Source organism: Chanodichthys erythropterus, chromosome 24, assembly GCF_024489055.1.
Source record: "Chanodichthys erythropterus isolate Z2021 chromosome 24, ASM2448905v1, whole genome shotgun sequence".
Classification (NCBI taxonomy): Eukaryota; Metazoa; Chordata; class Actinopteri; order Cypriniformes; family Xenocyprididae; genus Chanodichthys; species Chanodichthys erythropterus.
The window spans coordinates 30,669,696-30,733,906 of NC_090244.1; the positions used below are offsets into that span (position 1 = coordinate 30,669,696).

Below are 64,211 nucleotides of genomic sequence, written 5' to 3' on the forward strand. Positions count from 1 at the left end.
GTGCGCTAGCAAACCCCGGTAAAGGGAGCACAAACCAGCCTAAGAGCCAGTTTCAGTGGGAAAGTTCATTGAAGTCTACAACAAATGACCAGCTTAGGGAGCTAATCACGATTACACAGTCAACCCAGAGGGAAGAACGAAGCTCAACCTAACAGACAGACCGTACTGTGGGCACATAGTCATGGAGGCCGGAAAAAGGACCTACAACATAACCAGAGTTCTTTATAATGAACTAAGCATACCACAGAATACTCAACACATGAGGCGATATTCTGGGGTGGCCCGTAAGGCCAAGCACCTGAAACATAGTATGCTGGAAGCATGACCACCAAGTAATAGGTAGCTGTGAGTGTCCACGAAACAGCCCGTCCAGCACAATCCAACGAGCAGTGTACTCTGTAAAAACACCTTTCCACTCCTTAATCAAGAGGAGTACAGCATACGCCATCACGCGCTAAAGAAAGCCCCATGGGCCTATAACCTCAGACACGTGGCATCAGCTCGTGGCTGTGCGACCACTAAAGTTCTAGGAGCAAAATAGAACTGAGTAACAAACAAGGTAGTTACTTAGCTCAACTAGAGCTAAAGGAAACCAAGCTCAAGGAAGCAAATGCATAAAACCAGACAAACAGTTGGTTTTAACACAAAAACTCACCTTGAGAGGCAAGCCACTCAGAAAATGTACTCAGTAAAAGCACCTTTTACTCTAAGCGAGAGGAGTACACAGCCAAACTCCAGCGTGACACATAGGAGGCCTGCGAAGGCCTACAACCTGTACACACGTGGCATCAGCTAGTGGCAATCATGACCCATCCATGGTGATGAGTCACATAGAAACCCACACAAAGCTGTGCCAACATGCAGACTGAAAGGAGGCCCTGGTGGGGCCTTCGACCTCCATGAACACATGGCATCAGCCAGTGGTAGCTTCATGACTAAGACCAGCCGCCAGGCCAAGTACTCGAGAAAACCCTTAGGTAAGAGAAGTACACACTGCGCCACAGAACTCTGCGAGAGGCCTGACCTAGGGCCTACTCATACAGAGGTGGGCGTGGCCGATGGCGGCGTGAGTCATAAGACAAGACTCAACCATGGAATGAGTCTAGATATAACCAACCCAGCTGGGCCAACATGGAGGCTACAAAGGAGGCCTGGCAAGGCCTACTACTTTAGCACCATGTGGCGCCAGCCAGTGGTCATATACAGGACCCGGGCTCAAAAAAGGGCCAGCACTAAACCCTAATGTTTACTGAGGGTAAATAGCTTACACAATCTGAGCTTAGGTGTACACATTCCAACAGGCAATGTACCCAGTACACATAATATGCTATCATGGTTTAAGGAAGGCCTGCAAGGCCTGCTACCTCAAACAACATGAGCATAAGCCTGAGGCAGTGCTAGGCTAAGAGTGCTAAGATACATGAGCAAACTCGTGATCATATACCAACAGTGCCCGAGAAACAAGCTGTATAAGAAAGAGGCTAACCAAAGAGAGCCAACAATCTAACAGCACAAGTAAAACAGCTGTTGTGGTCATGATCGACTGGGAGCGAACAGAGATCATACTATTCTAACCAGAATAAGTCTCTCTACACTCAACCTGAGTGTGCAATCCAACAGGTGATGCACTCAGTGAAACACAAACCGGGGAGTACAATAAAACACCATGTTCATAGATAGAGGCTAATCACAGCCTGCTATCACCAAAACAGGCGTTAACCTGTGGCAGCACATGAGTAAGCTCACATATGTATGTAGGGCTAAAGCTTAGAACCCCAAAGCAAATACAAATGCTTTGTAATACATGCCATCCAAACAGGATAAATGTTTCACAAAACAGATCTGAGATCTGTAATGAACCCCAGAGAACGAAAGCTAAAATATTTAGCATTGTAATCTCAAACTTAAATATGATTCAAGGGGCTCATGTGAAGACATTATAAGCATGACAAAAGTTCTAAAAAGTGGGGCCTAGCAGCACTGCATAATTCATCTTCTCGAAGATAAGGGCCTACCACCTGGGAAAAACAGCACCAGGAAGGCTAATAACAGCCTATAACCTTAGCTGTTAACCTCAGCCATAGCACCTTCATTTTCACATCGAAGGGGAAATGGGCAAATGGCCCGCAACTCCCTCAGGAGGAGGCCAGAACTAAGAACTATACAACCTCACAGGGATATTAATAATAAGGGTGATGTAACAAACAAACACCTAAACCTAACTCTAGCCTAGCCACTAGCTAAGGCCTACTGGGCCAAGCAAAGCTTGGGCTTCATTTTGAAACCTACCAAAATGAGGAGAAAATGAAGCACTGCAAGCAAAAAGTGTCAGGCGGCCGATAAGCCGCCCTGCACACAAATAACTGAAGTGATGAGTGCTAACTCAATCCAAACTAAAGTATTAGCTGAGAAGCTACTCTAAAATAGGAGGCTACAAAATAGCGGCCATAAAGCGGCCTGCATGTTTTGAAAATTAGCCAACCTAATGATTCAGTTATTTTGCCAAAAATAACCCCTTCTAACTTTACTGACTACATGCTCAGGAAAACTATACAGGAAAAACAAGGTCTGCACTTTTTATAAACATAAAAATATAGACCCAGCTTACCTTCATGCGGCTCATAGAACGAAGATTTTCCCTCCTTAATTTAATGCACGAAGAAGGATGAAATTAAAAGTTCTTTCACTATCAAGCCAGATGGTGGCGTTAAGAGAAAATATTATCAAAAGGCCAGCCGACAGCCTAACTGTAAAAGAAGCACCTGAGCAAGTAGAAAGATCTCAAACTCAGGAGGTGGAGAAAGATGGGGCGAGGGCAAATGCAATGTTGCCCCCGCAGTGAGAGGGAATCGATCACAGACGCTATTGGTGTACATGATCAATCACCTCCTGCTTCTTCCTCCTCAAGTCCAGCTGTCTCTGCACCTGCTCTGAAAAGAGGAGGTGCCTGAGTGGCCATATTGGACCTCTAGGCCTGTCTCAGAGCCTCAGCTCAAGATGGGCCAGCCTCCTGATATTAACTACATGCTCAGAAAACTATACAGGAAAACAAGGTCTTATTTTAAAAACATATAATAGACCCATCTCATATTCCTGCGGCTAAAAGACTGAAGATCCTAAAACTCCTTCTTTTACATGGAAAAGGAAAGAATCTAGGGTTCTTTTAAGCCTAAAAGATCCTCTCATTATCAAACCAAAAAAGCGGGCCGACAAAAAATAATTACTATGGGCCCTGCCATCAGTCTGACCATAAGAAGTATCTGAGTATCCTATATATGTATATATTCAAACACACACTCAGATGCAAATCTGAACGGCTAGGGAGTTTTCCATGCCCTCCCGATCTCAAACGCGGAGATCAGGAGAGAATGGAAAGTCTATGGGAGCTGCAACATTCATGGGCAGAAAGAAACTGTTCATCGAGCCGGCCCCTTTCTTGACATGCTCTCACGGCAGCTGCAGACCGCCAAAAAGCGCGTCCCAAAAACACAGCAGCTCACATACCCAGCAGCCAGAGGAGCGCTCGCTATCGGACGCGGTGACGTCAAACACGGACGTGACCGTCATCCAACAACACATCCTCGTCAGCTCCGGGGAAGCCGAGAGAGAAAAATAATTCTCTCAGACATCCCAACGAGCTCACCTGCGAGCCCTATGATTGCCGTATTGCCTCAGCACACACGGGGCTACAAACACCAGGCACAGATGCAGACACCTCCTCCCTCGGGAAGAGTGTCAAACGAGAACGGAGGGTCCCAACAGGAGAGACGCTCACAGTGAACCATAGACAAACACACATAGACCGCGCCCTCAAGCGCGGTCTATGCGTTCGCTCCTCTCCACACAGAAAAACGCCAGAAATGTGTACATCAAGTGTCAAACCCCTGGGACACGGATGAACACATCCTCCTGAACGTTTGCAGACATAAAAGGAGTAATTCCCTACCGGAGTTTGTGAAACAATGGCACGAACAAGACAGTCCCGAAAAGACGAGAAGGTGTTGACTGCTTCCTCAGGCGCTCCCTTTATACTTCATGGTTCACGCCGTAATGATGTCATAGGCTGTCGCCGGCCAATAGGATTGGAGTGTTGTGATTCTTGGCATTTCGAACACCTGTCACGAGTGACGGTTCCCCATAGCGCAATCAGCGCATAGTTGAGTTCCCTTTCGAAAGGGAACTGTAAATTTCAGAGCAAAAAAAACAATATATAATTTTTTTTTTTTTCAATTGAAAAATTAAATTTACTTTGGCATAGTTAAATAACAAGAGTTCAGTACATGGAAATTATGTACAGTGAGTCTCAAACACCATTGTTTCCTCTTTCTTATATAAATCTCATTTGTTTAAAAGACCTCCGAAGAACAGGCGAATCTCAACATAACACCGACTGTTGCGTTACCATTGGGATCATTAATATGCACGCTCCCAATATTTGCATATGCCAGTTCATATTCAAGGTATTAGACAAGGGCAGGACATCTGGATGTGCACAGCTGAATCATCAGACTAGGTAAGCAAGCAAGGACAATAGCGAAAAATGGCAGATGGAGCGATAATAACTGACATGATCCATGATATCATGATATTTTTAGTGATATTTGTAAATTGTCTTTCTAAATGTTTCATTAGCATGTTGCTAATGTACTGTTAAATGTGGTTAAAGTTACCATCGTTTATTACTGTATTCACAGAGACAAGACTGTCATTATTTTCATTTTTTAAACACTTGCAGTCTGTATAATTCATAAACAACTTCATTCTTTATAAATCTCTGATAGTGCCACGGAGCACTATTAAACTCATTCAGAATCCAATGTAAACATCCAAATAAATACCATACTTGAGCGATTAGACATGTTGCATGACGAACACTTTGTAAAGATCCATTTCGAGGGTTATATTAGCTGTGTGAACTTTGTTTATGCTGTTTAAGGCAAGCGAGAGCTCCGGGGCGGTGAGCACGAGAATTTAAAGGGGTCGCAGCCTGAATCGGCGCATATTTAATTATGCCCCACAATATGCAGTACAAAAAAATAATTTAAAAAAAATCTATGGGGTATTTTGAGCTGAAACGTCACAGACACATTCAGGGGACACCTTAGACTTATATTACATCTTTAAAAAAGACATTCTATGGCACCTTTAAACCTGCATTGATTGTGTAACTCCACTGTTCCCTACACAAATGTCAATGCTTTGAGGCTAATTAAAGTTTGATTACTGTTAGAATGTCTACTAATGTGTTTATTTACCAAAGAGGCATGAGTGGAGCAAAACGAGGCAATTTTTTTTTCATAAAACTTCCATTTAAATATTTTATTTCTATAGGCTATACAAATAAAAAGACAAATAAGAATATCTATAGCATGTTAAATGGTGCTAGCCTAGTCTATGAACGGTTCACCCCCCACCCAAGTCACAGATAGAGATGGGACGATATGAAAATTTCATATCACAATTATCAATATTATCACGGTTTTGTTAAAATGAGATGAAAATGTTCAGAAAGAAATGATACACACAGAAACCATTTTAACAAGTTTTATATTTGAAAATCAACAAACAACTAATTTTATGAGCAGGTCTATGCACTTTTTAAAGCATAAACATTAAATTGGAGCTGTGCTTTGGAACATGGTAGCTGGTAAGACCACCCAAAACCAGCTTATAACTGGGTTGATTTTCTTTTTTTGGGTTTGAAGCTGGTTTCACAATTAGCTTACTTCTGACAAAATAACCACTTTAAGAATAAAGCAAACAGATACAGAGGATATTAAATTATTGTTTTAATAAAAAAGCTCAAATCATAAATACGACTCAATTATGGCCTTCAGCTCTTACTTCAAATATTTTGAAGCAATCTAGGAAAAAATAAAGGGAGATTTTACTACAAATATCTTATTTATAATTTGACACGAACATCATAGTTTATTTAAAATTTCATTATCATTTTCTTTAGCTTGTGTACATGCATTCATTCACAGAACATAAACCAAACATCCAATTCTTTGTACCTCTTACTATTAAATTTGACAGATACTTATCTTCAAAAACAAAATTTGTCTGAATATGGTAGAAATCTGTTGCATTTCATAGTTATTTTGTTGATACTGGACTAATGCATCCACATCTGTCACACATGTTAACTCCTTTTTCCTCTCATGAGCTCCCTTTGTTGCTCTGGCTGAAGACATCGCTCAAACCTCCTCACATTGTAATCATCTCATAATTTCAGGGGGAAAAAATAGAAATGCTCGGAAAAGTGACGTAAACATGCTATTTTATCAATAGGACCATTTTTCTAAATGTATTGGACTTAAAAGCCCTAATGAAATTGTTTTGTGCATTATTGTGATGGTAAATAAATGGAAGCAGGTGAATAGGTATGCAATGATCTTTTTATGTGAATATAAATATCAGTTAGAGTCAGCATGATTTGAACTCCTGACACAAATGAATAAATTACATTCTTTTATTGTAAACATTGTTCAAATATTAATGCTGGAATCATCTCTAAATCTTGAGTGACTGTCAACTGTTGAATGAACGAGTGTAACGTCCCGCTTCTTTACTTTGAACCGGAAGACACGCCCACTTCTGACGCAAGGCCTCATGGGGCGTGGGGAACTTGTGGATACAGTTTGTTTAAGACAGGCTCCTTTCTGTGTTGTTTTCATCGGACACTAGGGATGGCCCGATCAGGTTTTTTTGCCCTCGAGTCCGAGTCATTTGAGTATCTACCGATACCGAGTCCTGATCCGATACTTCTATAATACATAAAAAAAGAATAAAGAAGAGCGAAAAAATAGATCCAGGATGTTCCTTATTTTTTATTTAATTCACCTTATCTTAACATTCAACAACTCTGTTAACAAACAGAGCACTTCTATGAGGTAGCTTGAACAATCAAGTAATAAATAACATAAATTCTTCACCTCACTTCACTTTAGTGCAACAGTAAATATAAAAAGTCTAATAAAAATATATATATTTGGTTTGATTTGGGTATGCTGCAGTCTGTGTAATAACTAAAATAATGTTTATATATATCATATTTTCTGGCTAGTTTACTTTAGATTTTTATAATACACCATACTTTAACCCAAACTGAATAAATAAAAACAAGTTTAAATGGGTAAATCTCCAATACAAATTTTTGATTCTTAATTTTCTTTTGTGTCATACTCAAATTCTTGTAAAAACACATTAGACATGCTTATTCTGTGCATTTTGAATACTTTTTTGAGAGAAATTATATTTATTTTGTCCATCAAAAGTGTGCTTTCACTTTAATTGAGATTCAGCAGTGCAGCGTTTGTCTCAATCAGCTCCCTAGTACAGTAGTCAGGGCACTGATCAGGGTATCAGCCACATTCACTTTCATTATATACTGATTCACGACCTAGGGAGCTAGGGAGCTGATTGAGACACAGGGATAGACTGTACCGAGACGATCGCGGCACTGCTGCTTACGCGACGCTCCTGCCTGACGCTCGAGCTGCTCCTGCTGCCTGTGTGAATGCATCCGTTGGTTAACATGCACGCTGAAAAAATATGCGCTGCTCACGCGCCGCTTATGCTTGCAGTGTGAAACAGGCATGATGTGTTAAAAAATAATGAGAATATACATATACATATATATCCGAGTCCTGATCGGGAGGTAACGTCCGATTCCGATCGAGTCTGAAACCACGTGATCGGATCTGGACATCCATATTGGACACAGCGCTACTTTTGTGTCTTTTCTGGCGTCTTCCTGCTGAAATAACATTAGTGCAGCAGCGAGTGTGTGAGGAAAATGTGTTGGATTCATTCAGACCTGAGTGCTTTGTGTGTTTGTTTAATGTTTAGTGAAGTCAAAGTTTGAGATCAGTGAGAGGAATCGATCTCAGGTGTTGTTATAATCATTGTATGTTTTGATCTAATTTCATTACTGCAATGAATGTACTTGTCAGAAAATCTAACTATATTTAGATTAATATGTGTAGAATAATTCGTGTTTTTGTGTTATTGGTGTTTTATCCATGTCATATTTTGAGAAATAACAGTATTGTCTCTCAGTAGAGCAGTTTATAGTCTTTTCTCATATATCCTGACTCAAATAATCAGATCTGATGATGATCTGAATGTCTTGTTGAATGAGTGTTGATAGTCTGAGGATCATCAGTATTAAGAGAGCTGCTGAAAACACTGTTTTCACCTCATTTATTCAGATCTGCTGTAAATTGACACTTAAAGCTCGTTTCATTGGTTTAAACAGACTGAGGGTATTTGTTGGGTACAAATGTGTACATTTATTTCTGAGGTTATGCTTTCAACAGTTTTTCTCATTAATTATACTTGGAATAATTTTGTTACATTATATTATAACAAACTGATAAATTTATGATTTTGGTAGATCAGCTCCCACACCAAAATTCATCATCAGTGAAGCTCCTCCCACACTGGAATTCATCATCAGTGAAGCTCCTCCCACACTGGAATTCATCATCAGTGAAGCTCCTCCCACACGGGAGTCACATCATCAGCTAAGCTCCTCCTGTTGACAATTCTCTAATAAATGCTGGAATATTCCCATCAGTCCAGAAGTGAAGACGAGCATCAAGAAGAGATGGAATCTGTAAAGACTGAGTTCATTAAAGAGGAGAGTGAGAACATGAGTGATCCAGAACCCTGCAGAATGAAACACAGTGAAGATACTGAAGAACAAAGAGGTTGGTGTTTATTCTTCATTCATTCATGATGCTGAACAACATTCATGTTAGAAAGATTCAAGCACTTCTGCTCATTTAGATAAACAGTTAAAGGTGCTAAAGAGGATGTTTTGTTTTATAGATTTTTGCAATAATAATTGAAACTGTCTTTACTAACTGATAAAAGACTATTAGGTGCACTGAAAGGAATAATATTAATATACATCATCTCTGCACGAGGTAGGGCCTTAAAAACATCAGCCAATCGTTTATGCGATCATCGCGTAAACGATTGGCCCTCTGGCTTGTCAATCACTGCCGTGACGTTCCTTGTGAGAGACGTGCGCTGCTGCGCGCTCCAGTAACTTTCCACACTCCACAGGCGCCGCGTGCAATGTTTTTGTCAGGAGACAGGAATAACAACTGCAGATTATGAGTTACCTGCGGTGAGTCCGACATAATGAATCCACTAACACGACACAGCGAATGCCGGTGGTAAACACTCGTGTAACGATACTCGTGCACAAGTTTTGGGAGGCGTTCCCTTGAAATGAGCTCGGGCCCTTGATAAAGCATGTCACGTGTCATGCGCAGTCTTGTCCACTCGTACTCGCAGTCTCGCACGTGTGACGCATCGCACCCACTGTCCATGCTGTAGGCTACTATTCAGTAGCTTAAGTGCAACATGGAGCTTGAAGCAGCAAAGAAAAAAATTAAAACAGGATAATTAATTTTGAGGAAAATCGGAGGTATGGAAACATTTTCCACAAAACGTTTCTTCATTCGGAATTTCAGATCCATTTACGATCCATTCAATTATTTCTGAATAAACAAACAACACAGTTTACATGTTTCTTCCTTGTCGTATTATTGATTAAGATAATAATTAAATGCACGCACAATTATGAACTTGATAAATGTTACAGATATGTTTTACTATGCACAAACAAATGCCTTTCAACTTACATGTGCAAAATTTAGAATTAAATGAATGTGCTGCAATTTGTACAAAAAGAGAGTCTGTAGTAGCCTATGTGTTTTAGCCATTAAATAAGCACATTTAGTTTCAAGTTTAAGTTTTGTTTTGAAGAAAGATTTTCTTGTGAGTTTCGTTTAGTATAAATTTTAAATCGGGCTCGGGCTCATAATAACAGTGATCGTGTCGGGCCGGACCAGGCTCGGACACAACGTGCTCGGGCTCGGGTAGAGTCGGGCTTGATTTGTTGGGCCCGATCTAAGCTCTATTGTTCTTACGCATGCACTCACTTCAAAAACTCTGTAACAGTCTTTGGTTTCTCAGTCGACGAAAAGATACTCTTTAGCACCTTTAAACGGATACAAAAGTTTAATTTTTGTTTTTCAAAAATGTTCAGTAAAAGGAGGTTTGGAGCTTTTATACTGGTTGTCAACATCAGGTCGAACTAAATATCATTTTAGCTCTTATTTTACATTTATATTTAGTTCACCTTTTTTTGTAGCCAAGTTATCAAAATTTTGGACATTTCTCAATATAATTTACAACATTTTTTTAAAGAATAATCAGTAAACTGTATCAAGTAAATGAATTTTCCAGAATGGCTAACAGTGATGTAATCACAACTAAAGCAAAATCTGATTTATAGTTGCTGATAAAGTTATATTTCTCATAAATTGTATCAGTTATTCATAGTTACAGAGATTCTTCTTCTTATAATAACATTGATAACAGGGACTATGAATGTGATCAACACTGTACAGTTTGTGGAAACACTGAGACAATGGATTGAGATTATTTTCCTGTGCTCCCATCATGCTGTAGAAGATCATGCATTTTTTAAAATATCAAGTAACAAATAAAACATGTAAAAATAATTCAAACACATAAAACATATATATAAAACTTTATAAACCACCTGAATTAGGGATGCTCCTATCTGCCTTTTTTTTGCCTCAGATACTGATTCCGATACCTGGGATTCAGTATTGGCCGATACCATACGGATCGGATTTAAAAAGAAAAAAACATGCTGAATTACATAATAACCCGAATGCCTCTGTGGGATTACACATTTAAGAATCTGTTTAAGATCTGCTGATTCTACGTCCTGACATAACATCCCATGAAATACTAACATTATATTTAGCATTTTAAGATGATGATATATGTCTGAGTCAGATTGCTGAGACTCTCACCTTTTGTCTTTAATAGCTCTGTCCTATTTGTTGAATAGTTATGCTGATTGGATTAGGACTGGCGAACCTCTACAGTCTGGGACGTGTTCCTATACCTGAATACTTCATTTGCATGCTTTGTTTAAGGTCGTCTCTCAGGTGCTTGGTGTGTTGGTTTCTCTGCAATGCAATACAAAGCATTAATTGCTTGAGCTGTCTTTGCAGCACTTGTGTGTGAGAGACCATGATAGTGACGTATAAGCAGCACAAGTGTCGACTTTGGCAAGGCCACTTTCCCTTCAGAGTCTCTGATAATTCCCTGTTTGTCTGGCTGACAGCTGACAGTTTTGAGGCCCAGTATTGTAAGTCAGCCAGTAGTTTGACTCTGTAATATTTTGACCTCAATATCAGGCAAATTAGTCATGTGTGCCATCGTAGCAACTTACCCATATTCAATTGCCTTGCAGTTTTTTTTAGCAGCTGTATCAGCCAATTTATTACCTCTTATTTCCTCTGAATCTCCTGCTGTGTGTCCCCTCACCTTGACTATGGCCACTTTGTTCAGCAGCTGCACTGCATTAATTAAATCGCCTATCAAATCAGAATGTGCTATTGGTTTTCCATTTGCTGGCTTAATTTCTTTGTTTCCATGTTTTGGTAAAGTCATGGACTGCACTGTACGCATACTTAGAATCAGTATAAATTGTGACAATTTTATCTTTTGAAAGCTCACAAGCTCTTGTTAGTGCCACTAGTTCCACTGCCTAAGATTACGTAAAATTGCATTTACTTGGTGTGAGGTGTGTAATGTCAATGGATGTGAGAGGACTGTTTTTTCAGCATCTTGTACCATCAGGGCAGCAGCCACTGCTCAAAGGCAGACCTTGTGCAATGTTGTCTAATGTTTTGGAAAGATACACCACAGGGCGATAACTCATACTTCCTATAACTGGCCCTATAACTGGCCGATAACTCGTGTTCCTGGGCCAGTTTCCTCGCTGCAATACCGTAAAGGTGGAAGTCCTTTTTGTAGTCAGGAAGGCCCAACACGGGGGCCGACATGATGGAGTGTTTCAACTCATTGAAGACAGCATCCATTTCATCAGTCCACTTGATTGTTTGTTGTGGTGAGGCTTTGGTGTCAATGCCTTGACGCAAAGCCTTGTCATACAGACACAGCAGGCGAGTCAACGTAGCCCTGAGGAAGACGTGTCCATGTAAATTGTTGTTGTTTGTACGTAAACTAAAATAATGGCTGCGCCTCTTCAGATATCGGTATGCTGCAAAAAGCAGAGCATATATCAAGGACATTATAGAATTTGTGTGTAGGTGATATTACATTTGTTATAGTTACCACATCCAGTACCACTGGTGAAAACGGAATGATCAGGTCACTGATCTTCCTCAAATCTTGTGTCAGTCGCCAACTTTGTCCATCTGCAGTGTACGGTTTATCATTGATGAAACCTGCTTCGTCCTTCACTCTTAGCTTCACTCAGCATGTAATCAGCAGGATGAGGGTGTGGCTCAGTGGATACCATCAGCACAAAAGAGAAGAAAAGAGAAACATCATTTTTAGTAAACACAATTTCCACTCTCAATTTATGCATTATATCTCTTCCCAGCAAATCATCAGATTTAAAATAGATATCAAGATTATTTTCTAAATTGGGTTTCAGAGGGGTATGATCATTCATACTGAGTACTGTATCTTAACTTTAACTGCAACTTTTCAATGGGGTAAAGTGCTCTAACCCTTTTATACTGTATTTAATGGAAAATATATTACCTGACAATATATTAAACTGACAAAGAGTGATAACAAAAAGCTTACACAACAACTCTTGCTTACTGATATGAACAAGTGATTCATCTTTCATTCAAAGCCACATGAAGCAATTTTGGATTTAAAATCATAGTTACAACTATTTAATGGACACTTTTCACATTTCTGTAGTTCTCAGAACTGATATAATTTTGGCTGGGTAAACATAGATTCTGTTTAGTGGAAGTATATTGGTAATGTAGTGGTGAACTACAGAAAATATGACTGTTCTCATTTTTCTATGCAGCTACAGCTCCATAAAACAATAATACATCAAGTTAATATAGTATCTGGTAAGGACATATAATAATAATAATAATAATAATAATATTAATGCAATCAATCAGTCAATAAATAAAGTTAAGGTTTCTTAGGAATATCCCGGACGAGCCCCCAAACCCCAAAATCCCAAGAAAAAGATAGTCAAAAAATGAAGCCCAAGAAATAAGAAATTATTTAACATTCTCTATCCCTAAAATGTATTTAAACGGCAACTTACACTGCCTTAGCTGGACTTGATGACTGCAGCGACCAACAGTACATGTTCTCAATAAAGAATCCTGTTGAAGACACAACTGAGTCTTCTGGTCTTCACTTCTGAGATCTCCAACACCTCACTGTTTGGAGGAGACTGGGATCTTTCTTTTGTGAAAGGCATCAGGCTTCACTTAAACATTATTTTGTGAAACAATATAGAGACACAAATGTAGTGAATTATTTATTAAATAATCGTGCACCAGTGCGGTAATGTAAATAAACCAGTAGTTTGACTAGCATGATAGACATTTAAAACTAGTTAAAGCCATGATCACTCGACTTTGAGCATGTGAAATTTCTACAGACACTGCAACGGTCGTGATATGACGTCTCGCTCGAGCTTTCGTTTCTGGTGTCCCACTTTCACATGTGTATGAATGGAAGTCAATAAAATGTGACTGTTTGTTTAATTAATGAAGAAAAACAGCAAAATGGTTGCATTTTTTAGCAGTTGTCTACTTTCTGCTGTTATATCAGGGATCTTTTATGTCCTTTCACTTTACATTTCTTTCATTTCAGAGCTGATGGAAGTGAAGGAGGAGAGTGAAGAACTGAGTGAAGTGGAGGAGAAACATCATGTCAAACCTGGAGAAAAACCTTTGAGTCACTCAAAGACTAAAAAGACATTTTTAAAGAAAAGAAGAGCCAAGAAATCTTTCACCTGCACTCAGTGTGGAAAGAGTTTCCCAAACAAATGTAATTTTGAGCGTCACATGAGCGCTCATACTGGAGATAAGCCGTTCATATGTGATCAGTGTGGGAAGAGTTTCTCAAGGAAAGATAGTCTTGAGCGTCACATGACAGTTCATCCTGGAGAGAAGCCGTTCACATGTGATCAGTGCGGGAAGAGCTTCAGAAACAAACCTAATCTTGATGTTCACATGACAGTTCATACTGGAGAGAAGCCACACACATGTGATCAGTGCGGAAAGAGCTTCACACAAAAACCTAATCTTAGTCGACACATGAAGATCCATACTGGAGAGAAACCACACTCATGTGATCAGTGCGGGAAGAGTTTTGCACAATCACCACACCTTAAAATTCACATGAGGATCCACAATGGAGAGAAGAAGTTCACATGTGATCACTGTGGCAAGTCATTTCTTAGGGCATCAAACCTGAAGACACACTTGGTAGTTCATACGAAGGAGAAGCCACATTCATGTTCTGTGTGTGGAAAGAGTTTTTCACTGCTCTACATTTTACATGTGCATCAGAAAATTCATAATGATGTGAGAGACTACATGTGCTTTGAGTGTGGGAAGAGTTTTACTGCAGCAAGCAGTTTAAAACTTCACCAGAGAATTCACACTGGAGAGAAACCGCACAAGTGTTCATACTGTGACAAGAGATTCAATCAGTCATCATATCTGAAAGTACACGAGAGGATCCACAACAGAGAGAAGCCGCACACGTGTGATCAGTGCGGATTGAGTTTCTCTTTTAAAAGTCACCTGAAGATGCACATGAAGATCCATGCAGTGGACAAACCATATTACCGTGATCCGTGTGGGAAGATGTTCGTTCAGTTATCATCTTACGAAAAACAATTACAGTGAGTAGTGCCTCTTTATGTGTTGAGAAACTGTTGCTTCTGTGTAAGTTAGTTTCTTAACTGACAGGATAACTGCCTTAATAAATGTCTTAATCCCAGACAGCAACAGAATGTGGCCCACATCTGGTACATGTGGATTGTATACGGACCAAATGTGGGCCAGATCTGGGACGACACTATGTTGCTGTCAGGGATGTGTGTGTGCTTTATCACTGTAAACAAATAAACTACAAAATATGTGTATACTACATATAAATATTGTAGGATTTAAACAATTTTAAAGTTTTATTACATTGTTCCTGAAAGTTGTCCCAATCCTAGTAAAAGTTTTGAACAACACATACTGAAGGTTTGGTCCACATCAAACCCAAGGCTGGATTATGTGATTTAAACGCATGATTAGCCTGAGAAGAGTCTGAAATATTGACTATTCAACTCATATTGTGTCTGTTGGAGATAAAACATGTTTGTTTTTGTCAGAACTACCGGAAAGCATCTGGAAGAGGAGGACAGAGAGAACACCAGTGATCCAGAGCCTGCAGAATGAACCATCACAATACTGAAGAAAAAAGAGGTTTTTCTTCATTCATTATAAAGCTGAGGAACATGCTGACGATCACTAGAGTTACATTGTTTCAGTTCAAAAATAAATAAAAGGAGAGACTAAAGCACACAAAAATCCAAGTGATTTTTTTTTTTCCTAAAACCTTTTTGATTTTTGAAAATTGTGTAAAAAATGTTTCAGATGTACAAACCCAAATTCCAAAAAAGTTGGGACACTGTACAAATTCTGAATAAAAACAGAATGCAATGATGTGGAAGTTTCAAATTTCAATATTTTATTCAGAAAACAACATAGATGACATATCAAATGTTTAAACTGAGAAAATGTATCATTTTAATGGAAAGATAAGTTGATTTGAAATTTCATGGCATCAACACATCTCATTTCAGTACCCGTATCCTTCTTCTACGCAGCCATGATGTTGTAATTGATGCAGTATGTGGTCTGGCATTGTCATGTTGGAAAATGCAAGGTCTTCCCTTAAAGAGACGACGTCTGGATGGGAGCATATGTTGTTCTAGAACTTGGATATACCTTTCAGCATTGATGGTGCCTTTCCAGGTGTGTAAGCTGCCCATGCCACACGCACTCATGCAACCCCATACCATCAGATATGCAGGCTTCTGAACTGAGCGCTGATAACAACTTGGGTTGTCCTTGTCCTCTTTAGTCCGGATGACATGGCGTCCCAGTTATCCAAAAAGAACTTCAAATTTTGATTCATCTGACCACAGAACAGTTTTCCGCTTTGCCACAGTCCATTTTAACCCTCATGTTGTGTTCGGGTCAATTTGACCCGAACACCAATTTTCTTTTTCCCGAAAATACTAGTTAATGTTATCGCTTTGGACTGAAACTTAGTGACTTTGTTCCCAAAGGGTATAACTAAATCTCAATATTTTTTTGGACATTTTCTTAATTTTTTGTGGGGGTTTTGTTACCTTGTTACACTCGTGGTGTTCCCGGTCAAAAATGACCGGCCCATAAAAAATAGCTTATAAATCACTCATTATACCATATTTTCACCCAATCTTGGATTCAATCTTTTTGTCAACTTGTTCTCTTTCAATTAGGACTGGTTTTATATTTCTGTTTGCATCTGATTAATCGTGGGCCTCATTTATCTGAGAGTAGGCATCTCATTTTTTGAGTAAATTTTTTAAAATTTTTGAATAATTTTGGAAATATTAAATAAAATCTGAAGAAAATTGGTATTGTTGATCACACTAGTCTACTCTAATGTTTCACCAGGAATTTTGTTTTGAAACTTTTGTTTTGTAAAAAATATGGCACATAGTCACACTTGTGGTGTTCCCGGTCAAAAATGACCGGCCTATAAAAAATAGCTTATAAATCACTCATTATACCATATTTTCACCCAATCTTGGATTCAATCTTTTTGTCAACTTGTTCTCTTTCAATTAGGACTGGTTTTATATTTCTGTTTGCATCTGATTAATCATGGGCCTCATTTATCTGAGAGTAGGCATCTCATTTTTTGAGTAAAAAACAAATAATTTGTGGGTAAATTTGGAAATATTAAAAAAAAATATGAAAAAAATGGCTACTGTTGATCACACTAGTCTACTCTAATGTTTCACCAGGAATTTTGTTTTGAAACTTTTGTTTTGTAAAAAATATGGCACATAGTCACACTTGTGGTGTTCCCGGTCAAAAATGACCGGCCTATAAAAAATAGCTTATAAATCACTCATTATACCATATTTTCACCCAATCTTGGATTCAATCTTTTTATCAGCTTGTTCTCTTTCAATTAGGACTGGTTTTATATTTCTGTTTGCATCTGATTAATCATGGGCCTCATTTATCTGAGAGTAGGCATGGTCAAAAATGGTCACAATGGCCGACCATTGAAAGTGAATGGGAGAGACTGAAAATAACAGAACAATTTAGTTTTCAGGAGCATGTTCATTATTTTCATGTACATATATGAGCATATGTGCTTGCAAACATCGAGCCCTTGGACCTGTGCATGTATCGATACATTTATACACACGCTACCCAGACACACACACGTTAAAACATACAAACTTTTTTTGAGTATTACACACATTCTTTTCCACAGAGAGAAATTTGATCCTACCCTAACCTGCATCTAATATACATTTATCCATCTGACATTACCACACACACACACACACACACACACACACACACACAAACACAAACTGGCCGTGACTGCAGTGACCCGGCTTCAAAAGAAGAAGGATTTGCTTTATAATTAAAATTTCCTGATAATTCACTCACCCCATGTCTTTCTTTCTTCAGTTGAAAGGAAAATAAGGTTGAGGAAAACTTTGCAGGATTTTTCTCCATATTGTGGACTTCACTGGAGTACAACGGGTAACTTCTTCATGAGTTTGACAACACATGTGCTGCAAAAGTTCACAACGCAACCAAATACAAAAACACGCTGCAAAAGTTCACAACGCAACCAAATACAGAAATGCGCTGCAAAAATTCACAACGCAACCAAATACAAAAACATGCTGCATAAGTTCACGACGCAACCAAACACAGAAACGCGCTGCAAAAGTTCACAACGCAACCAAATACAAAAACATGCTGCAAAAGTTCACAACGCAACCAAATACAAAAACATGCTGCAAAAGTTCACAACGCAACCAAATACAAAAACATGCTGCAAAAATTCACAACGCAACCAAATACAAAAACGCGCTGCAAAAGTTCACAACGCAACCAAATACAAAAACGAGCTGCAAAAGTTTACATGCACAGGTCCAAGGGCTCGATGTTTGCAAGCACATATGCTCATATGTGTACATGAAAATAATGAACATGCTCCTGAAAACTAAATTGTTCTGTTATTTTCAATCTCTCCCATTCACTTTCAATGGTCGGCCATTGTGACCATTTTGACCATGCCTACTCTCAGATAAATGAGGCCCACGATTAATCAGATGCAAACAGGATATAAAACCAGTCCTAATTGAAAGAGAACAAGTTGACAAAAAGATTGAATCCAAGATTGGGTAAAAATATGTTATAATGAGTGATTTATAAGCTATTTTTTATAGGCCGGTCATTTTTGACCAGGAACACCACAAGTGTGACTATGTGCCATATTTTTTACAAAACAAAAGTTTCAAAACAAAATTCCTGGTGAAACATTAGAGTAGACTAGTGTGATCAACAGTAGCCATTTTTTTCATATTTTTTTTTTAATATTTCCAAATTTACTCATAAATTATTTGTTTTTTACTCAAAAAATGAGATGCCTACTCTCAGATAAATGAGGCCCATGATTAATCAGATGCAAACAGAACTATAAAACCAGTCCTAATTGAAAGAGAACAAGTTGACAAAAAGATTGAATCCAAGATTGGGTGAAAATATGGTATAATGAGTGATTTATAAGCTATTTTTTATAGGCCGGTCATTTTTGACCGGGAACACCACAAGTGTGACTATGTGCCATATTTTTTTACAAAACAAAAGTTTCAAAACAAAATTCCTGGTGAAACATTAGAGTAGACTAGTGTGATCAACAATACCAATTTTCTTCAGATTTTATTTAATATTTCCAAAATTATTCAAAAATTTAAAAAAAATTACTAAAAAAATGAAATGCCTACTCTCAAATAAATGAGGCCTATGATTATTCAGATCCAAATCAAAATATAAAACCAGTCCTAATTGAAAGAGAACTTGTTGACAAAAAGATTGAATCCAAGATTGGGTGAAAATATGGTATAATGAGTGATTTATATGCTTTTTTTTATGGGCCGGTCATTTTTGACCGGGAACATCACATGTGTTATAGGGTTTTGAACACAACCTGAGGGTTAAATGAGCCTTGGCCCAGAGAAAACACCTGGATCATGTTTAGATATGGCTTCTTTTTTGACCTATAGAGTTTTAGCCGGCAACGGCGAATGGCACGGTGGATTGTGTTCACCGACAATGTTTTCTGGAAGTATTCCTGAGCCCATGTTGTGATTTCCATTACAGTAGCATTCCTGTATGTGATGCAGTGCCGTCTAAGGGCCCGAAGATCACGGCATCCAGTATGGTTTTCTGGCCTTGACCCTTACGCATAAAGATTGTTCCGGATTCTCTGAATCTTTGGATGATATTATAAACTGTAGATGATAACTTCAAACTCTTTGCAATTTTTCTCTGAGAAACTCCTTTCTGATATTGCTCCAGTATTTTTCGCCGCAGCATTGGGGGAATTGGTGATCCTCAGCCCACCTTGACTTCTGAGAGACACTGCCACTCTGAGAGCCTCTTTTTATACCCAATCATGTTGCCAATTGACCTAATAAGTTGCAAAATGAGCCAATATTTGGCATGACGTTTCTAAATGTCTCACTTTCAACATTTGATATGTTATCTATATTCTATTGTAAATAAAATAGTTTATGAGATTTGTAAATTATTGCATTCCTTTTTTATTCACAATTTGTACAGTGTCCCAACTTTTTTGGAATCGGGTTTGTAGATAGAACCTTTTTGTTTTCAAAAAAAAAAAGTACCAAAATGTACATAACTTAAAAAAAGAAATATTATATAATGTAAATAAGTTGTCACAGAGTATGAATATGTGAATAACTCAATTCTGACAAAAATGTCAGATAGATAATTAATAAAAAATTCCAAGGGGACGATATATCTTTTGAGTGATGTATAATCAAGTTATCAAAGGGATAGTTCACCCAAAAATGCAAACTCTGTCATCATTTAATCACCCTCAAGTAGTTCCAAACCTGTATGAATTTCTTTATTCTGCTGAACAAGAAGGAAGATATTTGAAAGAATGTCAGTATACCAAACAGATCTCATCCCCCATTGACAGCCATAGTATTTATTTTTCCTACTATGGTAGTAAATGCAAGATCTGTTTGGTTACTGACATTCTACTTGAGGGTGAGTAAATGATGACAGGATTTACATTTTTGGGTGAACTATCCCTTTAATCAACATATTTATTTCTAAATATTACATTATTTAAACTTATGTTAAAGCATTTATTTTCCTTTTCATCTTCAAGCACTAGAGAATAATGATGAATATTGTCTGTTCCTCTCAATGAGAGAAAAGAACATGTTATCAGTATGTTTTGGCAAAGTCTCCTGTTCAGAGCAGAGCTCAGATGAACTTCAGCCTTGAAGAAGCTGTGAATCATGTGTATCTGTATATGTGTATCTGTGTTCTGTGTGTAGGTCCTGTATTGGTATCAATGGACTACTGGCACTCTGCTTGAGACCTGCAGACGCCTTTTCATGACTTAACATCCTGTGCCTAAGTTCAGGGTCTGATCATCATCACTGTGACGAAGGGAGATATGCTTCTGACTATCTGCCCACGTGTGGAAAAGTTCTAATATTGTCTAATTTTCTTAGCCAATCAGAATCATTCAACCTGAAGTAATGACATAAGTTAGTGGACTCTGTTAGAGTATAATTGTTGTGGAAATGTGAATGTACGCAGAGCAGCCTACGAACTCCTTGTAAGACTTGAAGCTGACTGCAATCTATTCATCAGTAAAATTTTCTTCAATTTATTTTTTTCAACTCTGACTCCAGGTCTTCGTTCATCATATCTGGTCTTTTGGGTCTTTAACTGTAAATTCCCCTAGATAGGTTAGGTAAAGATTCCTACAAAATGACCCACACTTAATAAGAATCACAGGCTGAAGTGTTTAAAATACATAAAGACAGACTGAGAGAGACTCTTGAAGGACCAGCACCACATCCTCTTGTACCACCACTTTTTGAAGAATTCATCTTCATGAATTGATTTGGAAGATTTTAGTTCATATCTGCAAGACAGACTTTTCAGGATGGACTAAAAATAAACTTATAAAACTTACTGCCACTTCACTTATAGAGTCATTTACTGTTTCCTCTTGTACTTTATCCTGCTCTGTGTTCACAAATTGCAAACCTCTCTGTCTCTCTCTCACTGATGAGTGCATAATCTCTGAACAAAAAGAGGGTTCAATAAGCGCCACCTGCTGGCGATAACTGTACATTTCAGTGCAAAAACTGTGTGCAATTGCACATTGTTTTCCAGATAAATGTTGATCAAAATGGTCTGTATTTTAAACCTGCACTGATTGCGTAACTCCACTTTAAGAATAAAGCAAACAGATACAGAGGATATTAAATTATTGTTTTAATAAAAAAGCTCAAATCATAAATACAACTCAATTATGGCCTTCAGCTCTTATTTCAAATATTTTGAAGCAATCTAGGAAAAAATAAAGGGAGATTTTACTACAAATATCTTATTTATAATTTGACACGAACATCATAGTTTATTTAAAATTTCATTATCATTTTTTTTTTTTTTTAGCTTGTGTACATGCATTCATTCACAGAACAAACCAAACATCCAATTCTTTGTACCTCTTACTATTAAATTTGACAGATACTTATCTTCAGTAACAAACTTTGTCTGAATATGGTAGAAATCCATCGCATTTCATAGTTATTTTGTTGATACTGGACTAATGCATCCACATCTGTCACACATGTTAACTCCTTTTTTCCTCTCATGAGCTCTCTTGTTGCTCTGGCTGAAGACATCGCTCAAACCTCCTTGCATTGTAATCATCTCATAATTTCAGGGGAAAAAAATAGAAATGCTTGGAAAAGTGACGTAAACATGCTATTTTATCAATAGGACCATTTTTCTAAATGTATTGGACTTAAAAGCCCTAATGAAATTGTTTTGTGCATTATTGTGATGGTAAATAAATGGAAGCAGGTGAAACTGAATGTATGCAATGATCTTTTTATGTGAATATAAATATCAGTTAGATTCAGCATGATTTGAACTCTTGACACAAATGAATAAATTACTGTTACAGTGACATTCTTTTATTGTAAACATTGTTCAGATATTGATGCTGGAATCATCTCTAAATCTTGAGTGACTGTCAACTGTTGAATGAACGAGTGTATAGTGATGTGTCGTTTTTGAACGATTCGTTCATTTTGAACGAATCTTTAATGTGACTCGGGAAGAACGAGTCGTCTCGGGGGGTGATTCGTTCAGTCGCGCATGTGCAATATTCTACAGGTTATGTACTGCTAGTAGTAGTTCACCTGATGATTCAATTGATTAGTTCATTTCATGAGTCTTTCGGGTTTTGAGTCGTTCCTTAATCACGTGACAGGCCCATACGCGACCAATGCATTCTGAGCCGGAAAGAGAATTGATTAGTTCTTTTTATGAGTCATTCGGGTTTTTGAGTCGTTCCTTAATCACGTGACAGACCCATACGCTATGCTGCAAGCACATTATATTTATTAGTAAATAACGTTAACTCTCCAGTTTTGTTTGAGTTTGTGTTACAACTGTTAAAGCTGAAGTTATCATAACCTTGATGTCTTAAACTAATAATTCAAATTCAAAATGTTATTTGCTTTTAATTTATGTCATTATGTCCTTTTTGAGCAATCTTCTTATACATATATTAGACTAATATGTCAAGTCTGACTAGGAAAAGCAATTATTATAACAGCAAAATCAAAATTGGAGTAAAAATGAACAAACTATAAATACTTTGTATCGTAGGCTTGGATTATTATATTATTATATAGCCTAGTGTTTATTTACAGATAGACAGTCAAAAAGATAAATTAATCAATATTTTATTTATAACAGGACTTTATTTATTTATAATAACACACCACAGATCCTCAAGAAACAGTAACAAAAACAGTGACAGAAATATCAGAAATAGCGTGGGTCTGTCACGTGATTAAGGAACGACTCAAAACCCGAAAGACTCATAAAAAGAACTAATCAATTCTCTTTCCGGCTCAGAATGCATTGGCTTGGTGTATGGGTCTGTCACGTGATTAAGGAACGACTCAAAAACCCGAAAGACTCATGAAGAGAACTAATCAATTCTCTTTGCGGCTCAGACTGCATTGGTTTAGCATGGGACTGCCTGTCACGTCATTAAGGAATGACTTAAACCCGAAGACTTGTCAGACAAGAGGTGAGGTGAGCTTAATCAGCTTGTCATAAACTGAAGACCCAGGTAAAGAATGAATTAATCATTTCTGAATCTTATAGCATTGTAGTTTTGTATTGTTTGTAGTGGGATCAACGTTTGCATAAGTAGTAGATGTGTTGGGGAAGTAACACATAACATTTTAATTACATTTTTCTAAAATGAACGAAATGAACGAAATGACTCGAAAAAAGATTCGTTCATTTTGTTGAACGAGACTCAAAAGTCCGAGTCAGTAAAATGATCCGAACTTCCCATCACTACTGCTGCGTTCCAATTCACCTACTTATACTACGCCCTAAAAGTATGTACTCTTTCTGTGAACAAAAAGTACTTACTTTTGAGTGTGTAGTAAAAGAGTAGACAAGCTTTGGGACATACTAACACGTCATACAATCGCGTCTTTTCTCTCTGTCGCATCCAGTCACCGTAAACTGGCCTGTTAATCATCTTACATCCTCCACATTTCATTTAGTTAATTTCCTACCGTATCGGAGAGAAATGCAGCACGTTGATCTGCAGTCGCGGGTCTTTCATGTGGAGAACTCTCCTCATATTAATGCATAATGATGCATTTAAAAGTTAATGGCCATTATCGGATCTTCATAAAAGTCCACATTGGTATTTGCAGATGAAAAATAACACGGGTAACATTACATATATATTTTCTATCAGGTTAAACTGATTATTAGTCACTCAAATCTCTCAGCGTCGATTGCATATATCCGCCATGTTTTGTAGTTTTTTAACACTTTTTACTCGTGTTTGTAGTTCTGAACTGAAACCTCGTCCAATGCGCAATGGGTTGTGGGCAATATTAGCCTCTATAGTGTGCACGGATCCACACTTCGAAAATCTACCGGAAATAGTAGACCATCCGGGGACTTTTGCCATACTCTTCAACATACTATGCTTTGGGACACACTTATTTTAATCTCACATACTATTTAGGGTGGATAGTATGGACATGGGAACGCAGGGTAAGAGTGTAACGTCCCGCTTCTTTACTTTGAACCGGAAGACACGCCCACTTCTGACGCAAGGCCTCATGGGGCGTGGGGAACTTGTGGATACAGTTTGTTTAATACAGGCTCGTTTCTGTGTTGTTTTCATTGGACACAGCGCTACTTTTGTGTCTTTTCTGGCGTCTTCCTGCTGAAATAACATTAGTGCAGCAGCAGCAGTAGTGAGTGTGTGAGGAAAATGTGTTGAATTCATTCAGACCTGAGCGACTCTGAGTGCTTTTGTGTGTTTGTTTAATGTTTAGTGAAGTCAAAGTTTGAGATCTGTGAGGGGAATCGATCTCAGGTGTTGCTGCTGCCATTTTATCACTCTTTTCACATCTTTGACTGATCAAATTGGTAAGTTACTTGTTAAAATACTGGAACAGAAACTGTTAAATACTTTATTGAGCCTATAATGAGCCACGTGAGACATTTTAAATACACATATGTTAAACTATATTTAGATTCATATGGGAATATTATGCTGCTGTGAATATGATGAAGATAAGGGGTTGTCTGCGGTCTGGGTTGATGGACTTCTATGATATTAGACTGCGTAGCCTATAATAAAAGATAATGAATTTCAAACCTGAACCAAACATATTGTTATTCAAAGATCAACAGTCTGTCATTAAAACATTAAAATCATGAACTCAAATGTCATTGTGAAAAGAAAAAAAACAATGACTGTTGTAAGTAACAGTGCATAAATCAGACATTTCTGTATAGCCTAACGCTAATAAGCTTAAGCAAAAATAAGGAAATAATTGTGTAGTGAAGTATTTTTTTGTACACAGTGCTGTGAACAATCAGTCACTCCTTTACGCGTGCATCACTGTCCTGCAGCAACTTACGCTCTCTTCATCAAGGCTTAAAACAAAAAGGGCATGCATATCTAAATTCGCGCCTAGCCGCCTACGGTATTTTTTTAGAACTTAGAAAAATGATGCTGCAGCCAATGAGCAGCCGGCGGGGGCTGGTTGCAGGACGACTCAACCTCCGCAGACAGTTTTTAATGTTTATCAGACAATAACCAGCCTACTCAAGATTTTGCTTTAATATAATTTTCTGGACAATTAGGGCCAGATTCATTATTTATACTTGGAATAATTTTGTTACATTATATTATAACAAACTCTGTAATTGATATATTTATGATTTTGGTAGATCAGCTCCTCCCACACTGAAATTCATTATCAGTGAAGCTCCTCCCACACTAATCACATCATCAATGAAGCTCCTCCCACGGGAGTCACATCATCAGCTAAGCTCCTCCTGTTTACAATTCTCCAATAAATGCTGGAATATTCCCATCAGTCCAGAAGTGAAGACGAGCATCAGGAAGAGATGGAATCTGTAAAGACTGAGTTCATTAAAGAGGAGAGTGAGAACATGAGTGATCCAGAACCCTGCAGAATGAAACACACTGAAGATACTGAAGAACAAAGAGGTTGGTGTTTCTTCTTCATTCATTCATGATGCTGAACAACATTCATGTTAGAAAGATTCAAGCACTTCTGCTCATTTAGATAAACAGTTAAACGGATACAAAAGTTTCATTTTTGTTTTTCAAAAATGTTCAGTAAAAGGAGGTTTAGAGCTTTTATACTGGTTGTCATCATCAGGTTGAACTAAATATTATTTTAGCTCTTATTTTACATTAATATTTAGTTCACTTTTTTTGTAGCCATGTTATCAAAATGTTGGACATTTCTCAATATATTTACATTTTTTTTTTAAAGAATAATCAGTAAACTGTATCAAGTAAATGAATTTTCCAGAATAGCTGACAGTTTTGTAATCACAACTAAAGCAAAATCTGATTTATAGTTACTGATAAAGTTATATTTCTCATAAATTGTATACTGATCTGATTCAAAAAGAAAAAAACATGCTGAATATACATAATAACCCGAATGCCTCTGTGGGATTACAAATTTAAGAATCTGTTTAAGATCTGCTGATTCTACGTCCTGACATAACATCCCATGAAATACTAACATTATATTTAGCATTTTAAGATGATGATATATGTCTGAGTCAGATTGCTGAGACTCTCACCTTTTGTCTTTAATAGCTCTGTCCCATTTGTTGAATAGTTATGCTGATTGGATTAGGACTAGCGAACCTCTACAGTCTGGGACGTGTTCCTATACCTGAATACTTCATTTGCATGCTTTGTTTAAGGTCGTCTCTCAGGTGCTTGGTGTGTTGGTTTCTCTGCAATGCAATACAAAGCATTAATTGCTTGAGCTGTCTTTGCAGCACTTGTGTGTGAGAGACCATGATAGTGACGTATAAGCAGCACAAGTGTCGACTTTGGCAAGGCCACTTTCCCTTCAGAGTCTCTGATAATTCCCTGTTTGTCTGGCTGACAGCCTTTTGAGGCCCAGTATTGTAAGTCAGCCTCTGTAGTTTGACTCTGTAATATTTTGACATCAATATCAGGCAAATTAGTCACGTGTGCCATCGTAGCGACTTTCCCAAATTCAATTGCCTTTTTGCATGATTTTTAGCAGCCTCTTTAGCAGCTGTATCAGCCAATTGATTGTCTCTTATTTCCTCTGAATCTCCTGCTGCATGTCCCCTCACCTTGACTATGGCCACTTTGTTCGGCAGCTGCACTGCATTAAAGGTGCCCTAGAATTGAAAATTGAATTTACCTCGGCATAGTTGAATAACAAGAGTTCAGTACATGAAAATGGCATACAGCGAGTCTCAAACACCATTGATTCCTTATTCTTATGTAAATCTCATTTGTTTAAAAGACCTCTGAAGAACAAGTGAATCTCAACATAACACTAACTGTTACGTAACAGTCGGGATCATTAATATGTACGCCCCCATATGCCAGCTCATGTTCAAGGCATTAGACAAGCCAGTATTAACGTCTGGAGCAGCACAGCTGAATCAACAGACTTTATGCAGGTAAGCAAACAAGGACAACAGCGAAAAATGGCAGATGGAGCAATAATAACTGACATGATCCATGATATCATGATATTTTTAGTGATATTTGTAAAATGTCTAAATATTTTGTTAGCATGTTGCTAATGTACTGTTAAATGTGGTTAAAGTTACCATCGTTTCTTACTGTATTCACGGAGACGAGAGCCATCGTTATTTTCATTATTAAACACCTGCAGTCTGTATAATTCATAAACACAACTTCATTCTTTATAAATCTCTCCAACGCTGTGTAATGTTAGCTTTAGCCACGGGGCATAGCCTCGAACTCATTCAGAATCAAATGTAAACATCCAAATAAATACTAACATGATCTGATGACAAACACTTTGTAAAGATCCATTTTGAGGGTTATATTAGCTGTGTGAACTTTGTTTATGCAATGTATTATAGAGTGGCGAGCCCGGGGGCGGGGAGTGCAAGGATTTAAAGGGGAAGCACGTTGAATCAGCGCATTTATAATGATGCCCCAAAATAGGCAGTTAAAAAAATGAATTAAAAAAAACTCTATGGGGTATTTTGAGCTGAAACTTCACAGACACATTCAGGGGACACCTTAGACTTGTATTACATCTTGTGAAAAAGGGTTCTAGGGCACCTTTAATTAAATCGCCTATCAAATCAGAATGTGCTATTGGTTTTCCATTCGCTGGCTTAAAATTTCTTTGTTTCCATGTTTTGGTAAAGTCAGCATCCATTTCATCAGTCCACTTGATGTTGTTGTGGTGAGGCTTTGGTATCAATGCCTTGACGCAAAGCCTTGTCATACAGACACAGCAGGCGAGTCAACGTAGCCCTGAGGAAGACGTGTCCATGTAAATTGTTGTTGTTTGCATGTAAACTAAAATAATGGCTGCGCCTCTTCAGATATCGGTATGCTGCAAAAAGCAGAACATATATCAAGGACATTATAGAATTTCTGTATAGGTGATATTACATTTATTATAGTTACCACATCCAGTACCACTGGTGAAAGCGGAATGATCAGGTCATTGATCTTCCTCAAATCTTGTGTCAGTCGCCAACTTTGTCCATCTGCAGTGTACGGTTTATCATTGATAAAACCTGCTTCGTCCTTCACTCTTAGCTTCACTCAGCATGTAATCAGCAGGATGAAGGTGTGGCTCAGTGGATACCATCAGCACAAAAGAGAAGAAAAGAGAAACATCATTTTTAGTAAACACAATTTCCACTCTCAATTTATGCATTATATCTCTTCCCAGCAAATCATCAGATTTAAAATAGACATCAAGATTATTTTCTAAATTGGGTTTCAGAGGGTTATGATCATTCATACGGAGTACTGTATCTTAACTTTAACTGCAACTTTTCAATGGGGTAAAGTGCTGTAACCCTTTTATACTGTATTTAATGGAAAATATATTACCTGACAATATATTAAATTGACAAAGAATGATAACAAAAAGCTTACACAACAACTCTTGCTTACTGATATGAACAAGTGATTCATCTATCATTCAAAGCCACATGAAGCAATTTTGGATTTAGAATCATAGTTACAACTATTTAATGGACACTTTTCACATTTCTGTAGTTCTCAGAACTGATATAATTTTGGCTGGGTAAACATAGATTCTGTTTAGTGGAAGTATATTGGTAATGTAGTGGTGAACTACAGAAAATATGACTGTTCTCATTTTTCCTCAGCAGCTACAGCTCCAAGGACATATTATAATAATAATGCAATCAATCAGTCAATAAATAAAGTTTAGGTTTCTTAGGAATATCCCGGACGAGCCCCCAAACCCCAAAATCCCAAGAAAAACATAGTCAAAAAATGAAGCCCAAGAAATAAGAAATTATTTAACAGTCTCTATCCCTAAAATGTATTTAAACTGCAACTTACACTGCCTTAGCTGGACTTGATGACTGCAGCGACCAACAGTACATGTTCTCAATAAAGAATCCTGTTGAAGACACAACTGAGTCTTCTGGTCTTCACTTCTGAGATCTCCAACACCTCACTGTTTGGAAGAGACTGGGATCTTTCTTTTGTGAAAGGCATCAGGCTTCACTTAAACATTACTTTGTGAAACAATATACAGACACAAATGTAGTGAATTATTTATTAAATAATTGTGCACCAGTGTGGTAATGTAAATAAACCAGTAGTTTGACTAGCATGATAGACATTTAAAACTAGTTAAAGCCACGATCGCTCGACTTTGAGCATGTGAAATTTCTACAGACACCGCAACGGTCGTGATATGACGTCTCGCTCGAGCTTTCGTTTCTGGTGTCCCACTTTCACATGTGTATGAATGGAAGTCAATTAAATGTGACCGTTCGTTTAATTAATGAAGAAAAACAGCAAAATGGTCGTATTTTATAGCAGTTGTCTACTTTCTGCTGTTATATCAGGGATATTTTAGGTAATTTCACTTCATATTTCTTTAATTTCAGACCTGATGGAATTGAAGGAGGAGAGTGAAGAACTGAGTGAAGTGGAGGAGAAACATCATGTCAAACCTGGAGAAGAACCTTTGAGTCGCTCAAAGACTAAAAAGACATTTTTAAAGAAAAGAAGAGCCAAGAAATCTTTCACCTGCACTCAGTGTGGAAAGAGTTTCCCAAACAAACGTAATTTTGAGCGTCACATGAGAGCTCATACTGGAGAGAAGCCATTCACATGTGATCAGTGCGGGAAGAGCTTCTCAAGGAAGGATAGTCTTGAGCTTCACATGAGAGTTCATCCTGGAGAGAAGCCATTCACATGTGATCAGTGCAGGAAGAGCTTCAGAAACAAACGTAATCTTGATGTTCACATGACCGTTCATCCTGGAGAGAAGCCGTTCACATGTGATCAGTGTGGGAAGAGCTTCAGAAACAAACCTAATCTTGAGCTTCACATGACAGTTCATACTGGAGAGAAACCACACACATGTGATCAGTGCGGAAAGAGCTTCACACAAAAACCTAATCTTAGTCGACACATGAAGATCCATACAGGAGAGAAACCACACTCATGTGATCAGTGCGGGAAGAGTTTCGCGCAGTTATCCCACCTTAAGATTCACATGAGGATCCACACCGGAGAGAAGAAGTTCACATGTGATCACTGCGGCAAGTCGTTTCTTAGGGCATCAAACCTGAAGACACACCTGGTAGTTCATACGAAGGAGAAGCCACATTCATGTTCTGTGTGTGGAAAGAGTTTTTCACTGCTCTACAGTTTACAAGTGCATCAGAAAATTCATAATGATGTGAGAGAGTACATGTGCTTTGAGTGTGGGAAGAGTTTTACTGCAGCAAGCAGTTTAAAACTTCACCAGAGAATTCACACTGGAGAGAAACCGTACAAGTGTTCATACTGTGACAAGAGATTCAATCAGTCATCATATCTGAAAATACACGAGAGGATCCACAGCAGAGAGAAGCCGCACACGTGTGATCAGTGCGGATTGAGTTTCTCTTTTAAAAGTCACCTGAAGATACACATGAAGATCCATGCAGTGGAGAAACCATATTACCATGATCCGTGTGGGAAGAGGTTCGTTCAGTTATCATCTTACGAAAAACAATTACAGTGAGTAGTGCCTCTTTATGTGTTGAGAAACTGTTGCTTCTGTGTAAGTTAGTTTCTTAACTGACAGGATAACTGCTTTAATAAATGTCTTAATCCCAGACAGCAACAGAATGTGGCCCACATCTGGTACATGTGGATTGTATACGGACCAAATGTGGGCCAGATCTGGGACGACACTATGTTGCTGTCAGGGATGTGTGTGTGCTTTATCACTGTAAACAAATAAACTGCAAAATGTGTATACTACATATAAATATTGTAGGATTTAAACAATTTTAAAGTTTTATTACATTGTTCCTGAAAGTTGTCCCAATCCTAGTAAAAGTTTTGAACAACACATACTGAAGGTTTGGTCCACATCAAACCCAAGACTGGATTATGTGATTAGCCTGAGAAGAGTCTGAAATATTGACTATTCAACTCATATTGTGTCTGTTGGAGATAAAACATGTTTGTTTTTGTCAGAACTACCGGAAAGCATCTGGAAGAGGAGGACAGAGAGAACACCAGTGATCCAGTACCTGCAGAATGAACCATCACAATACTGAAGAAAAAAGAGGTTTTTCTTCATTCATTATAAAGCTGAGGAACATGCTGACGATCACTAGAGTTACATTGTCTCAGTTCAGAAATAAATAAAAGGAGAGACTAAAGCACACAAAAACCCAAGTGATTTTTTTTTTCCTAAAACTTTTTGATTTTTGAAAATTGTGTAAAAACATTTTCAGATCTACAAACCCGATTCCAAAAAAGTCGGGACACTGTACAAATTGTGAATAAAAACAGAATGCAATGATGTGGAAGTTTCAAATTTCAATATTTTATTCAGAATGCAACATAGATGACATATCAAATGTTTAAACTGAGAAAATGTATCATTTTAAGGGAAAAATAAGTTGATTTGAAATTTCATGGCATCAACACATCTCAAAAAAGTTGGGACAAGGCCATGTTTACCACTGTGCGGCATCCCCTCTTCTTTTTATAACAGTCTGCAAATGTCTGGGGACTGAGGAGACAAGTTGCTCAAGTTTAGGAATAGGAATGTTGTCCCACTCTTGTCTAATACAGGCATCTAGTTGCTCAACTGTCTTAGGTCTTCTTTGTCACATCTTCCTCTTTATGATGCGCCAAATGTTTTCTATGGGTGAAAGATCTGGACTGCAGGCTGGCCATTTCAGTACCATGATGTTGTAATTGATGCAGTATGTGGTCTGGCATTGTCATGTTGGAAAATGCAAGGTCTTCCCTGAAAGAGACGACGTCTGGATGGGAGCATATGTTGTTCTAGAACTTGGATATACCTTTCAGCATTGATGGTGCCTTTCCAGATGTGTAAGCTGCCCATGCCACACGCACTCATGCAACCCCATACCATCAGAGATGCAGGCTTCTGAACTGAGCGCTGATAACAACTTGGGTTTTCCTTGTCCTCTTTAGTCCGCATGACATGGCGTCCCAGTTTTCCAAAAAGAACTTCAAATTTTGATTCGTCTGACCACAGAACAGTTTTCCACTTTGCCACAATCCATTTTAAATGAGCCTTGGCCCAGAGAAAACACCTGCACTTCTGTATCATGTTTAGATATGGCTTATTTTTTGACCTATAGAGTTTTAGCCGGCAACGGCGAATGGCACGGTGGATTGTGTTCACCGACAATGTTTTCTGGAAGTATTCCTGAGCCCATGTTGTGATTTCCATTACAGTAGCATTCCTGTATGTGATGCAGTGCCGTCTAAGGGTCCGAAGATCACGGGCATCCAGTATGGTTTTCCGGCCTTGACCCTTACACACAAAGATTGTTCCAGATTCTCTGAATGTTTGGATGATATTATGCACTGTAGATGATGATAACTCCATTCTGATATTGCTCCACTATTTTTCGGCGCAGCATTGGGGGAATTGGTGATCCTCTGCCCATCTTGACTTCTGAGAGACACTGCCACTCTGAGAGGCTCTTTTTATACCCAATCAATCTAATAAGTTGCAAAATGAGCCAATATTTGGCATGACATTTCTAAATGTCTCACTTTCAACATTTGATATGTTATCTATATTCTATTGTGAATAAAACATTTCTTTTTATTCACAATTTGTACAGTGTCCCAACTTTTTTGGAATCGGGTTTGTAGATAGAACCTTTTGGTTTTCTAAAAAAAAATTACCAAAATGTACATAACTTAAAAAAAGAAACATTATATAATGTAAATAAGTTGTCACAGAATATGAATATGTGAATAACTCAATTCTGACAAAAATGTCAGATAGAACCTTATAATTCCAAGGGGACGATATATCTTTTGAGTGATGTATAATCAAGTTATCAAAGGGATAGTTCACCCAAAAATACAAATTCTGTCATCATTTACTCACCCTCAAGTAGTTCCAAACCTGTATAAATTTCTTTACTCTGCTGAACAAGAAGGAAGATCTTTGAAAGAATGTCAGTATACCAAACAGATCTCATCCCCCATTGACAGCCATAGTATTTATTTTTCCTACTATGGTAGTAAATGCAAGATCTGTTTGGTTACTGACATTCTACTTGAGGGTGAGTAAATGATGGCAGAATTTACATTTTTGGGTGAACTATCCCTTTAATAAACATATTTCTTTCTAAATATTACATTATTTGAATGACTTATGTTAAACTTATGTTAAAGCATTTATTTTCCTTTTCATCTTCAAGCACTAGAGAATAATGATGAATATTGTCTGTTCCTCTCAATGAGAGAAAAGAACATGTTATCAGTATGTTTTGGCAAAGTCTCCTGTTCAGAGCAGAGCTCAGATGAACTTCAGCCTTGAAGAAGCTGTGAATCATGTGTATCTGTATATGTGTATCTGTGTTCTGTGTGTAGGTCCTGTATTGGTATCAATGGACTACTGGCACTCTGCTTGAGACCTGCAGATGCCTTTTCATGACTTAACATCCTGTGCCTAAGTTCAGGGTCTGATCATCATCACTGTGACGAAGGGAGATATGCTTCTGACTATCTGCCCACGTGTGGAAAAGTTCTAATATTGTCTAATTTTCTTAGCCAATCAGAATCATTCAACCTGAAGTAATGACATAAGTTAGTGGACTCTGTTAGAGTATAATTGTTGTGGAAATGTGAATGTACGCAGAGCAGCCTACGAACTCCTTGTAAGACTTGAAGCTGACTGCAATCTATTCATCAGTAAAATTTTCTTCAATTTATTTTTTTCAACTCTGACTCCAGGTCTTCGTTCATCATATCTGGTCTTTTGGGTCTTTAACTGTAAATTCCCCTAGATAGGTTAGGTAAAGAATCCTACAAAATGACCCACACTTAATAAGAATCACAGGCTGAAGTGTTTAAAATACATAAAGACAGACTGAGAGTGACTCTTGAAGGACCAGCACCACATCCTCTTGTACCACCACTTTTTGAAGAATTCATCTTCATGAATTGATTTGGAAGATTTTAGTTCATATCTGCAAGACAGACTTTTCAGGATGGACTAAAAATAAACTTACAAAACTTACTGCCACTTCACTTATAGAGTCCTTGACTGTTTCCTCTTGTACTTTATCCTGCTCTGTGTTCACAAATTGCAAACTTCTCTGTCTCTCTCTCACTGATGAGTGCATAATCTCTGAACAAAAAGAGGGTTCAATAAGCGCCACCTGCTGGCGATAACTGTACATTTCAGTGCAAAAATTGTGTGCAATTGTAAATTTCAGTGCAATTGCACATTGTTTTCCAGATAGATGTTGATCACAATGGTCTGTATTTTAAACCTGCACTGATTGCTTAACTCCACTTTAAGAATAAAGCAAACAGATACAGAGGATATTAAATTATTGTTTTAATAAAAAAGCTCAAATCATAAATACAACTCAATTATGGCCTTCAGCTCTTACTTCAAATATTTTGAAGCAATCTAGGAAAAAATAAAGGGAGATTTTACCACAAATATCTTATTTATAATTTGACACGAACATCATAGTTTATTTAAAATTTCATTATCATTTTTTTTTTTTTTTAGCTTGTGTACATGCATTCATTCACAGAACAAACCAAACATCCAATTCTTTGTACCTCTTACTATTAAATTTGACAGATACTTATCTTCAGTAACAAACTTTGTCTGAATATGGTAGAAATCCATCGCATTTCATAGTTATTTTGTTGATACTGGACTAATGCATCCACATCTGTCACACATGTTAACTCCTTTTTTCCTCTCATGAGCTCTCTTGTTGCTCTGGCTGAAGACATCGCTCAAACCTCCTTGCATTGTAATCATCTCATAATTTCAGGGGGAAAAAATAGAAATGCTCGGAAAAGTGACGTAAACATGCTATTTTATCAATAGGATCATTTTTCTAAATGTATTGGACTTAAAAGCCCTAATGAAATTGTTTTGTGCATTATTGTGATGGTAAATAAATGGAAGCAGGTGAATAGGTATGCAATGATCTTTTTATGTGAATATAAATATCAGTTAGATTCAGCATGATTTGAACTCTTGACACAAATTAATAAATTACATTCTTTTATTGTAAACATTGTTCAAATATTGATGCTGGAATCATCTCTAAATCTTGAGTGACTGTCAACTTGAATGAACGAGTGTAACGTCCCGCTTCTTTACTTTGAACCGGAAGACACGCCCACTTCTGACGCAAGGCCTCATGGGGCGTGGGGAACTTGTGGATACAGTTTGTTTAATACAGGCTCGTTTCTGTGTTGTTTTCATCGGGCACAGCGCTACTTTTGTGTCTTTTCTGGCGTCTTCCTGCTGAAATAACATTAGTGCAGCAGCAGCAGTGAGTGTGTGAGGAAAATGTGTTGAATTCATTCAGACCTGAGCGATTCTGAGTGCTTTTGTGTGTTTGTTTAATGTTTAGTGAAGTCAAAGTTTGAGATCTGTGAGGGGAATCGATGGGAATCGATCTCAGGTGTTGCTGCTGCCATTTTATCACTCTTTTCACATCTTTGACTGATCAAATTGGTAAGTTACTTGTTAAAATACTGGAACAGAAACTGCTAAATACTTTATTGAGCCTATAATGAGCCACGTGAGACATTTTAAAAACACATGTTAACATAGATCACTATGAATGCAGGTTGACAGAAACATTAAATATCGCTTTGTGCTGCTCTTTATTTTTAAAGATTTATAATCATTGTTTTGATCTAATTTCATTACTGCAATGAATGTACTTGTCAGAAAATCAAACTATATTTAGATTCATATGGGAATATTATGCTGCTGTGAATATGATGAAGATAAGTTGTCTGCGGTCTGGGTTGATGGACTTCTATGATATTAGACTGTGTAGCCTATAATAAAAGATAATGAATTTCAAACCTGAACCAAACATATTTTTATTCAAAGATCAACAGTCTGTCATTAAAACATTAAAATCATGAACTCAAATGTCATTGTGAAAAGAAAAAAAAAACAATGACTGTTGTAAGTAACAGTGCATAAATCAGACATTTCTGTGTAGCCTAACGCTAATAAGCTTAAACAAAAATAAGGAAATAATTGTGTAGTGAAGTATTTTTTTGTACGCAGTGCCGCGAACAATCAACCACTCCTTTACGTGTGCATCACTGTCCTCCTCGCGGCTGCAGCAACTTACGCTCTCTTCATCAAGGCTTAAAACAAAAAGGACACGCATATCTAAATTCGCGCCTAGCCGCCTACGGTATTTTTTTAGAACTTAGAAAAAAGATGCTGCAGCCAATGAGCAGCCGGCGGGGGCTGGTTGCAGGACGACTCAACCTCCGCAGACAGTTTTTAATGTTTATCAGACAATAACCAGCCTACTCAAGATTTTGCTTTAATATAATTTTCGGGACAATTAGGGCCAGATTTGGGACAACAGTTTAGATTTTGGGACGTCTGGTCACCCTATTTATTTCTGAGGTTATGCTTTCAACAGTTTTTACCGTTATTTATACTTGGAATAATTTTGTTACATTATATTATAACAAACTCTGTAATTGATATATTTATGATTTTGGTAGATCAGCTCCTCCCACACTGGAATTCATCATCAGTGAAGCTCCTCCCACACGGGAGTCACATCATCAGCTAAGCTCCTCCTGTTGACAATTCTCCAATAAATGCTGGAATATTCCCATCAGTCCAGAAGTGAAGACGAGCATCAAGAAGAGATGGAATCTGTAAAGACTGAGTTCATTAAAGAGGAGAGTGAGAACATGAGTGATCCAGAACCCTGCAGAATGAAACACACTGAAGATCCTGAAGAACAAAGAGGTTGGTGTTTATTCTTCATTCATTCATGATGCTGAAGAACATTCATGTTAGAAACATTCAAGCACTTCATCACTTTTAGATAAACAGTTCAACTATGAAACTGTACAAAAGTTTAATTTTTCTTTTTTAAAAATGTTCAGTAAAAGGAGGTTTGAGAAACTTTTATACTGGTTGTCAACATCAGGTTGAACTCTCTTATTTTACATTTACATCTAGTTCACTTTTTGTAGCCAAGTTATCCATTTTTAACATTTCTCAATGTTTACAACATTTTTTTTTTTTTTTTTTACAATAATCAGTAAACTGTATCAAGTAAATGAACTTTCTAGAATGGCTAACAGACTTTAATCACAACTTAAAGGGATAGTTCACCCAGAAATGTAAATTCTGTCATCATTTACTCACCCTCAAGTAGTTACAAACCTGTATGAATTTCTTCTTTCTGCTGAATATAATTAAAATGCATAAAAAAACATAAAACATTCGATACCACCTGAATTTGGAATCAGGAATTCTAATTATTATTTGGAGTCGAAGTTCCAGGTCTCAAAGTGGATGCCAGCTGTTCATCTGAATCTCTCTAGCCAGGGCACAGTTTTTATACATTTTTGTTATCTGTTACAGTGTGAGATCCACCCCGACAGTTATTTTCCATGATCTCATTTACAGGTGCTCTCCTCCCTTTCTCTTCTTGGAGTCTCCTAAGTTCTCCCCAACATTTTTACCACAGTCACTTCACCAATTAAACTACAGGTGTTGCTTATGCAAGAGAAAATTCTCTTTGTAAGGGTGTCCGACTGCCAACTAGTCCACATCTTTTGACTTTATCTCTTATTGGCCTTCTGCCAATTGATGGTCAACCCTTTTCCCATGGGCCAAATGAAGCATTGTATCAAAAACAATCAACACTACCCGGAGGCAGGAGGCCTTCACATGACACCCTTAATAATGGTCTTATTCATTTCACAGCCACTTGTTGTCTGATGGAAGATTACCAACAAAATATGCTTAGTGGCCAAGTTAACTTCTCAGACACATCTGACCCTTACAGTTACAAAGGCCAAGGGGCCTCAAAACACTTGCTTTTATAGTAAGCAAACTAATTCTACAATTGTTTTCTGTAGGACAGATGAAATACTCCAATACCTGGTGCTGAATTACGTAATAACCCGAATGCCTCTGTGGGATTACAAATTTAAGAATCTGTTTAAGATCTGCTGATTCTACGTCCTGACATAACATCCCATGAAATACTAAGGTGAAGAACAGTGTTTTTAGCATTTTATGGTAATGATAATGATATCAGATGAATGATTCTGTTAAGCAAAGTTTCCAGCAAGAGTTTTCTGCCAGTTCCTGTTCTGTCTAATGAGTCAGATTGCTGAGACTCTCACCTTTTGTCATAAATGGCTCTTAGAGCTCCTGTCCCATTTGTTGAATAGTTATGCTGATTGGATTAGGACTAGCAACACTCTACAGTCTGGGCCGGGTTCCTATACTTGAATACTTCATTTGCATGCTTTGTTTAAATTCGTCTCCCATGTGTCTATCCCTAAAATATATTTAAACTGCAACTTACACTGCCTTAGCTGGACTTGATGACTGCAGCGACCAACAGTACATGTTCTCAATAAAGAATCCTGTTGAAGGCACAACTGAGTCTCCTGGTCTTCACTTCTGAGATCTCCAACACCTCACTGTTTGGAAGAGACTGGGATCTTTCTTTTGTGAAAGGCATCAGGCTTCACTTAAACATTACTTTGTGAAACAATATACAGACACAAATGTAGTGAATTATTTATTAAATAATCGTGCACCAGTGCGGTAATGTGAAATTTCTACAGACACCGCAACGGTCGTGATATGACGTCTCGCTCGAGCTTTTGTTTCTGGTGTCCCACTTTCACATGTGTATGAATGGAAGTCAATTAAATGTGACCGTTCGTCTAATTAATGAAGAAAAACAGCAAAATGGTCATATTTTATAGCAGTTGTCTACTTTCTGCTGTTATATCAGGGATCTTTTATGTCCTTTCACTTCATATTTCTTTAATTTCAGACCTGATGGAAGTGAAGGAGGAGAGTGAAGAACTGAGGGAAGTGGAGGAGAAACATCATGTCAAACCTGGAGAAGAACCTTTGAGTCACTCAACGACTAAAAAGACATTTTTAAAGAAAAGAAGAGCCAAGAAATCTTTCACCTGCACTCAGTGTGGAAAGAGTTTCCCAAACAAACGTAATTTTGAGCGTCACATGAGCGCTCATACTGGAGATAAGCCGTTCATATGTGATCAGTGCGGGAAGAGTTTCTCAAGGAAAGATAGTCTTGAGCGTCACATGACAGTTCATCCTGGAGAGAAGCCGTTCACATGTGATCAGTGTGGGAAGAGCTTCAGAAACAAAACTAATCTTGAGCTTCACATGACAGTTCATACTGGAGAGAAACCACACACATGTGATCAGTGCGGGAAGAGCTTCACACAAAAACCTCATCTTATACGACACATGAAGATCCATACAGGAGAGAAACCACACTCATGTGATCAGTGCGGGAAGAGTTTCGCGCAGTTATCCCACCTTAAGATTCACATGAGGATCCACACCGGAGAGAAGAAGTTCACATGTGATCACTGCGGCAAGTCGTTTCTTAGGGCATCAAACCTGAAGACACACCTGGTAGTCCATACGAAGGAGAAGCCACATTCATGTTCTGTGTGTGGAAAGAGTTTTTCACTGCTCTACAGTTTACAAGTGCATCAGAAAATTCATAATGATGTGAGAGACTACATGTGCTTTGAGTGTGAGAGGAGTTTTTCTTCAGCAAGCAATTTAAAACTTCACCAGAGAATTCACACTGGAGAGAAACCGTACAAGTGTTCATACTGCGAAAAGAGATTCAATCAGTCATCATATCTGAAAGTACATGAGAGGATCCACAACAGAGAGAAGCCGCACACGTGTGATCATTGCGGATTGAGTTTCTCTTTTAAAAGTCACCTGAAGATGCACATGAAGATGCATGCAGTGGAAAGAGGGAAGAGGTTCGTTCAGTTATCATCTTAAGAAAAACAATCACAGTGAGTAGTGCCTCTTTATGTGTTGAGAAACTGTTGCTTCTGTGTAAGTTAGTTTCTTAACTGCCTTAATAAATGTCTTAATCCCAGACAGCAACAGAATGTGGCCCAGATCTGGCCCACATCTGGTACATGAGGATTGCATGCGGACCAGATGTGGGCCGGATCTGGGCCGACATTATGTTGCTGTCAGGGAAGTATTTATTTATTTATTTATTTTTTCTAAAACCTTTGTGATTTTTGACAAATTGTGTAAAAAACAATAAAAAAAACAAAAAAACATTTCAGATGTAAATGAAGGCTGAAGATTCACACGAGAGTTCACGCTGGGAAGAACATCAGGCTTTTGCTCTGAAATCACGTCTTCTCACTCTGAAGAAAGACCACCCTGCTGAAAAATTAAAACCAACCTAAGCTGGTTGGCTGGTCGTAGCTGGGTTAAGCTGGAAGTAGCTGGGTTAAGCTGGATTTTTCAGCAGGGCATTTAACTGTGATCAGTGCAGGAAACCGATTCATTGAGCATCAGTCCTGAAGAAACACCTGAAGATTCATTCCTAATATTACAGCACAAAAGACACTGAGCTGTATGTTGAAGCCTTAGAAACACAAGAAAGGATTCACACTGGAGTGAAACATGTTAGAGTTTGATCAATGATCTAGTGTACGGTCACAATCGCAGTATCTAGATCATCTTCAGATCCAGCTGTGACACCAAACGTAACACGATAACGCATCTCTTCCATAGAAATCAGTCCTGATCAGCTGCAACGAGACATGAAAAAGAAACATCATCTAAAGTTAACAAAGTTCAATTTCAGGAGTTTGTGTTATTTCCTTAATGAATTTGTGTATTTTTTTAAATGAACTCAGTGTTCTTGTGTTTCAGGGAGCTGAAGAAGAGATGAGAAGAAGAGACATGAATCTGATAATTTTTAGCTCATTCAATGTTTTTCATTTCAACTTATTAAAGAATTTTTTTTTTCTTTTCATCTTCAAACACTAGAGAATAATGATGAATATTGTCTGTGTCTCTCACTGAGAGAAAAGTATCAGTATTGGAAATCTTTCCTGTTAAAGCCTGAATCGTTTAATCTGAAGTAATGACGTAGTTAGTTGACTCTGTTAGAATATAATTGTTGTGGAAATGTGAATGTAGGCAGAGTGGCTTACAAACTCTTTGTGAGACTTAAAGCTGACTTCTTTTTGGCCATAAAAAAACTGCAATGACCTCCTTATTCATGATATTCCTGAAAGAGAAAAGGTTTGTTATCTAGGAGTTCAGATAGTAAAGGACCAAAAAGAAAGATGCACCTTTAATGTTCAACCTCTAATGGACTTACCTCAAGGACTTTCATTGCTACTTACCTGTATCCTGTGTCTCCAGTCTGTGTGTGAGTGTCGTCAGTCTTCTCTGCTACCGCATTCCACCAGCATCGACTCTGCAATCCACAAAGGACAGTATTAGCATTCATTCACTCATCATTCATCTCTACTGCATCTGCAAACTCACCTGTGATCACCTGTACCTCTACTTGTGTTTAATAAACCACCATATCTGTGATCTTCTGTCTCTGACCTGTCTATATTGTAACAGAAGACCGGACCTGAACAGATTAACACAAGCATGAGCTGCTCACCGATCACCCGTCACCATCACCACCAGCCATCACTTCCGTAAACACCACCACCTCTCCTTCACCACCTGTTTACGCCAGTCCCGTGGCCAAACCAGCGCCCATTCCTCCTGCAATGCTCGCTGGTCCTGAAGATGCAACCGCACTTATTCCCCACCGAACACTCTAAGGTAACGTTTTTAATTTCACAGTTAAATGGCAAAGTGCTTCAATGGGCCGATTCCATTAGGTCCCAAAATAATCCTGTGATCCAATCATTACTTCCCCTGCTGCATCTTTGTGGCGAAAAAGGACGGAGGCTTGCGGCCTTGTATAGACTATAGGGCATTGAACAATATAACCGTCAAGATCAATTACCCTCTTCCTCTCATCCCAACGGCCCTGGAACATCTCTGTGGTGCCACTGTTTTCACTAAGTTGGACCTCCGCAGCGTGTATAACCTCATCCGGATACGTGAGGACGAGTGGAAGTCCGCCTTCGTCACGCCCACTGGACACTTCAAATACCTTGTAATGCTGTATGGCCTGGTCAACGCCCCCTCCGTGTTCCAGGACTTCATACACGAGGTGCTCCGGGATTTTCTCCACAAGTTCATCTTGATATATATTGATGATATCCTGATATACTCCCGAAGCATGGCCGAACATCGCCACCACGTTGCGGAGGTCCTGAAATGCCTGAGAGAATTCCAGCTATTCCTCAAAGCCAAAAAATGCTCCTTCCATCAGTCCTCAGTGCAGTTCCTTGGCTATAACATCGACAGCAGTTGCATGCGGATGGACGAGGGGAAGGTGGAAGCCATTAAGAACTGGCCCAAACCCACTACTGTTAAGGAATTCCAACATTTCCTCGGCTTCGCCAACTTCTACAGACGGTTCATTCAAACTTACAGCGCCATCACCAGCCCGCTTGCAAGCCTCCTCAGAAACAAGCCCAAATCTCTGTCCTGGACTCCAGCCACCACAGAAGCATTCAACACCCTAAAAAAGAAGCCTTTACCACCGCTCCTCTCCTGGTCCATCCAGACCCGGACAAGCCCTTCATTGTGGAGGTGGATGCAGGGGAACCCAAGCCGCCTCCATCCATGCGCCTTCTTCTCCCGCAAGCTCAGCGCAGTGGAGATAAACGACGACATCGGCAACCGAGAACTTCTTCCTGTCAAGTTGGCCCTCGAGAAGTGGACGCATTGGCTGGAGGGTGGTAGACATCCCTTTCTGGTCCTAACAGATCATAAAAACCTGGAGTATCTCCGAGCAGCGAAAAGACTCAATCCCAGACAAGCCCGCTGGGCTTTATTCTTCACACGTTTCAATTTCACTATCTCCTACCGACCTGGATCCAGAAACGTCAAGGCTGACACATTATCATGACTACACACTCCAAATAACAATAGATCTGTCCGCTCACTATTCCAGCAGGACATTATTACTTTACCATCTGTGACTGTTAATTGGAGTAATGCAGTAGATAATATCTGTTGTTTTTTCAATAAAGAAAAAAGTGATTTCTTTTAAAATACTTCATAAGTGCTACCCTGCAAACCACTCCTTAAAAAAAATTCAAAAATTATATTTCCACCAGTTGATCTTTTTTGTTGACTATGAACAATCTAAAATAAATCAGTTTTGTTATCATTTGATCTTGTTACTATAGCTAAATTCCACATTCATAAATCTACATGTCTAAATACTAAACCTCTTTTTATTGTTTTTGTAAAAGTACTTCTTTTGAAAATACTTCACTTCAATTCAATGGCCTGAAAACAAAAAAGCCTTAAAAACATTATCTCTTTGTAATTCTTTTCATTTTTTCAGTGTCATGTAATTCTCATAATTTGTCAATTTGTATATTAAGTCCCCCAGTTGTTTTTCCCCTTTTGTATTTTATTATGTACTGATTTGAGCATCAATTAAAAAAAAAAAAAAAACTTCTATGCACTTTCAGTCTTGTGTACTTACAATGACTGCCGCATGCACGTGTCCGTTAAGTCCACAAGACCGTAGGGTGTCCCATTCATCATTGTAGGTTTCAGAAGGGTGCTCACGAGTGCCTCCTTTGCGGCCACTATGTGCCCTCGATGCACACTTGAGCGTTCAAGTCTGTGAACTACGCAGTTGTTGAGAACGATTCATTCTATTTGGATTTTCTTTTAAAACATTTCACCTTCATCTGGGTGCTTCCCACTCGAACCACCAGGAGGATTTTTGAACTATGACAAAATATAAGAAATTCAAATGTCAATGGATTCATCTTTAAATCTAACCTGTGTTAATGTGGACCTTTGGTGTGTTCCAAACGTGAAATATCGCCCTCCGAAGGGCACTTCGGAATGAAAACAATCATGGCCGCCACATTGAAGGGTCGTTCCAAACCGAAGTACTCAAAACTGGCCACTTCAAAGGGCCCTTGGGAATGAAGGATTTTGAAGGGTACAACTAATGGACACTTCGGGCCCTCATGATCCTTTGCACAGGGAAGTTGTTTGACGTCACAGAATGGGTACAGGAGGCTCGGAGTTCGATTTTACCTATAAATGTAAATATATAGTATTTTTCTGAACTACTGTAATATTTATACGAGTAAGATTTGGCACATTATTATGGTCAAAACAACATTGTACTTCAACAAAAATACTTTACAGCTCCCTTTACCAGTCCATTCAAATGTTTTATATACATAGACACAATTATGGTGTTATAAACCAAAAATAAATAAATAAACACAATTATGGTGTTATAAACCAAAAATAAATAAATAAACTAACGTTAAACAAAAGGCGCAGCTTGCACAATCTATCCTCCTTGACTGTCTCATTAAGATGACGCATATCCAGAAGTTCTGGATATATGTGAGGCTGTTGTTCCAGCTTTTGCAGGCAAATCCCATGAGGTCATTGATGTGGTGCACCATTTGGGAAAAGTGAGAAGCAACAACGCTCTGCCCTCTGGTCAAAAAACGTGCAGAAATATTCTTCAATTCACAATGCGTCATTTTTGTGACACACTTTGGAAAGCCACAAAGAACTACTTTTCTTGCTAAAGACCACTTGTGTTTCACATAAGACTTGTCCCCCGAAGATCACGCGCAGCGTAACAAACTTTGGGCTCTAGTTGAGAAAGCCTGTCAGCAAGGACACCGCACTTACTTAATTAGTCCAAAGGTCCAAAGGCATACATTGATGGCAAAGAACTTTTTCTCCAAGACATGGAGATTTCCGAATGATTTGCATTTGATTTAGGTTGCTAGTGGTACTGCCCTGTCTTTATCGACATGTTTTCTGACTCTAGTAAGTGACTGTTCTTAACCTTCAAAATCCGTACTTAAAGAATAATAGTCTTTGAGGTTCATCTGCGAGCTACCCCCTTTTTCTTTGTCGTTTTTTTAATTACTTTTTTTTTTATCTGTCATATTTCTAATTCGTATACTCTTTTGTATATATGTGTATATATAATTCTCTCTCTCTCTCTCTTTGAATGACCCCGACCTTCTTTATTTACAAGCAATTCTTTTCTTATCTGGATGTCATGGACTGACTCACTTGTTACAGTTCTAGTGTCACATTGTCCTAATATCTCTTAAACTTTCTGTTTGATCAATTAACGCAAGAGGGTTACATAATGAGGGTTAAACGTAAAGCTATTTATCTGTAAGTTTTATAAAAAACTTTATTGCTTTAGACACTCTCAACAAAATTTGGATTTATTTTAATTTTCTTGACTCAGACTGTATTCCCAAAATTGATGACAATGGCAAGATACTCTGTGAATCTCCCATTCAAATTAAAGATATTTCTGAAGTGATTGATAAGCTGAAATAAAATAAATCTCCCAGGAATGATGGTCTAACCACAGAGTTCTGCCCAATATCACCATATCTTTTTCTGCTTCCTATGCAATCATTAGCCATCCACATTCAAAATAGTCATTTGAAAGGTATCTCTGTTGCAAACTAATCAATATTAATAAGCCAACTGGCTGACGACACAACTGTCTTCAAATATAATGATCAAGTTTCTTTAGCCTTAAATATAATTAATCTATTTCCGTCTGCTTCTGTTTAGTTCTTAATATTCACTAATGTGAACTTTTATCTATTAAACATTCCACTGATGTTAAAATCTGTGACATTCCAGTCAATTCTGAAGTTAAATACTTAGATATAATTATTTGTAAAGATAAGAAAGAAAAGATCAAAACTTAACTTTAAATAACCTCTTATCCTTGCAGTTCAACATAAATTGAATTCTTGGTTACAGTGTGATTTATCTATAACAGAAAGTGTGTTGCTTTCCAAAGCAGATGGGTTATTTATCCAGCAATGGCTCTGGAAGTTTCTGTGGAGACTTTGTTTGGAAATCTTAAAAATCACACAAAGTGTTATGATAGCTGATCAGGCAATGGAAGGTTTCGAGAAACAACCCCATCTTTTTGGAATATTATCCCAAATCATATTTACAGTTCAGTTGGAGGTCTGCATTTTTGTTACTATGACATCTCTAAAACACCTTTAAGCGTGTACTCACACTAGGCATGCCCGAGTGTCTTTGACCCCCAAAGCCCGGTTCGTTTGACAAGTGTGATCACTCCATTCTGTGCCCGGAAGTGGTTCGTTTAGCCGGCCCTGGCCCGCTTGGAAGAGGTGGGCCAGAACATGATTCGGTTGGGCTCGAGCGTGGTTCGGCATGCAGTGTGAGCGCTAACCGTGCCAGAGCACAGAACAGCTACTACTTTTGTGTGCGCTACTGTCATCATTATGACAAACAGCAAACATCTTTATTACTACTCTGATGGTACACTTATCAATTCATGTAATTAATTTGAGTGTATTTGGGATTATAGGGGGTCTGATTCTCACCTTATTGATGAACAGGAATTGTAGTTTGCGAGTAAAGCTGCAAATTCCTCCATTACAGTTTTTTACAGACGCTAGGACACATTTCTCAATACTTAGGTCACTTTTGCAAAACTCTTCACACAGTTCTCCTAACCAACTTTCAGCTTGGCAAAGCAGTTCATTTCACATTCAAAATGCACTACAACTACCAAAACACTTTATTCGGGTCTCAAATCAACTAGCAGAGGTTGACAGCCGATAAACACACTTTGTCACCCACAAAACAATTACCTAAAAAACACTAACAACATGTAGCATTATACAATGTTTTATTGTGTAAACAAGGACACATCTATGTTTATATTTCACTGCAATATATGTTACTGGAATGAATCAGACATGATGCAGAATTCGTCAATATTTTATGCCGTTTATTTATTTTTATTCTTTTGCACTGAGTAATTCCAAAATACAAGAATTTCTATACACACAGTCAACTGATGCAGATACAGATACAATAGTAATGCTAATCTACTCGGTCTTCTCCATTTGGCCACAGGTTCTCATCCACATCACATCTTATGTCATCTAGGGCAATACACCAAGGAAAGAATCTTCTGGCATGCCTGATCCATCCCTGGCAATCTTCTGCTGATATGTCCAGGCATCCAGCATTCATTGCGTCCAGAAGGGACATTTGATCGTGTGGACGGTGGTCATAAACCTTCCACCTCCATGAGGAAAAGAATTCCTCTATGGGGTTGAGGAATGGAGAGTATGGTGGGAGGAAAAGTGACTCCATTCTGGGATGGGCTGCAAACCACTCGGTGACTGCACGGGAGTGGTGAAATGCCACATTGTCCCATACAGTTATAAATGTTGGCTGATTCCTTCTCTCTACATCCCTTTCCTCACCTAGCACAACCCTTCCATAGAGATCATGCAGGAATGCAAGGAGACGTTCAGTGTTGTATGGCCCAATTAGTGGTTTGTGTAACAGCAGTCCATCAGTGGATATTGCTACGCACATTGTGATGTTGGCACCTCTCTGGCCCGGGACATTCACTGTGGCTCTCTTCATTCCTCCCTCGTCGCCGTGTTTTGGCCAAGTTGAAACCCGCCTCATCCACAAAGATGAAAATGTGGGGTGTTTGCCTGCCTTCAATCTCCATGACTCTCTGAAATAAATCCACAAGGCAACATAAGCTGTTACAGTAGTAAATTTGGAAAACATTGTCTGTGTGTGTTTGGTTTTGTTCAAAAACAGTTCTGTATTTTATTGTGCTCTTACCTGGACATATTGGTTCCTGAGTTGCTTGACATGTTCAGAGTTCCTCTCAAAAGGCACAGTGTACAATGGTTTCATCCTGACCTGATGTTTTTTCAGGACTCTAGAAATTGTTGTTATGCTTACACTGTGAATATTTGCAAAAGTAACATTGTCTGCCAAGACTCTCTCGAATCTCAGTGAGTTTTATCCCATTGTTTCTGATGACCATATCAACCATGGCAGTTTCCTGCACGTCAGTGAACATCCTTCCTCTCCCACCTGTGTGAGGTAACCGTTGAGTCCTAAGCAAAAAACAATTACACACAAGTTTATTTAGTTCTATAATGTGCAACTCAGTCAAATGCCCTTGCAGAATACAAGTTACCTGTTGGTTTGCCGGAAAACTCTAACAATAGATGCCACTGTAGAGCGTTGCAGATTTGGTTGCACTCTCTGACCAGCCTCTCTCATTGAGAGACCATGATTTACTACATGATCAATTACAGTAGCTCTGATCTCATCTGAGACTACAGCTCTTGATCTTCCTCTTATTCTTCTTCCAACACCACGCATACATATTCCTTGCCCCCTCCCAGCCACTCTTCTTCCTCTTTCAGCCACTTCTCTATTTCTGGCTGGGTCCATGTTTACATCACAATACAAAACTATTCAGCAGTAGTCTCCTTTTGTAATGAAATTGAAAGAGTAACACCTGTGTAGATGTTCATCTACAATGAGAATCAGCTGTGGCTGGTCCAATTGTTTTTATAGCATTTAATTTTAAGATTTGAAAATATATTTCATTAAAATATTACTGTAGGAATGTAGCAAATTGCTGTCTTATTCAGTTTTGTATGATGTTATTGTTTTGAATACAAGTTTAACAGTTTTGAAAACAGTATGTTAGCATGTGCAGATTGGCCTGTAGACAAAGAGTTTTGGCAGTTGTTGTGTCTGAGTGAGAAAAGAATTCATTAAATTCGAGAGATGTAGTCACTGAATGCATTTTGTGCCAAAGCAATGATAACTGATCCTCAGTTTAGCCCACATAGACTTCTGTTGTGCTCACTGTGTGAAGAGTTTTGCAAAAGTGACCTAAGCATTGAGAAATGTGTCCTAGCGTCTGTAAAAAACTGTAATGTCAGCTGCCTTTGTAATGCGTGACCAGTGATATACTGTAAACGAACATCTGACGCCGCCCACACTGGAATGTGGCCGCCCATCATGAATATGTAAATATGTGCCGTGCACTTTCTTCTCAGTAACAAAATAAACACAACAAAAATGAGAAAACGGCAAGCATTTATTATAGAAAGCGTAAGCATCTGATCATAGCAACAGGGGTATGTTAGCATGACCTCTGCAAAGTAGCACTCCAGTCACGTCATCTCCATACAGCACTTTAATCAATAGATTGCTTAAAATCAAGCAGCTTTACAGTATCAAACATGAAAAACAGTGTTAGTGCCTCATTTTTTTAGAACCACAGCTTCATTTTGTACTATAAAGCGGCTATACAGTGAGTTCATGTTGGCAATGAACACCAAACACATGACATGAGTCGAGTGAAGGCGGAGCCTCAGAGCACACCTCCTATTACGTTATCATCACGGACCAATGGTAGTACGAAAGTGTTTTGCAGCTGGAGCGAACTTTCCCTGAAAGTTTGCTTTGGCAAGCCATTTCGAACTTTGTTTTTGCCTGATTTTGTTCGTAATGACGTCACATCAGTTCGTTCTTCGATTATACAGTATCCTGGGGCCTTAACTCTTTCTAGTTTTCATAAACAGGCTTTAATATGCTGGTCCCTAAAATGTAATTTTTCTTCACATAGTTTTATGTGGAACAACCAAAACCTTATTTTAATAATTGGTTTGATAAAAATATACTTTTAATGAGTCAACTTTCAGATTATAGGCCATTGATTTTGGTGCAATTCCTGATTGTGTTGATCAATGTCTTCTCAGCAGCTTATCAAACAGAAAATATTCAATTCTTAATAGAAATCAGATCTCTTTACCTGCTTGTGCAAGCTTTTGGAATAACAAATTTAATGATATAATATGGGAAGACTTCTGACTTCTTTGGCAAAAATACCTTTTATCTAATAAAGTTGTTTAAGTTTCTATTAAAAGTATTCACAACTGCTACCCAGTTAATTATAAACTAGCTAAATTTAATATTTCCCCCCATATGCTCCTTTTATCATCATTTTGAAGAGACAGTTAACCACTTATTTTGGGACTGTGTGTATTGCAAAGTACTTTGTGTTGATTTTTAAACTTTGTCTAACTTTTGTAGATGCCCAAAAATTGTTTTTTGGCGTTTCTCTGAATTTAGACACTTTTCATTTTAATTTTATACCTAATGATGTCTTCTTGCTAAATTTTTATATTCACAAATGCAAGTTCTCAAAGAAAACTATTTAATAAAGTTTTTTGATTGATTTATAAACTGTTTGAGGAATTCAGAAAATTCTACTGCATGTAAGACTGTTACATAATACATTTAGGCTAGTTTAATATGTTTTAATGTTATAACCCTCATAGTTGTATCATTTATCACCGTTTGTTGTCTTTGTAGAATAAAAAAATAAAAACAAGGGTTTAGGGTGTAATTTGGGACTTGAGCCCTAAACAAGTGTGAATATTCACGTTTTTCATGGAATGTCATAATTCCAAGTACAGGTCTCTGCAGGACAATAGGGACTTTAAGCAGCGGCTGCTGATATAACATTAAAAAAAAAGCAGCACCAAGTGTCCTGCTAGTGGGAATGTTACAGGTTTAATGTTACATTTAAGGACATTCACTCAAATCAAATGTGTTGGGCCAATAAATGCCCACAGGAAATACTAAAGACCAGCTGAAAACCACTGATGAGAATCAACGCTCAACCCCTTCAGATGAGGTTTATAAGACACAGAGCGCAGGTTTACATCAGTGAGATCATGTACAGAAAGTCAGAGGAAGCAGGGTGAGTTTTTCATCAGTTTTATTTATCAAAAGGTGTTTATGCGGTCAGCACACACGCTCCTCCAACACCCTTGATCTTCTCCTCGGCCCGCCGGCTGAAGAACTTGGCCTTCACGATCACCGGCTGCTTCGGCAGCTTGCCTTTGCCCAGCACTTTGAAGTAGCCCTGAAAAACAGCACAAGATCAGAGATCGGATCAAGAAATCAGATATAATTCATGCTTCATGACCATCTTTTTCAAGGTCATGTCATGAGGGCCAGACTATAGTAGTGAGGTAAACATCATAGACCAGGAGTTTAATTAAAAAGTTACAAGATGGGATTCAGGGATTCTCTCATGTCGGGAACATTTTCTTGTTATATATTGCTTAAAATAAATCTATTGAACAAAAACAATGTACATAATCGAAATGCCCTCATGAGCAGAAAACAAAGTTAACTAGCAATTTTAAAGTTTGCCTGCTAACAATTTCCCCAATTTTTGTGACTATGTCCACGCGCTGAACACATCTCTTCATGCTTAAGACCAAGTATGTCCAAGGCTTGCGCACATATGTGCACAAGGCGGAGCGGGACGTGGAAAGTGAATTATACCCTGGGCTTTAGCGGGAGAAAGAAGCGACGCGTGCAGAGCGGAAAGGCCTTGAATGAAGCGTGTTTGACTCCGACGCTGAAAGATCATTTCCATAAACAGCCCGAGAGCTTGTGGTGTAAAAGTTAGTTAACTAAACGTTCTATTTAATACATATGCATTTGACTAAATGAAATTGGCCTCTAAATTTGATATAAAATCAAAGCCATATGTGCAACAGCTAACATTGCAAACAGTGAGCAGTATCACAACACTATGAGCGCATTTACACACAGTACGCGGATAACTCACAAAATCAGCTTATTGAAATAACCCACTGTTTGGGTACAAGTAAAACAATTCAACCAAGCAGGTAAACCACGTTTACATGGCTTTATTAATAAATAAGTTATTTCCTGATTGTGTCGTCAAATTATTGAGTATATAATTATGAGTATTTTATTTATGTCATGTCAGTTGTGATGTTTAAGCTTTAAAGCATGTGAGCAGGAGACTCACGGCTCACATATGATCCTCTCATGCAGCATTTACTGTACCATTTCGGACTGGTTCCTGTCACACACGCGCACTTCAATATGCCGGCAGAAAGCCGTTTAACGCGTTTACGTGCTGGTCGAAATCGGCGTGAATCCTGCTGTGATGATTGGTTTATGCTTGAAGGATGAGTTCACTTCAAAATGAAAATTAGCCCAAGCTTTACTCACACTCAAGCCATCCTAGCTGTAAATGAAGAGTTTGGTTACAAAACCATTTTTATTTTTATTTTTTTAAATTGAGTTTCCGCCAAAATCAGTATTGTATCTGGTCGGTATTGAAAAGTCATTTATTAATTTTGCACAAAATGCGATATCCGTCGTGTTATTCTGTCATATTTTCTCCCTTTCTTTCCAGAACGTGACAAACGCCAATCTACTTTCTCTACAGAACGCGATATCCGCTCAACCAATCACAACGCTCCATTCCTCGCACTGTAAACAGTAATGGCGGCGCTCTGAATACAGCCGGCTTCCTAGTTTTCCTTGTCTGCTTTGTACTTTGTGAACAAAAACAGAAAAATTAATAATTTGGACAGCATTGATGAACCTGCAGTGGGGAAGAAACGCGAGTCATGGAAATGTCATCATTAACGCGAGGAGATTAAGATGATGAGGCACTCGAGTTCAACGACAGCATCAAACTTCTGTCACGCTCCCCAAAACTGAATCATGGACAGTTTTTAAAAGCCGTTTTTAATACCAATGTACTCGGCAAATGTGTTTATTTAGCCGTGCGGTGGCGCCAGATACTCTTTAATCTGTAATGACAAATAACTTATAACATTAACAAGATGACCCGTTGAGTTCATTTAGGGAGCGACGGCTGAATGTGTTTTTAGTCAAATGCCTGTATATTAGATAAATATTGGCAAAGTTCAGAGGCTGTCATATATGTGAATCAACTTACTGCTGTGTATTTTCAACATGAAAAATAACATATTGATGGATTAATTGCATTTTGGGGAAAAAAATAATCAGTTTTTATAATAAACCTTTAAAAATTCTAATTTTGATTTTGATTTTCAATGTTTTTATAACCAAAAGATGCTATGTGAAAGTTTGAAACAGAAAATAGTGGTTTTCATCTTGCTGCTTTCTGGGTAAAGAAAACACCTTTTTACTCAAATCAATCAAAAATGGAGTTATTGCGTTTTGGAACCAAACTCTTCATATGACTTAATTCTTTCTGATGAACACAATCAGAGAAATATTAATAAATATCCTGACACATCCCAGCTTTATAATGGCAGTGAACGTTACCAAACGAGTGTGAGCTGAAGACAGTGCTTCATCCACATCCATCCATTAATAAAGTCCTTCAGTAGCAAAGCGTTTGTGTAAAAAACTAATGTAACAAGTCATGAAGTAAAATATCTGGCTTCCGCTAGACCGCCTTCTACTTACGAAGACAAGTGTAAACTGACGTCGCGTCAGTTATGTCTTTTTGTTGAATAGGACGTAGTGTAAGCTTTCTGAAGGCCTTTATTAATGGATGGATGTGGATGAAGCACTTTCTTCAGCTCACACTCGTTTGGTAACGCTCACTGCCATTATAAAGCTGGGATGCGTCAGGATATTTATTAATATTTCTCTGATTATGTTCATCAGAAAGTCATAAACACCTAGGATGGCGTGAGGGCGAGTAAAGCTGGGGCTAATTTTCATTTGAAAGCAAACTAATACTTTAAAATGTTTATGATTTAATCCGATACAGGAAAACAGGTTAATGCTTTTACATGAACAAGCGTGTTGTCGGCTTAAGCATAATCATGCTACGAACGTGCATGTAATCGCACTCGATGTCCAATTTCAAAGCGGTTGTGACCGGATTAATTGACCGTTTAAGCTGTGAAATGAAAGGAAAGTGATGTTTTGACTCACGGCGCGCACGACGTCGATGATGGGCGCTGGGCCGTCAGGCTTCTTGCCGTAGTTGACCCTCGTCTGCTCGCTGACCAGCGTCCACAGCTTGTCCAGGTTAATGGTGGGGCAGAAGACAGTGTTCTTCTTCAGATGGTAATGCCTCATGCCCACCTTACCGAAATAACCTGGATGGCTGGAGGAGAAACACACCGATCGACATCAACACAACTGACCTGGATAATGACAAGCTGCTTATATCTGAACTCAACACACTTCTGATGAAGTTTGCATCACTTCTGCCTCATGAATCACTCATCATATTCCTCATTTATCAGTGATTTCAGGTAAAAGCATGTGCTAAATGAGTGTAAATGTGTTCACTAGACCTATAAAGAACAGATTCCCTGATATCTACAGTTTCAGCGCTGTATGAGATCATTCACACACTAATAATCATCTGGACACACGTGACCTCTGTACTCACTATTTGTCGAAATTGATTCTGTGATGATGCATTCCTCCGGCATTACCGCGACCTCCGGGATGCTTTCTGTGTTTACCTGCACAAACACACACACATTAATGCCACGAAACACACTAAACATCACTAAAGCTCGCGAGCCGCGCGTGTTCACTGACCGATGCGCCCGTGCCCGTGGCTGACGTGCCCGCGCAGCTTCCTAGTCTTGGACTTCTTGGTCGGCTGTGGAGAGATTAACACATGTATTTCAGTGTGTTTAAAGTGTTTTGATATGAAAACAGATCCGGACTCAAACTACAGCGCTGTCAGAGAGCAGCAGCGCGAGCGACAACGCCGCTAAAATATCTCCATATCCCACACATCTGCACAATACTGACTAATAATCATACTTAGACACATAATGAAGCCATATCAATAAGTTATAAGCGTGTTCTGACTCGATTTAATACAGGATTAAGAAGGATTCATGTTTTAATGACAGTCGGAGAGCTCTTCATGAGCACCTACCATGGCGGCGAGAACGCAAAGAGGAAGTTTCCACTGTGATCTCGCGAGATAATGCGTGCCGATCGCTGTTCGCGGGATTACAGCGAGAGCGCGCCGCCAACAGGCCGGAGGCAAAACTACTAATATTAAATTTCGTCTTCAGTCTAATGTCTTAATCGAGCACATGAAATGTTAACAAAAGTGTAAATCAATACCATAGTAAATACCGAGAGAAAAAAGGTTTTATTTGACTTTCTATATGCGCGTGCGCCACACACTGTTTGTTGTGTAACCTGTTTATCTGAAGTATCAAATGACGTACGTGCCTCAGAGGAGACATTTGTATATGAAATTACTTTCTAATAATTTCAACGTTTGGTTCCTGAGATTAAAAACAAGGAAATATGTCCCAGATGATGATTAAATAAAAGCCAGTACGCAATAATCTCTCGATCAGCGCTGGTAACGGTAACAGTTATCACGTGACCTGCTCGAGCCCGCCGATGGTTTCCATGGCAGCACACCGGAAGTGAAGATGCTGTGTTTGTGTGGATGCGGGAGGCAGGTGCAGCCGTCAGGTAATTAATGAAGAATTAAACATGTCTATCTCCACCTTTCAGAAGGTCACTATCGTGTCATGTGTGGTGCTGTGCGTCGCGCTCCTGCTGCCGAAGATGCTGCTGTCGCGAGGAAAGAGAGACTCCGAAGGTATTATTATTATTACACACATCACATGATCTTTTATTAGTCTCTTTCTGTTCAAATACATGTTTTTCTTAGTATTTAATTCTTGAAAGTTGAAAGATATTAGAAAAAAACACCTATAGGCTAAATGAAAATAAGCATTGATTATTAAAGTAATTGAGTGTTTATGTGCACATGAGCAGCTCTGTGAATGGAGATCATATGAGTAAAGCATGATGGGAGTGTAAACACTGATCCCAGTGGATGTGTCAATATTGACTCAGCTCCCGCAGGACAGTTTCCTCCCGGGCCGCAGCGAGCGTCAGTGTCCGAGGAGCAGCGGCGGTCCGGCCGGCAGTTCTCCAGAGCCCACAATCCTGAAGCCATCGCCCGGGCCAAAGGAGCCGGAGCCGGAGCCGGGACCGGAGGGAAGTCCAACCTCGCGGGCCAGATCATCCCCATCTACGGCTTCGGCATCTTACTGTACATCCTGTACATCCTGTTCAAGGTGAGACGCACACCTGAGTTTGACCGGTGTCAGCTGAGCTCAGTGACCTGAAGCTGTTTGTGTGTGTGTTCAAGATCACGTCCAAGGGCAAAACCAGCAAACCTCCAGAGAGCCGCTTCGCCGCCGTCCGGTCAGAACACACCCAGAGGAAGATCAGTAAGAACTCATCCATCCATCTATCTATCTATCTATCTATCTATCTATCTATCTATCTATCTATCTATCTATCTATCTATCTATCTATCTGTCTATCTATCTGTATATCTATCTATCTATCTATCTATCTGTCTATCTATCTATCTATCTATCTGTATATCTATCTATCTATCTATCTGTATATCTATCTATCTATCTATCTATCTATCTATGTCTGTGTATCTAATCCGTGTGTCTCTCTCAGCTGATTTTGAGTTGGCTCAGCTGCAGGACAGACTGAACGAGACGAAGGATGTGATTGAGAGAATCATTTCATCAGCCAGCGTCGGTACAGACAGGTGTGTGTGTGTGTGTGTGTGTGTGTGTGTGCTTGTCTACCTATCTAACAGATTGGTGTCGTAACACATTCACGAACAGGGGACCACCGAGCAAAGAGGGGACATTTTTCAGGTCCGCTGTTTGTCATGCTTTAAATCATGTTAAAATCAAAAAACGCTCTGCTGAATTTTTTTCATTTTTGGCCAAGTGGGGACCTACAGGTATGTGTGTGTTTAAAGGGTTAGTTCACCCAAAAATGAAAATAATGTCATTTATTACTCGCCCTCATGCCGTTCCACACCCGTAAGACCTTCGTTCATCTTCAGAACACAAATTAAGATATTTTTGATGAAATCCGATGGCTCAGTGAGGCCTGCATAGCCAGCAATGACATTTCCTCTCTCAAGATCCATTAATGTACTAAAAACATATTTAAATCAGTTCATGTGAGTACAGTGGTTCAATATTAATATTATAAAGCCACCAGAATATTTTTGGTGCACCAAAAAAACCCGAAATAACGACTTATTTAGTGATGGCCGATTTCAAAACACTGCTTCAGGAAGCTTCGGATCATAAATGAATCAGTGTGTCGAATCATGATTCGCATCGCGTGTCAAACTGCTGAAATCACGTGACTCCGAACCGCTGATTCGACACAAAAGATGAAGCTGAAAAAAAGCCTAAACCCAACTAGTTTCAAACTTTCATTACATTAAAATGAAATTCTACCCAGAAGTATTTAAAAATAAAGTGGAAATAAACTGCCATCAACAGGATCAGGTGTCACTCTGTAGCAGGTCAAGACTCAACATTTTCTGTTGACTCGCTGCATTGAATATGTTCAGCTGTTATGATTGACAAAACATCCCGTGTTTCGGTCATGACTGCACAGTTTCAGTAGTGACAGTAATGCGTCGGTACCAACCACATCACATGACACAATTTAACTCGCATACTAAAACATGAAAACACTAATGATTTGCATAACTGTACTGAAATTGTTTATTTCCCCAAATAAATGATTATGTTCCCTTCTGTCACTATCAAAGCAATGATGACGTGTTTCGGTTGTGACTGTTATAGTGACAATTTCAGATATTTTTGAGAAATGCCTAATCAGCACATGGTTAGCTAGCACAGTTCTGGAGAGTTTTACACACATAAAAACTACATTTCATAGAATAACACTCAAAAAAAGTTTGCTTAATTGCAGAAAACGGTGTTTGGTAGTGATGATTCTTAAAGTTTTGAACACATTAAACTCAAATAATAGTACCTATCTACTGTGAGAGAGAGGCTGTGAGAGGGAGGAGCACAGGAATATTGCCTGATCAAAAATGTGTTAAAATCAGTCTCGGACAATGGACTCAAACACAGTAGTCTCAGGTGACATTTTTATTTATTTATTTTTTTTACATAAATTTTCATGAAATAAAATATTTATTTTATATTTTCATAGAATATAAAATAAATATTTTTTCTTCACTTTCAAACAAATTATATATATATATATATATATATATATATATATATATATATATATATATATATATATATATATATATATATATATATATATTTATTTATTTTTATTTTTTTAATAATGAAAAAAATTGCTAAAGTTATTTCAATATCATTTTCACAAGTTGAAATTTAGGGGTTAGAGTTCAGGATTTCCTCCTCCCAACTGAAAATGCCAATAAATGATGATTTTATATATATTAATCTGAATGATATTGTAAATATTATTGTGTGATTCAACAGATAATAGAAGGATCTTAGTAAACATCTAAAATTTTAATACGTAAATGTGTTGTTTTCAGACCTGCAGCCTACCTGGAGTCTCCAGAAGTGTTATAAGGTGTCAGGATCTCAGAGACTTAGATTAGAGTAAGAATCCTAGAAAATGACCCGCACCAGAATCACAGGCTGTGAAATACATGAAGACAGATTGAGAGAGACTCCTGAAGGACCAGCACCACATCCTCTTGTACCACTGTTTGAAGAATTCATCTTCCAGAATCTGGCCGTAAGGTTTGGAAGATCATTTTTAGTCCATCTCTGCAAGACAGGCTTTTCAGGAGAGGAGACGGACTGAAAATGAACTCCCACACCTTACCGCCAGATTCAGGAAGATGAATTCTTCAAGCAGTGTTTCCCTGTGGTGTGAAAAACAGATTGAAATGGTCAGGCAGTTCAGAGTGTGTATGTGTGTGTGTGTTTCAGTGTTGGAGCTGCGGTGGCTGTGGACGAGGAGCAGAAGCTGCTTCAGCAGCTGCAGGAGATCACACGCGTCATGCAGGAGGGGCGGCTCGTGGACTCCATCCCAGCCAACACTGGACACTCCTGTGGCCACCAGTGGGACGGTCAGACCGTCACATCAACACGCTTTCTTTAGTCACATGTTAAATCTCATTTATTCACAATCTAAAGTATGAAATACTATCAAAACCTAAAAACCCTTGTTAGTGTGATGGAAGAACGAGTGTGAGTGTGATATTGTTGCTGTGAAATATAATGCCTTCATTCACACCGTTGTGTCATGTCGTTCTCACAGATCTTCCTGACGACAGCCGTAATGAGCACTTCTGCTGCGTTCATTCACCTGACGCGAGCGCTAACGCACAGACGAGAGAGAGCGATGGTCCTGATGAACCCGCAGAGGAGCCCACAGATGACAACTGCAACACTCCTGTGTGCGACTCCATCAGCCAATCACAGCCAGAGACAGACGCCAGCACAGGAAGTGACATCACACCGGGTCCAGTGTCAGAACACGGCGCCGTCAGACGGAGGAATAAACAATAAACGACAGCACATCATGATATTTCTCCTGGCAGTGAGCAGTGGATGTGTGTAAATCTCTGCTGTTGGTCACACGCTCTTCACTGCGCCACACACTCATCAATCATCAATAATGAATATGCAAACAGAAACACATGCAGCAGTCTAGCTGCCGTTTCTACTGACCCGTTGCATTCAGCACAAACGTATTTTGCATGTTTATGTATGAAAAATACATACTATTCTATATTTACACCTGATTCATCACTTAGAGGAAACCCTTAATGTACAACAGGTCTGAAGGCAATAAAAGGGTTTGAATTCTACAGTTTTTGCATTAGACACTTCAGCTTTATTTACATGCATTTCATCTCGTTTGATCAGTTTTATAACTGATGCTTTTATTTATTCATTCATATTCTCCTGTCATACTCGCATGATTGCATGAATGTGTATCATTTACTGCTATGATAATGTTAATAAAACACAAACTCACATCTGATGTTTGGTTCATCATTAGTCATTAGATGAGTTCACGTCAGCTGATGTTTAACACATTTACAGGTCATTGACGAATAAGGGTTTAAAAGTGTCAAAAATATAATGGAGATATAAAGTTTTATTAAGTGTTAACAATGAGATTATGTGGTTTTTATAATCAATTAACTTTGCTTTTGTCATTTTTTACAAGATGGACAAAAATTTGTCTCCAAAAATGTAATTAGGTTTAACCAAAATTTAAGTTTTGCCGAATGACCATATTATGAATCAATGCTAACAGGCGGATATCTAGCTAGCTAACAAAAGGTAGTTTTGAAAGTTTTTAAAATATCACAACATTTTCCATGTTTTATAGCGGGACATGCGTATGAACAAGTGAAAACATGAATAGTCAACATTTGAAGTGGATCAAAACTTTATCAAAGATCCTAAAACCTTCCTTTTAGGACAACTTTAACTTTTTTGATCCACTTCAAATGTTGACTACTATAGTTAAAATTGAGTTAGTTACTTTGCTTCATGACTATGTGGTCCTCTGCAGGTGTCTGAATGATGTCACATCCTGTCACATGGTATTAACCACATGACTTGATCCAAAATGGTCCCTTTATATTGGTTACTCCGAATGACGTCAATGAAATTCATTTTTCCATTCTTTCTCATAACAAATTAACGACTTCTACACATAATTTTAACATCATTTTGCTCTATGTTGATATATGATGTTATAAAATCATGCCAGAATAAAAAATATATACTTTCACTACATTTTAATATATTTTAATCACAAATGGCTGTATTGGCCTTTTGACTCTTTAAAATACCTTTATATGTCGCAAAATATAATTAAAACCTTTTGGATTCAATAAAAGAGATCTAGTTGTACTACCTTACATACTTTGGATGTCATATCTTTGTTTTTATTATTATTATTATTATTATTATTATTATATTATAGGCCTTTGAACAAAAAAAATAAATGACTAGGGCTGCACAATTAATCAAGTTTCTAATTGTGATAATTATGAATGCCATTAATTAATCGTTCAAAGGTGCAATTAGAAAAAAAAAAGTCCACTTTCATTATTCTGCATGCTTATAATGTGTTTTTTCTAAAAACATTTTTTAGTTATAGTATAACATTATAATATTATGCATATTTTTTACTTTAAAAAAGAAATCAAACTAATGTATATTTGACATGTGAGGCTTAATGCTATAGTAAAGCAATTAAAGTTTTTCAGGAAGAGCATTTTCAGCTTGTTTTCATATAAAAATATGGCATGCAGTCGCTTCAAACAATGGCATAAAGCTATTCAAAACATCATGCAAATTGTGATAATCATAATCACAAATAAAGTTTCAAGGGAATAATCGACAATTATGATTTTTGTCACAATCGTGCAGCCCTAGAAAAGACCCGTCACATCACTGACCCATATATACGTAATAAACACAAAAGAGAAAGGACTTCACCTTCTAATTATAAGGTTACGTTTGTTAGTTTGATGAAGGGATATCAGCTCAATGCCAGCAGCTTCCAGACATGATTTTGGGAGGATAATGATTAAATAACCCTGCTGTTATACAGTCTCAATGAATATATACAGTGAACGCATAAAAAACACACTCAGAAAGAAACAAAAACAGTTTTATTACTCTAACAGTCACAGATAGAAAATGAAGGTTTCACTGCGTAATGTGTGACGAGGTTAAATGTTACGCCATGTTTTATTTCAGCTGAATCTGACAGAAGTGCAGAAGTGTTTAGTGCTCCATGGGCTCATCGGGCACAGCTGGAGCCGCTTCATCGTCCGGCTGGACCACCTGTGAGAAACACACGCCGTCAGACGCCGTCAGAAACCCCCGCCGCACCGCGCTCAACAGCAGTCACTCACCCGTCTCTGCGGCCGCTCCTCCAGACCCTCCAGGAACCGCGACACGTCGTCATCGTCGTAGATGGTGAACTCCATGTCCTTCCCCACAATCCCGATGGACACGTTCTGGAGGGAAAGCAGCAGTTAGTCACGTGACACTAGTAACGAGAGCGAGCAGAGGATGAAATATCAAACCTTTGTGGTCAGATCCTGTTCAGCAGGAAGAGTCTCTCTCAGCGCGCGCAGACCGTGCTGCACCAGGTCATTCAGATTACCTGAGGACACACACAAGCGCGCTTATGCTGTTCAATCAAGCACACTTCTGAAAAACCTGATGAAATAAAAGGCACTGATGTCGGTGATGTGAGGAGCGTGACGTACAGTCCAGGAAGGTGTCCATGTGTCTCTCCAGATAGGTGCGGGCCGACTGCGAGCGCGCGCCGATCGACATGGCCTTACAGTCGAAGTAGTTGGCCGAGGGGCAGGTCTGGAAGATGTGCGGCCCCATGTCCTGCAGTGCACAAACACGGGACAGAAGTCATCACATACAGCGCTGAACACGGCCCTCACACGTACACACCAGTCCCCGTACTCACATCATATCCTGCGATGAGCAGCCCGACTCCATACGGCCGTCTGCCGTAGCGCTGGGTGGGGATCTGCGTTTCTGACACAGGCATTCAAGAAACACAACAGCTAATGACATGACACATGAACATGACTTCTGAGGACAAGCGGAAAGGATACTGCTTCCGATGAGCGACACCAGTCTGGACACGGGAAGAGGTCTATCGAAGACGAACCTGGAGTCCAGACACTCCTGCCGCATGAAGTTACTTCACAGAGAGAGAGAGAGAGACAGTGAGATGCTGAAGAGTGCAAATATAGTGTCTGAACTTCACCAAACTTTTCCTAATAGTTGAAACTTTCTTAAATGCACATTCGCTTCTTTTCAATCCACCGGCTGAATGAAAGGTGGCACTTATGGATCAGCGGAAATATAGCGGTTACCCCCGTCATAATCCATCAAAGCTGTTTCTGTTTTTCTGTCCCCACATTGAAATCATAATTAAAGTGGAAATATCATGAAAAGCTGACTTTTTCTGTGTTTAAGTGCTATAATTGCATTCACGGCGTTCATGGCAAAAATGTAATCGCGATAATTTTTTCCCCATACCGATCGATAACTACATATATATTTCAATATATAAACTGTTAATGCTGCCAGCTTTAAAAAGAGTATCCCATCTATGACTGAAGCCACAAAAATTTGAGGGTTTATTAATTACATTTTAAAGTATAGTTTATTAACAAAAACAGATTACACATTTGGCCTTAAAAATTAAGACAACTTACTAACTTAGCGTGTGACTTTTAATTATAAACAAGCCTGAAGTACACTCTTATTTTGAAATATCTACACTGATTGCAGGCTGATCCTTCAGATTCTTACAACCGTCTGAAATTTTTTTTATAAAGGCCATGAAGTAGACATTGTCATAATTCATCAACTTGAGTTCATTAGCAATCGCTTGGCATAAATCTGCACTTTTCATTGATTGAGAATCACTCTGAAGCGCTGTTACACGAGCATGTAGAACGTGCAACAGCGCCGCCTTTTGACACTGCAACACACAGCGCTCTGTATAATAAATCACAAGGGAATGTCAGCGGGAGTAAACAGACGCACATAACGAGCAGGTACGAAAAGCGCCTGGTCGCTTTTCAAATAACCAAACCACTTCCATAACTAAATATAATATATATATGTATGTATGTATGTATATATATATATATATATATATATTATATAAACTGAATTCATGCTACCTTTTTTGTTGACAATTTCATCATTTTTGGATAATAGTTTCACTATTTCAATAGTTTCGTCGCTGCTTCCACTCATTTTTGTCATCCTTGTGTCGAGTTTGCTTTGCAAAGTGCCGTAGGAAATTGACTTTGTTCTTTGACATGAACATTTGAAGCTGCATGCTGATTGGCTGTTGTCACATATTTCTGCTGTATGATTGGCTCATATTAATCCATATCGAGTAAAAAAGCCTAGAGCTTATCATCGTTATCGACAAATATTTTATCGCGATTCGATATGATATTGTTTATCGGCACAGCCCTAGTTCACGGTGCATCTCTATCCCAGAAAACGTGAAAAAGTACAACCCAGTAACTTATTTTTTTAGATGCTTTCAGAGAAAGGCTTGTCAAAACAGAGTTTCTCAGATTTCGCTCCTGTAGTGATGTAGGAAGTGGATCTTATAATATCATTCAGAAACGTCTAAAAGTTGTAACTTCTTCCTGAGTCTCTCCATCAGTGTCGACTCCGGTTTGAACAATGTAAGGCTGAACACTTTCCTCATTTTGGCCGCGTGAGATTCTCCAGCTTTGTTGTTGTTGAGCTGTTAAAGCTCCGCCCTCTTCTGGAGCAGCAGCTCATTTGCATTTAAAGGGACACACACAAAAACGGCGTGTTTTCGCTCACACCCAAATTTGACA

The 64,211-nt window shown here is 38.5% G+C and overlaps 4 protein-coding genes across 4 annotated transcripts in view; 2 read left to right on the forward strand and 2 right to left on the reverse strand.

Moving 5' to 3' along the window:
- Positions 1 to 8,587: 8,587 nt before the first annotated feature.
- On the forward strand, positions 8,588 to 41,982 carry LOC137014847 (zinc finger protein 585A-like). Its single transcript, XM_067379352.1, has 11 exons — positions 8,588 to 8,717; positions 13,729 to 14,767; positions 14,867 to 14,964; positions 20,540 to 20,550; positions 25,668 to 25,800; positions 29,742 to 30,828; positions 30,964 to 31,050; positions 31,330 to 31,381; positions 36,994 to 37,126; positions 39,186 to 40,203; positions 40,489 to 41,982. The coding sequence occupies exons 1-10, from the start codon at positions 8,615 to 8,617 to the stop codon at positions 40,187 to 40,189; spliced, it is 3,747 nt and encodes a 1,248-aa protein (XP_067235453.1). The 5' UTR covers positions 8,588 to 8,614; the 3' UTR covers positions 40,190 to 40,203; positions 40,489 to 41,982.
- An 8,931-nt stretch (positions 41,983 to 50,913) lies between these two features.
- rpl27a (ribosomal protein L27a) lies at positions 50,914 to 54,962 on the reverse strand. Its single transcript, XM_067380188.1, has 5 exons — positions 54,891 to 54,962; positions 54,542 to 54,605; positions 54,387 to 54,462; positions 53,921 to 54,095; positions 50,914 to 51,077 (listed from the first exon to the last, which is right to left on the reverse strand). The coding sequence occupies exons 1-5, from the start codon at positions 54,891 to 54,893 to the stop codon at positions 50,949 to 50,951; spliced, it is 447 nt and encodes a 148-aa protein (XP_067236289.1). The 5' UTR covers positions 54,894 to 54,962; the 3' UTR covers positions 50,914 to 50,948.
- Positions 54,963 to 55,362: 400 nt separating this feature from the next.
- Positions 55,363 to 59,812, forward strand: ric3b (RIC3 acetylcholine receptor chaperone b). Its single transcript, XM_067380185.1, has 6 exons — positions 55,363 to 55,577; positions 55,838 to 56,061; positions 56,136 to 56,217; positions 56,462 to 56,555; positions 58,765 to 58,904; positions 59,096 to 59,812. The coding sequence occupies exons 1-6, from the start codon at positions 55,469 to 55,471 to the stop codon at positions 59,344 to 59,346; spliced, it is 900 nt and encodes a 299-aa protein (XP_067236286.1). The 5' UTR covers positions 55,363 to 55,468; the 3' UTR covers positions 59,347 to 59,812.
- A 1,646-nt stretch (positions 59,813 to 61,458) lies between these two features.
- Positions 61,459 to 64,211, reverse strand: part of psma1 (proteasome 20S subunit alpha 1) — a 3,920-nt gene continuing 1,167 nt past the window's right edge. The window contains exons 5-10 of the mRNA XM_067380186.1: positions 62,448 to 62,536; positions 62,297 to 62,367; positions 62,082 to 62,211; positions 61,896 to 61,975; positions 61,722 to 61,826; positions 61,459 to 61,650 (exon numbers count right to left, since the gene is read on the reverse strand). Coding sequence (XP_067236287.1) covers positions 61,591 to 61,650; positions 61,722 to 61,826; positions 61,896 to 61,975; positions 62,082 to 62,211; positions 62,297 to 62,367; positions 62,448 to 62,536 — 535 coding nt within the window. The 3' untranslated portion in view covers positions 61,459 to 61,590. The remainder of the gene's footprint in view (positions 61,651 to 61,721; positions 61,827 to 61,895; positions 61,976 to 62,081; positions 62,212 to 62,296; positions 62,368 to 62,447; positions 62,537 to 64,211) is intronic.

Coding starts and splice junctions, on each gene's coding strand:
- rpl27a (XM_067380188.1), bottom strand. Junction 54,463..54,541: donor CCACGGGCACGGGCGCATCG/GTCAGTGAACAC, acceptor GTGTTTGTGCAG/GTAAACACAGAAAGCATCCC. Junction 54,096..54,386: donor AGAATCAATTTCGACAAATA/GTGAGTACAGAG, acceptor TTTCTCCTCCAG/CCATCCAGGTTATTTCGGTA.
- LOC137014847 (XM_067379352.1), top strand. CDS start 8,615: ATGGAATCTGTAAAGACTGAGTTCATTAAAGAGGAGAGTGAGAACATG. Junction 14,768..14,866: donor TCTTACGAAAAACAATTACA/GTGAGTAGTGCC, acceptor TCTTAATCCCAG/ACAGCAACAGAATGTGGCCC. Junction 31,051..31,329: donor TGGGACGACACTATGTTGCT/GTCAGGGATGTG, acceptor TGTTTTTGTCAG/AACTACCGGAAAGCATCTGG.
- ric3b (XM_067380185.1), top strand. CDS start 55,469: ATGTCTATCTCCACCTTTCAGAAGGTCACTATCGTGTCATGTGTGGTG. Junction 56,218..56,461: donor ACACACCCAGAGGAAGATCA/GTAAGAACTCAT, acceptor TGTCTCTCTCAG/CTGATTTTGAGTTGGCTCAG. Junction 58,905..59,095: donor CTGTGGCCACCAGTGGGACG/GTCAGACCGTCA, acceptor TCGTTCTCACAG/ATCTTCCTGACGACAGCCGT.